At 37.1% G+C, this 72089-nt stretch overlaps 1 protein-coding gene across 2 annotated transcripts; it reads right to left on the bottom strand.

Moving 5' to 3' along the window:
• Positions 1–28695: 28695 nt before the first annotated feature.
• LOC577625 (homeobox protein unc-4 homolog) lies at positions 28696–60607 on the bottom strand. 2 transcript variants are annotated; one of them, XM_011668026.2, is made up of 3 exons: positions 60180–60607; positions 48803–48978; positions 28696–31599 (listed from the first exon to the last, which is right to left on the bottom strand). In XM_011668026.2, exons 1-3 carry the CDS (start codon positions 60478–60480, stop codon positions 30670–30672), a joined length of 1407 nt encoding a protein of 468 aa, XP_011666328.1. In that variant the 5' UTR covers positions 60481–60607; the 3' UTR covers positions 28696–30669. The 2 variants fall into 2 exon arrangements, with proteins under 2 accessions (XP_011666328.1, XP_782932.2); XM_777839.5 differs by having other exon boundaries at positions 48809–48978.
• Between the last annotated feature and the right edge of the window lie 11482 nt (positions 60608–72089).

The raw sequence follows: 72089 nt of genomic DNA, 5'->3' as shown, positions 1-72089 counted from the left end.
CGATTCTTGCAAAAGATCTCAGAAAACTGCTTTGTAAATTTCTCGTCCTTGTCGACAAATTATCCCGGGGAGTCAGTTATGACGAGCTCCTGATTTCTCAATTTGAGTGAAGGATCGGAATTTAGATTTCACAGACTGGAGCAAGCCCTGAATTTAAAAGAGTTAAACAAAAACCTGTCAACATTCAAGCAGTATATGATTTTTCATTATGTACGATAGTGTGTTGTATTGAATGCAGCCTCACGACAGTAAAAATGAAAAATAACAATTGGATTAAGAGCTATATGAATAGCCATACAAATTTGAAGATATATGATATGATCGTTGAAAAAGGAAAATTATGAGTGTATTATATGAATATTATAATTATGTAGAATATGTATCTATATAACTTACAGTAGATGTAAAAATAGAAATATTAGATGTAGAAATAGTAATCTTAAACGAAGAACTAATAGCAGTAGATGTAGAAATAGTAACATTAGATGTAGAAATGGTTACGATAGATATAGAAATAGTAACAGTAGATGTAGAAATAGAAACAGTAGATGTAGAAATAGTAACACTTGATGTAGAAATAGTAACAGTAGATGTAGAAATAGTAACAGTAGATATAGAAATAGTAACAGTAGATGTAGAAATAGTAACAGTAGATGTAGAAATAGTAACAGTAGATGTAGAAAATAAGAACAGTAGATGTAGAAATAGTAACACTTGATGTAGAAATAGTAACAGTAGATGTATAAATAGTAAACAGTAGATGTAGAAATAGTAACAGTAGATGTAGAAATAGTAACAGTAGATGTAGAAATAGTAACAGTAGATGTAGAAATAGTAACAGTAGATGTAGAAATAGTAACAGAGATGTAGAAATAGTAACAGTAGATGTAGAAATAGAAACAGTAGATGTAGAAATAGTAACAGTAGAAGTAGAAATAGTAACAGTAGATGTAGAAATGGTAACAGTAAATATTCGAAATAGTAACAGTAGATGTAGAAATAGTAACAGTAGATGTAGAAATAGTAACATTAGATGTAGAAATAGTAACAGTAGATGTATAAATAGTAACAGTAGATGTAGAAATAGTAACAGTAGATGTAGAGAAATAGTAACAGTAGATGTAGAAATAGTAACAGTAGATGTAGAAATAGTAACAGTAGATGTAGAAAATAGTAATAGTAGATGTAGAAATAGTAATAGTAGATGTAAAAGTAGTATCAGTTTGTGTGGTAATGGTAACATTAGAAGTAGAAATAGTAACAGTAGATGTAGAAATAGTAACAGTAGATGTAGAAATAGTAACACTTGATGTAGAAATAGTAACAGTAGATGTAGAAATAGTAACAGTAGATGTAGAAATAGTAACAGTAGATGTAGAAATAGAACACTTGATGTAGAAATAGTAACAGTAGATGTAGAAATAGTAACAGTAGATGTAGAAATAGTAACAATAGAAGTAGAAATAGTAACAGTAGATGTATAAATAGTAACAGTAGATGTATAAATAGTAACAGTAGATGTAGAAATAGTAACAGTAGAAGTAGAAAAAATAGTAACAGTAGATGTAGAAATGGTAACAGTAAATATTCGAAATAGTAACAGTAGATGTAGAATAGTAACAGTAGATGTAGAAATAGTAACAATAGATGTAGAAATAGTAACAGTAGATGTAGAAATAGTAACAGTAGATGTATAAATAGTAACAGTAGATGTAGAAATAGTAACAGTAGATGTAGAAATAGTAACAGTAGATGTATAAATAGTAACAGTAGATGTAGAAATAGTAACAGTAGATGTAGAAATAGTAACAAAAAGTAGATGTAGAAATAGTAACAGTAGATGTAGAAATAAGAACAGTAGATGTAGAAATAGTAACAGTAGATGTAGAAATAAGAACAGTAGATGTAGAAATAGTAACACTTGATGTAGAAATAGTAACAGTAGATGTAGAAATAGTAACAGTAGATGTATAAATAGTAACAGTAGATGTATAAATAGTAACAGTAGATGTAGAAATAGTAACAGTAGAAGTAGAAATAGTAACAGTAGATGTAGAAATGGTAACAGTAAATATTCGAAATAGTAACAGTAGATGTATAAATAGTAACAGTAGATGTAGAAATAGTAACAATAGATGTAGAATAGTAACAGTAGATGTAGAAAAATTATAGGAGATGTATAAAATAGTAACAGTAGATGTAGAAATAGTAACAGTAGATGTAGAAATAGTAACAGTAGATGTATAAATAGTAACAGTAGATGTAGAAATAATAACAGTAGATGTAGAAATAGTAACAGTAGATGTAGAAATAGTAACAGTAGATGTAGAAATAAGAACAGTAGATGTAGAAAATAGTAACACTTGATGTAGAAATAGTAACAGTAGATGTAGAAATAGTAACAGTAGATGTAGAGAAATAGTAACAGTAGATGTAGAAATAGTAACAGTAGATGTAGAAATAGTAACAGTAGATGTAGAAATAGTAACAGTAGATGTAGAAAATAGTAACATTAGATGTAGAAATAGTAACAGTAGATGTAGAAATAGTAACAGTAGAAGTAGAAATAGTAACAGTAGATGTAGAAATGGTAACAGTAAATATTCGAAATAGTAACAGTAGATGTAGAAATAGTAACAATAGAAGTAGAAATAGTAACAGTAGATGTATAAATAGTAACAGTAGATGTATAAATAGTAACAGTAGATGTAGAAATAGTAACAATAGAAGTAGAAATAGTAACAGTAGATGTAGAAATAGTAACAGTAGATGTAGAAATAGTAACAGTAGATGTAGAAATAGTAACAATAGAAGTAGAAATAGTAACAGTAGATGTAGAAATAGTAACAATAGAAGTAGAAATAGTAGCAGTAGCCGAGAAATAGTAACAGTAGCAAGTCTTCGTTATTATCATCATCATTATCATCATCACCACCATCATTACCACCACCACCATCATCATCATCATCATTATCATTATCATCACTACCATCATTATTATAATCTCAACCCCCACCAACATCATCATCATGGTCATCACTACCATCATGGTCGTCACGGCTACCATCATTATCATCATCATCGCCACCAATACCACCACCACCGTCATCCTCACCAACATCATCAACAGCAGCATCATCACCACTTAGTTCATCACCGACATCATCACCACTATCATGTTCATCATCGACATCGTCATCATCGCCCTGATAGCCAAGCATGCAGTGCAGTGTAAACTAGCTTTCCACGCCCCTAGCAACCGTCGCATCATCAAAATCCCCTCACCCATCATTATCCATCGATACAAGCTTTGATTAGCCTATTACACGGGGCGTATTAATACCGGATACACACACACGCACACACAAATTAACTCGACCGATTTGATGGAAGGTGTTAGGAGTAGCCCCAGGCGGAGATTTGCTCGGGCTGCTGGATTCGGATTCCATAGTAAAAGATGTAGATTGTAGAATAGGATGATGACTTTCAACGTCCACTCATGTGGAGATAATTTAATGGATGTCAAGGGTATTTATAAACAACCCCTGTCATACAAAGCGCAAGTGAAGAAAGGAAACATAATTATCAAAGTATCTATTCCAATGTCTTGATAAATAAAAGAGGATGATGACATTTAATTTTATCCCTACCACTACATCATGTAGTATAGGTTTTATTTACTAAAATATTTCAGCCCCCACTAGATAACCGAGACTAAGTTTATATTAAAAAAAATATGGACATCGACACCAAAATAAAATTATTTTGTTTGTACAAAAAGAAGAAGCAATTAAAGGAAGGATTAGGAAAACTGAAATTAGTAGGGCCTACGTGTACTTTATCAATATTATTACCAATACAAAGTGAACTGGTTCATGCATTTAAAAATAGCAGAAGATTCAACATTGTATAAGCAATTAATCCCGCAATCAATCCATGCTATAATTACATATTTTCCCTTGTATTGATCTCCCCGTTAATGTATAAACAATGAAATGCCTCAAGAGATCTTGTACTATAGGAATTGAATAACAAAACAAATTAAGTATCTTTCCAATCAAACTGATAGCTCTAGAGCGATACCATTATTAAGTGACACATCAAGCAAAGGTTGTCAACTCTTTGCTTAATTTGTTTCTTACATTTCTCAACTAGCAACAATGTCAATACCCCTCCCTCAACGGGGCGCCCTTCCCGGCACCTCGGGGATATCGAAGAACTTTTAGTGTATAATGAATAACAGAATGATACGATGAGGGCATGGGGGCGGCAAACCGTTAATAGAACAACATACGACACAAGATCACGTGCAAACAAATACGAAATGGCCAATATTCTGTTGGCGGGAATTAAACAGTGCCCGTGGAAGAGAGGAGAGAATTAAATGGTAGTTAAATTGGAAGAGGGCATGAATTTTTATTAGATGGATCTGGCACGGAAATGGAAAAGAGGCAAGAAAGAAAGGATATGAGAAGTCGTTTGCGACCGTATCATCTTGCGGAGTGTGTATTTGACTAGAGCTGAATGGCCCGCGGTCATGCAGCTCTAGCGCGAGATCCGACGCGAGAGACCGAGAGGGGCTCCGTGAGTGAGCAGGGAAATTGGCTACAGCTTGGCCGATGATGACCCGAACCACAGTTTAACAGTTTGTCGAAGGAGGCTCCTGAGAGGGGGGGGGGGGGGGGGGGTACATGTAGGGCGTCGTGTGGGGGTTCTGGAAAGGGGAGTAGAAGGGAGGGGGAGGGGGAGGGGGGGGGTATAGGATTGAAAATAATAATGTAACCTATAGAGGGATTGAGATGGACAAAGCAGGGGGAAAGAATGGGAGGGTAGGGTGTCTCATCGAAGACATGTGTACATTTTTTTTTGGAAAGAGGGAAAAGTAAAATAGTTAACGGATCATGAATCGAAGGGGGTTCTGAAATACAAAGGAGGATGTGTAGAGATAATTTTAAATAAATATAAAGAGGTGGAGGTTCTAGAAAGTAGAAGAAGGATGTGGGGTGGTGATGGCGTGGAGCGATAACTAAGACAACGGCTGATGCAGACTAAGAAGATGTAAGGGGAGGGAGGGGGGGGGGGGGGTCAAGAATTGAACCATGAGATTGGAAAAAAGAAAACTGGGGAATATGGCCTCCCGTCTTGAAAGACTCGGAATGATAGGTGTGATCATTTCGAGAAAGAAACGAAAAGATCAATAAATAACTAGGAATGGGTTGTGGTTGACACAACTGCAAAACGTACAATATAATTATGTAATTGTGCCACGATATAGTTAACAGAATAATATATCCCCTGAATCCATTAACCTTTTTAGTAATCATCAAGAAGGGTACGGTAGACATAACAAAAGAGAAAGCTATTGGCACATCGTAAGGGGGGGGGGGTCATTTAATTCATCGTTTGAGACACAAATACCGAAACAACAAGTCATGTAATCACTATGACGAACGTGATAAAAAGGAGAGGCACTTTTCGTCGTGTCCGGGGCGGTTTTCTATCGCACGAGGGACATCCCCCAAATGAGCTGTTGAAAATATTGGGTTTAATGTGCCCTCACGCCGCTAAAACTATAGATCGTACAAGTTTTTTCTTCCGTTTCCAGTAGCATGTTGGAAGTCGTGCTGATGAATTTTATAAGAACGATGGATTTGCCGACGTCAACATGGCATCCTTTTGAATAAATGATCCGGAATTGACAAGTATAGATGAAATTGAAACTGGCTTCAAGACCTTTCACCAGAAATGCATTTGTGATCATCATCATGCAAACGTCTGCCATTTTCTCCCCCTCCTTCATCATAATTATTTTCTCCTCATCAGCCGTACCATGACTTTAAGAATCAGGAAATTAATAAGTTAAAGTCAGATTGTAAATGGGAGAGTAAATAGAGGGCTGGTTAATTGACAAACATGATTATTTCGTTATCTATTTTTATTGTTTATTGACTTAAAAACAACAAAAGACCCGAAAGCAGGCGTACCTTTAAAAACAAAATACAGTTACAATCAGGCGCGTACGCAGGATATTTTCAAAGGGGGGGGGGGGGGGGTGGGGGTTTAACATTTATAAATCGGGCCGAAAATTTCGCAACGACTCAGCCAGCCGCTGAATAAGCGGGGGGGGGGGGGGGGGGGGGGGGGGGGGGTAAGAGGACACTTTTTTTTTGGTCTCGAAATTTGAAAATTTAACATTTTACTCCCTTGGGGGGGGGGGGGGGGGGGGGGGTAAGGTCGCCTTTTTTAGGTCAGCCATGGGAATAATTCGTCGCTGTTTTCACGAAGTGACGGTAGTGAAAAAAAATTGCATTCACTTTGCGTGACGATTTTCCTCACTACCGTCACTTCGTGAAAATAGGGACGAATTAAAAAAAAAAAAAAAAATCCAAGGGGGGGGGGGGGTTAGGGGGGTTATGGGGGGGGGGGGTTACACACAGAACATTACCAAAAGGGGGAGGTTTAACCCCCTAATCACCCCCCCCCCCCCCCTGTGTACGCGCCTGGTTACAATACAGAGCAATCTATTGAAACATAAACAATATTCATGATAACACGAGATGATATTATTTTACGCTCACATTAGGAAGTTATCAAGTATCTATTCTAGTCATATTTTTTTCTTTTTCCCCATAGGAAATTGATTTCATTTGTAGAAAGAGAGAGAAGGAGAGAAGGAGAGGAGAGAGAGAGAGAGAGAGAGAGAGAGAGAGAGAGTTTCCATATTTTTTGTTCTTCTATTCCATCAATGATTTTCCCTATTTCCACTGCTCTATTCTAGACTACTTCAATTTTTTATACTCACCATCGCGTTCCAAAGTATCTGAATTTCCCACACCTGACGCCCCCACCAAACATTATCGTAGCGCCCCTCTCCAATCTTTCTCTCTCTCATTTGGGCAAATATCTCACTGTGTCTTTATCATCCACTCTCTATGTTTCCTTCCTGCTCTTTTTCCGTACCCATTCTCTCTATCTCTGTCTCTCCCCTCTCTCGCTTCCCCTACTTCTCTCTCTCTCTCTCACACATTTGTCATTCCACTATCTCTGTACACCTCTCATCATTTTTTTCTCTGTCTCCTTTCCGCCTTTTGTCTCATACCCTTTCTCTCTCTTTCTCCATCTCATTCCATTGATCTCTCATATTTACTCTCTTTAATCATGTCTAATAACACTCCATGTTTTCCATTTCACTCTACATATCTATCTCTTTCTCTTCCCTCTCAATCTCCTATTCTTAATCAGTGTCAATCTTTCCGTTTCCCAGCTTCCCTCATGTATCATTATTTATGTCATTATCTTCCATTAAAAAAAAAACATCGTTGAATCTGCTTTTCTTTTCCACCTTTCTCACTTTAATTACTCTCTTTCTCTCTCTCTCTCTCTCTCTCTTTTGCTCGGTTATTGGTTTCTCCATTTTTATCGGAAGTATGCAACTATACAATAATAATTATCTTTATTTCATCTTTCTTTCGTTTCTCCTTATCCTCCTTTCCTTCTTTATTCATCGTTATAATTATCTACCTTCCTTATACATAGCTACATTCACTTCTCTTACATTAATTCTTCACTAAATCTCTCTCTCTCTACCCCGCTCGGTTATTGGTCCCTCCATTTTCATGGAGGCATGCATCTATAAAATAATAATTGAATGCGATATTCTGTTGTAGAAGTGATTTGTATTCGGCTGTGAGGTGGCGATGTCTTGGGGCAATGATTGCCAATCTGGTTTCCCCGAGACGCGCCCTGCATCAGTCACGGCTGTCAAGGCAACCCGGAGTGCATCACACCTTCTTCGAAGCCTCATCAAAACCCCAAACCCAGTTATGTCACCTCCTTTCTCAAAAATCGACTGATTCCCCTTCTCTCTCTCTCTCTCTCTCTCTCTCTCTCCCTCTTTCTGTCTCTGTCTATCTGTTTCTCTTTCTCTATTATTACTTTGTCAAAAAACTTCTCTCTTTCCCGTCAGCACTCGAATATCCTTTCCACCATTTACCCCCTCCCCCTATCTCTACTTCTCTTTCTCAGTCTTTATATAACCATAACCTCTTCTCTTATTATTATCATTATCATTGTCTTTCAGTTGTCCGACCCTCTCTCTCTCTCTTTCTTCCCCCTCTCTCTCTCTTTCTCTCTCTCTCTCTCTCTGTCTCACTCTCTCTCCTTCTGTCTCTCTCGCTCTCTCTGTTTGTTATTATTTTTCCTCCCCTCTCTGCATCTATAATTATTACTTTGTCAAAAAACTTTTCTCTTTCCCGTCAGCACTCGAAGATCCTTTCCAATACCCCCTCTCTCTCTTCATATCTCTCTCAATACTTTATCTATCCCTATCCCCTTTCTCTATCTTTATTATTACTTTGTCAAAAAACTTCTCTATTTCCCGTCAGCACTCGAAGATCCTTTCCACCATTTACCCCCTCTCTCTCCATCTCTCTCTCTCTCAATACTTTATCTATCCCTATCCCCAGTTTACATTATTATCATTACCATTGTCTTTGTCCAATTCCCCCCTCTCTCTCTCTCTCTCTCTCTCTCCAACCCCAGTGTACCATTTATTTCTTAGTTCTTCATAATAGTAGTCTATACCACGAGCCAAAATGAATAATGCTAATTTGATAACTTCAAGTCAGTTTGCGATGATCTCATGCCCTAATTTATTTGACAAACTACTTCAATGTTGGTGTCACTAATTCTACTACTACTGTAATACTAGACCAAAGAAATTAAATAGACAGATAAAACAAGAAAAAGTTGTTATAAAGAAATTCAAATATGTGATTATCATGATTATGATTATTGAATTGTGAATATGCAACTTTAGTAACGTCAGTAAAATTGAAGAAAAGAAAACTATTAAAAAATAAATCAATAGAGCACTTCGTATGTAATGGCGAGGCGCAATCGAGGAAAAGAAATCGATAGTTGAATATGGAAGTTCCTTATATAGTCTTCGAGACTAGATTAGTATTGACAAAATATATAAATAGAAACAGCACTTTTACCTCTTTTGGATGGTGACGTTAAAGGTAGTTCCCTAGACGTAAATACTCATATCTGATTGATACACGTCTGTTAAAAACCCAATTACATACATACATACAATCATCTATAATCGATATCGCATGGTTACCAAGATTAACAAAAAATAGAGAAAGAGTTTAATCAGTTTTCAATAGCTATTTTAGACTCACTAATTCACACTTATTTACTGTCAAGTCAGATAATAATGCTTTTCATTGTTTATTGAAAACAGATAATGGGGAGGGGGAGGGGGTACTCCTCTGCACCCTTCCCATCCCTGATGATTTAAAGGTTTCATGATAGTCTGTAATAGCATGAATTATATACCTCACTTAAGAAATCCAGCCATCTGATTGGTCGAATTGCATTCATAAACTTCAACTGTTCCTGTAAAATTCCCGGTAACCATGCTTAAAACATTTCAATATTTTTAATAACCATGGTTATTAAAAAAATAGGTCAGTCTCCATGGTTACCCCATAGGTTTACATGTTAAAAAATGGTTTGAGCGATGGAGGATACCATACGTGTGCGAAAAATTGGTCGGCAATTTCAATACAATTGAATCTCGATCGATCTTACCGACAATTTTATCTTGCATTGTTGACATGAAGACGAAAATTAACTCTCAAAAACAAAAAAAACAACATCTGCCGATAGATCCTGATCTAAGTTCGTGCCAATATGCATTGCAAAAGTAAAAGAAGGGTCCGTTTCATGGAGCTTTTGCGAAGCATCCCTCACGCGGAGCCGTTTTCAATCCATTTTAATGTATATATTGGAGAAAAACTGCCAAGCATGTTAACGGCGCGCGATAGCCGAGTGGTCTAAGCGTTGGTTTTCGATACACCTCTTGTTGTACACAAGAGTTCGAATCCCGTCTTCGACAAAAATGTAAATTATTTTTATTTTTTATTTTTAGTCTATTTTTTTTCGGCATATAAAAGTATTAATGACTGCTTTAATATTCGAGAAATAGTTGTTTTCATACGCTCTCGGGAAGGTTACAATTGGGCTATTCCCCTCGGCAAGCCTCGGGGAATAGCACAATTCTAACCTTCCCTTGAGCGTAATAAAACAACTATTTCTCTCAAAGCAGTCATTAATACTATAATATAGAAGAATTTAAAAAAAAGAAAACGAGGTAGAAAGAAGTGGTTTAACGAAACCGCACCTTAGCTGTTATAACGAATAAAATGAATAAAATAAAAGGTGAAAAACCGTCGACCCGATTACATTATGGTAGTTAAAACATCATGCAAATTGATTTCTAGACCCTCTATGTTTTCGATGGAAAGGAGGATCGTGGCGACAAATGGATGCATGGAGATATGGAGTAGGGGTGGAGAGTGGGGGTGACATCCCTCAAATAAAATAAAAATCCGTCGGAAAAGTTAGGATGCCAGAGCAATATAGGTAAATCGCAAAAGGTGACGACCTAATAAACGTAAACACTGTTTGTTTGTCTTTTATAAACTAGTTGTCGGCTAACCTGTCGTCAAACTATGCCCGACCCCCCCCCCCCACCCCATCCTACCCGTATTTAAAATGATCCAGCAAAGCCTTTGAAATGAATGTAAATAGCAGTAACCAAGCCTTTATTCAGGTGGATGCAAAATGAATCATAAACTTTTAATCGGGATAGCCTCTTTTTTTTTCATTGAATGGAACAAAAATTCATTTTGAGAAATACCTGCACGGATTTTGTTTTCTTCAGAAAACAAGATGCCGCTCGTCTCGTGTTTAAATGAAACATTGTCAAATCCATTCAGTGATATTGAAGCGTGTAAGTGACTGGTTTACACAGGAGCCATTGGTAAAGGAGGACAAATATTTTATAGGTCAACATAATTAATGTGCCCATCTTGAGTAAATAACGACAGAGGCGATTCGCTGTGACTTCAAACAAAAGTTGTACATGACGACAAGTATCGCGAGTCATTATTTACGCGCGCCAAGCGATCGTCAGACGACACCGAAAGCGCGGAGAGTAAGACAAAGTGAGAAAGAATCGCACTACTGAGATTTTGGGTTTGCAGGATTCGATGACACTCCGTGAAACGCTACCTTGCTGAAATTAAATTTCCTTCCAAACAATTCCCACTTCTCACTGTTTCCTTCTTCATCATTTGACTTGTATCATTTAATTTCTTCCTCTCTCACATGCACTTTCTCTTTGCTGATTCTCACTCTCTGTCCCCCCTCTCCTTGTCTCCTGTTTCTCTCTTCATCCTATCTTTCTCCATCATCATCCCTGTTCTAGTAAACTCAGGAGGGGATGGAGGTAGCGAGGAAGGCTTCTCTATTATTCATTGCGTTCACACCTAGTATATTGTCACGTCATAGGGCGAACAAGGTGTAAAACTATGGGCAAAGATGGATGGGAACGCACGCACGGAGGAGCAGAGAAACGGGCAAAAAACATGAAGGGATGATGAGAGAGAGAGAGGAGCAAAGAAAATGAGGCCAATCGCGACGGACTTTAATTCCCCGCCACGTTCTAAGAAGTATCACTCGGCGAAAACGCGCCAAATTTATCACTTTACACATTCATAAAATGCATAGTCTGCCCGAGTCCTCTTAATAAATTTTCTCGCCTCGATGCCAATTTCAATTCGGCGTGTATTTGCACAGTGGTGTAGGGGCTTGATATTATTGTCTCCTCAATCTGTCTTCTCATGAATTTGTTTCCAGCAGGAGTTGGAAGCGGAATTGTTTCCCTCGTATCCCCCTGAGGCTGGGCTAAGCAAGGAATGACTCTACTATACCCCAGGGTTAGATGACAAGATACACCGAGTTCTTCATCCACCAACCTCTTCTATCTTCCATCCAAAACTTCACTCGCTTCTTTCCTTGCCTCCCATCCCTCTTCAATTTTAGTTGTAAATCCTTACAGCTTTTCCCCCTAAGTTTTTACCACTTAATAGTAGCACATGCTACCACGGTACCACCTTATTATAACCACTTAGAATCTTATCAAATAGAATTGCAAAATCTCACAGAAAATAACAATATTGGAATGCATTTGGTTATCTAAATATTTTCTACAACTCTTTTTGTTTTGGCAAGTAAATTAAAGAAGGCTGGTTACCAGTTTCTATTTGCTGTTGTGATAACATAATCATAATTGCTATCCTATTGTTTCCATAAAAGTTTAACAAACAATCCATTTAGTCTCTTAACTTCTGCTTGTGTATCATAATTAAAAGCATCGACCGTGCGCGCGTCGAGCATACGCCCTCCACATGCCCAATCTCATTAAATTCGTTTAATGATAGAGATCCTACCCCTCCCTCCTCGCCCTGCCCAGATCATCATCCTCTCTCGTCTTCTAAAAAAAAAAACATGGAGGAGAAAAAGTGAATATCCAGGCCTGATGTGTATCGATAAAGGTTTAATCTGACCAGAAAGTGAGAAGGGATAGCAAATGATGAACGACGGCTGTATTATATGACGCTGAAGTCATGTATCAGATAACCGCCCCTCAGGTGTGCGAGGCGAGCCCGGCGCTTCTCCGATCCGACACGGGTACTTCATCAACCGGCTCACCAAACCTACAACTATTTTTCGCCCTCTTCACTCATTACCAAGTCTAATTCACTCAACCAAACTCATCCTATACTTGAACACTCAGCTCTGCCGTGATTCCGACTTTATTTGAGTGCTCTCTCTCTACCTCTGCGATTCTCTCCTGTTTAATACTTTTCCTTTTATTTGGCGGCTTCACTTCATAATGTTTGATTCTGCGTTCACAATTCCACATTTTATTCCTGTTTTGTCCTTCTTCTGTCTCTCTCTGTATCTGAATGTCTCTGCCTCATTTGCCTCTATCTGTCTGTTTTCTTTTATAGTTTACCTCAATTATTTTCTCCCCTTCTTTCTCTCTCGCTTTATCTCTCTCTCTATCGCCCTCTATTCCATCTATCTCTTCTGTTTCATCTCTTTGACCCCTATCTCTATATTTGTCTCTATATCTGCACTTTCAGCTAGATTTGGCTGAATATTTCCGCCCGCGTTCTCTCTCTCTCTCTCTCTCTCTCTCTCTCTCTCTTTGTTTTTCTGCACCTGACTATTTTTAAATCATTATATTTTCATCGCTATGTTTGTCTTAGTTCCTTGTCCCACACCCACATACAGTATACTTCCGGTTCAACCCCAAAAGTCTGATAATTAATAACATAATGTTTGGGTTACTGCCAATGCTGTGGTTATGATATTTGTAAGGTCTGGCAGAATGTAAGAAAAAACTGCACAAAAACTACATAGGTCTAGGCCTATACCTCATTATACTCAGGACATTGGCTCAGTCAGTAGAGCGTCCGCCTCACAACCGGGAGGTCGTGGGTTCGAACCCCGGCCGCGTCGTACCAAAAGACGTTAAAAGATGGGAGTTATTGCGACCTTGTTTGGCGTTCAACAATAAGGGATAGAGCAACGTCGATCTGGCGCTGCTCAGTGGCTGCCGGGCTCACGATCAATTGGGCAAAAAGAATTTCCGTTTCGGTTTAATAAAATTTGGAGTGGACTATTAGGCTATTATTATTACTATAGTTTTTATGATTTGTTTCTACCAGAATAAATCATTATTTAATTCTTTTCGCATTGTCATGCGTTCATCACGCCAAAAATAATGTAGACGCTGCCATTTAACATGTCATGCTTCCTATAATAGGGCCATGCCTGTATAGCGCCTTGGTATCTACTTTTATTATCGAAAATAATATCAATCAACATTTTTTGTGTGGTCTATATGAATAAAATATATAGTACACCATACTTGCCATTTCAAAATTAAATTATCACCCGGAAGGTTGCGCCTTTATAAATGAACCTAATATCCACAGTAATTGGATTCCAAAATGGAGATCAATTTAACGGTATGCCACTTCAAGCATTCATAGTTTTTTTGTCCTTTCATTTATTGGCAAATAATCAGTTCTAAATCTAAAGACTGAAATTAATCATACATTGTTTTACTGTCAAAACCATTTACAAAATGCAGACTAAAAATAGCGACGGAGTGTAAAGATGAATAGGGGTCGCACGCTGAGGTGCTAGAATCTATAAAAATCCTCTCGCGTATTTTCAAACGGATAGAAAAAAGGATAAAGAAAAGGAGAGAAATGAAAAACGAGGGGTAACAGGAATTTGAAATTGAATAAGATAAATTATAATTGGATGGCAGCTACTGAGCGGCTGAATTATTATTACAAGGCAGTTACACGTGTCAAATTGTCGCATGCTCAGAGAGAGATCGGAGCGGCGGTGCGATGGTTTATGGCTCGTCTTTTCTCTAGCAACACCCCGGCGCGGCAGGCCCGTTGAGACTGGCTGACTGTACCGCTATCGACAGTCAACTCCCCACTGGGAATGGTTATAAGAGACGCACTTAATTATCGCACAAAGTGGACTAGGGTATGGAGCAAATATTGAATCTGGTATTAAACTCACATTATACCCAGTCAACCGTGGAACATTTCGCTTTGTACTTACAATGTAATTCCCATGATCACACTTTCCCTCTTTTCTTCGTCAGGTAAACAACAGTCACCTCGACTTTTATTTCCTTTAGTAACCTTTAATTCATGTTTAGGTTCTTCCCATTCCTTATGGCGAAAATTCATAAACGAGCCCTTGTTTAGAATCATACGTTTTGATTAATTCAGTAATATAACTCGTTATACATGCAATATGACCCGTTTATTGAATGCATAATACATGCAAATCATGATGAGTATCTTATTACCACTTAGAAAACATAGATAAGTTTTCATTTACCGCTTAAGGCTATCTCCCTCTCTTCCATCCTCTCTTATTCTCTGTCTCTCTCAAAAATTTGAGTTTGAACGTATGAACATGATCGTTTTTAATGTTTCTTTCTCCTGTAGAATTGTTCACGTGTTTTAAAATGGTGGATATAAACAGTTTCAAACAAGAGTGTTAAACGAGTATGAAATACCATGTCATCTACCTCAACACAAAAACAAAGCAAAAAACAACAAAACAAAACAATAACGAATATTAGAATAGCAAAAGGAAAAAAATAAGAAAAACAGAAAAAGAAAAAAAAAACGTAGAATTTTATATAATCATTCCCGGATACAATTTCTTGAGAAATATCATATTGTATATTTGTTTTCTTATCGGATAAGGACTTTGATTGGATGTCGTGCTATTTTATTTCTACTCACTTCTTAATTCGTTACTAAAAAAAAAAACCCAATTGTATTATCACCGTTTGCATAATTTACTTTGTCAGCAAACACAACAATGAACTTTCAAATTGAAAAGGTATGCTAATTCTCTTTTTTTGCAAGATCGAATCCATACAATTTAATTCAAATCTCAAAATTTTATCTGGAATGATGAAAAAGGCCAGGTCGAAGATGAGACTGAAAGATGCGATCACCAATGAGGGGGAGAAAAAGAATCATGATAACAAGAATATATGGAGATCGGGGGAAAGATGTCAGAAGCTGATAAAATACAAAGTTATCTATTTTAATTGCTTTGAGTAAGATGGATCGAGGTACACACATATAATTATGAACATAATCATCTGAGATGTGAAAATAAGACAGAGACAGGGCATGAACCTAGTATGACGTAGAGAGAGAGAGAGAGAGAGAGAGAGAGGAGGGGGGGGGGGGGGGGAAGGAGTGGGAAACGGATAAGACAAGATGGAGGGACAGAGAGAAAGGCAATAGAGTAGAGGAAAATAAATGAGAAAGGAGATAAAGAAAGTGAGAGAAAATGATAAAAAGAAAGAAGAAATTGGGGGAAAAGGAGGAAAAGAGAGAAAGAGAGAGAGGGGAAAAAGAAGAAGAGGAGAGATAGGAGAGAGAGAGAGAGAGAGAGAGAGAGAAACAAAGAAAGAGAAAAGATAATAGATAGAGAGAGAGAGAGAGAGAAAAGAGAGAGAGAGAGAGAGAGGGAGACATAGAACGAGAGATAGATACAGGTGGGAACATACACCTCCATGTAAACGCTATCAGCCCACATTACGATAGGTGGTCGAGATATCTTGACGAGAAAGACAAGTTGAATCAGTGTATGATACAGCGATCCGAGTCAGCTTTCTATAGCTGCGAGGGAGTCACTAGTATACATATCATAGGCAATGTTTTCACTGTCAATACCGTCGCCAGAGCCCGCCGTTTTACACCTCCATTTTTCGATTAAATTGAAATCTGGGGGATGTTATTCTCTGATGCTCAGATATCCACATCATTGAATTACCTTCTTCTTCAATTATTAATTGTTTTCTTGACATGGTTTTTCACATGCCGCAGCAGTAAGGCCCGGCAGAGCGAGGGAAAAACGAAACGGCACAGTTTTTAGCCAGGCCAGCCTCATATAAAGTTACACGGCGGAATTATTGTGGCATACATTCAACTCGGGTTTTCTTCTTATCGCGAAATACATAATTTTGTTGATAGGAAGTACAGCAATATTATCAATGCACATAACCAGAACAGTAAAGAAAACGATCGAGGGTTAATTCAATCAAAACAATATTTGGAAAGCAAATGATTAACAAGAAACGACTACTTTTTTTGTTTAATGGGGCGGGGGGGGGGGGGGAGAATTTAGTAGGCCTATGTTTCACCAAAAATAAATAAATCATTTTATCATTTCAATTAGGATTCAACATTAAGCTCGCTTGTGTTCGGGAAAGTAACCGCTGACATCCCAATTTTACAAAATACTCTTGAATATAAAATGGCGACTTGTTGGAGACTAGTAATTTTTCACACAAATTTAGACGGTTTGTTCAGATATGGCGCGGAAAACCGCCGCAAAACAAGCCGGCTGGTTCTTCCAATACAACAATATTGAGGAGTTAGGCTGTTATAATTTTTTTCATTAAGATGGAGAAAGGAAAAAAAAAGAAAAATCGGTATCATATGGATTGTATTGTTTCTTTTATCGTGTTGTGAAACCTAGCACGATAAAGGTTTAGAAATGATCAAGTACCGTTTCTTGAAGGTATTATTTTTCATTTAATTGCTGTAAAATATGCCACATAATATACCTTTTGTTGATGAGGAAAAATCAACTCAATCATACCATTTTTTTCAACATCGAGATGATTATATGAATAGTGGATGACATTTGTACTTTTCGTAATGATATCAGAAGCTAATAAAAGGTATACATTAAAGCTTTAACTTCAAGATAACACGATATTCAATCGAAATTCAAGCAAAATCAATTAGATATCTGGGTTACATAACATTTCCAACACAGGGAAATCAGCAGCTCGCCTTAACGGCGCCCCCAAGCGGCCAAACAAACTATAGCTTCTGTTTTATCGCTAGTGACGTCACAGTCTTGCTTAAATCTAACAAAAAGTGCTTTCTATACGCGACAATTATCGTTATTATTATTACAATCATTATTTTACCTGCCTTTAAATTATCACTGTATCATTCAATAGGCAGTTTTCGAGATGTAACCAAATTTAATGCATAAGTCTTTGTGAAGTGCCTCAATACAAATTATTTCATTCACCTGATAAGAATAATAGAGTTTGAATGGACAGCATCCGAACTGCCAGGTAGGACAAACATTATGGCTTGACCTACCTAGCAACATTCTGAATATTGAAATTCTATTATTCTTATCAGGCGAACGAAATAATTTGTTTTGAGGCACTTCACAAAGACTAATGCATAAAATTTGGTTACATTACGAAAATGGCCTATTGATTGTTATAATAATTACAATCGTTATTGATAGTTACGTAACATACCACGACATTTCAACAAAAATAACAATAACATAAAATAAATTTTCAATTTTCAATTTCAATACCATTATGTTCAACATGATATAGAATGAAATATAAAAACTAATCAATTGTTCATAATCTTATTCCATTACCCCGTAATATAGTTAAAGCGAATGAAAGAACATTATAATCATGATAACAACAGCTCACAATATAGTAATACCGCTAATAATGATCATGCTCATATAGAACCACAATATAAAGATATGGACCTACAGCAAAGGCTTTTGTTTTAGTTTCCAAGGTGATTATAATTTATGTGTTTTATGTACAAGGAAAAAACAGTGTATAATAACATGAAATGTCAGTAAAATAGCTGTATTTCAACGCCATAGGCTGTCAATATAACTCTACTACAGAGTACTATGTCAAACAAGGACTTGTGACAATAATTGCTCTGGGCTTGATTGTTTTCGCCGAAACTACTGTAATGGTTTCAATTTTGTTTTAGGTTAGGTTCAGATTTGGGTATAATGTGTGAAGTTAACAAAAAGGTCGATCTAGGATAGTCAACGTGGAACAATTGCCTTCGGTGTATAATAGTCATGCTCTTTTTGTGATTTAAAAAGAAAATCAGAGATTGCTGGTCCTATCATAGTAATTACGAATGATACGAATCTACAACGAAATATAGGTGTAGTGATTCCTTCATTTGTCTCTCAAATCAAAAGCTCAATTAGGATTCGAATCGCATCTCCGCCCTAAAGTCCTTTGGCAAGACATTTGCCTCTCTCCATCCAGGTGTAGAAGGGTCCCTGTTATGTTTGGACGCTACGAAAGTATCATTAGCAGTTCGGCGATGTCTCCGTACAATGCCAATGGTAAGCGAAAAGAGTGTCATCGTGTGACGGACATGACTTGTGCGCTATTATTATCGTTCTTATGAAAAATAGAAAAACGCTCAAAAAATTTACTAGATGCAATGTCAATGCCCTATTGTTTGGCATATGGAGTTCAAATTCGGATTATTAAAACTGCCATTGTCATGTTCGTATTTCGCATGTTTCAATATATGACATACAAAGCTATTGAAATTTCCCTGATTCAATGTGATTTGTAGATAGTTGCCATGGATTTTCGAAGTATGGTTTCATTACCAAAGCTGAACTTTAACCTTCATGACCCATTGAAAATCGCGATTATTTTCTCGCTTTAGAGTATAGGTAACACTGCTACTTTTTATGTGACACCATGTACATTTGAGATACTCGACCCCTCTATGCCTACATGTGCATCTGTCTCAAAGCTTTCCATCTTTGACACGGCTGACAATACGGAAACAGGAAATCTCTAAAATAAATCTTCATTTGAATAATCGTCCATAATAAGTGCCTCATTCATGGACCAAATGGAAATTGTCTCGATCATAACACCTCTTTCTCTCTTTACCCCCCCCCCCCCCCTCCTCTCGCTTTCTCTTTCCCCTTTGTAGTTGTGTTTTCATCCCCCTTGTCGCGTTGTGGCTAGCGGTGATTAGACCGGCATCACCCGGGCTCGACTCGGCCGGGACTTAGGCGCGACTTTGGGTGGCAATCTCCCTGCCGTGTAATTCAATAACCGATTCCATTTGGGGAGATCAACGCCAGAAAGCTGGCGGGATTTTCCTCGGCTAAAAAACAGGAAAAAAATCACTAACCAAAGGAAGAAGTCTCTTCCTTGCGTTCCTGCTTACAGTGTCAACAGCTAGTTAAATCGTGATCCCCTTCGCTTTTTACGAGATGATGTTCTTCTGCGGAACTGTAACACTTGTTTTCTTCTTTGTCATCTCTATTTAGTACAACACTGGATGGAATCTGCATGGAAAGAAATGGATATATAAATATTCCTTTCATGGGATGGATTGGTCAGACAAAAAACGTCGTTTGCAAAATGGTGGCTTAGTGATTCATTCCACTTAGCTCGCATGTCCGCAAACGTTTCACGCCATGGAATTAAAGATAACTCAACACTCAAATTCCATGGATATTGTAGGGGAAAATAGGCAAAACACAAGATAGTCGTGGATTTGTTAAAGGCCATTTAGAGTAATGTCAGGGGAAAAAAGTTTGACAATATTCATCTGTTGGATAGAGATAAGTAAGAAGCTTCCTTGAATTTTTAAATGATGCAGGTTACTGACAGAATTGGGAAACAAAAGGGATTACAAAAAGAAGGATCTAGGAGCAAGGATCCAGATTACTTTAAAAAAAAAATGCTTCGTCTATTAAAGTATTACCTATGTAAGGAAAAAAGAATATCGTGCAATTAACTTGCTATTCATGAACTAAAACGATATCGCCGGAATTCGACATTTTGCTGAAAAGGAAACTTGGCGACCTATAAATTAATGTTTAGTTCGACTGTCTTGACACTCTTTAAAACGTGAATTTGTACACTTTGTTTTACCACAAAACGTTGATTAACTAAAACTTTTTTTTTTGGGGGGGGGGGGGGGGGAGGGGTGCACGTCTTACTCTTAAACTTCTTTTTCTTTCTTTTTTTCTTCAAAGATCTTACAAGATACTTTTCATGGTTAATTTTTTTGTGGATAGCACCGAAATGTATTGTCAGCTCTATAAGGATTATGATATTAACATGTATAGGCAACGAAGATAAATTGCTCCTGTCAAGTTTCAACTGAAACATTATGGAGAGAGAGAGAGAGAGAGAGAGAGAGAGAGAGAGAGAGAGAGAGAGAGATAAGGGTGAGGGAAGGGGGGAACGGGGAGGGGGGGGGGGGGAGTGTAAGGGATAAGTGGGAGAGACCAAGGACGAGCTTAATTTGTAAAGTATAATGTTCTTAAATGTTGTTCTGTTTTGCTCGAAATGTATCAAGTGTAAGTATGTCTACTTTCAAGGTTTGGATTCGATAGCCCCGGTGGAACCATCACTAAGATAATAAGCGGTCCAGAATCATTCCCTTTAATCGTTGTACCGAAAAGTTCGGACAACAAATATTAGAAAATACAATAACAAACTGTCTTGCGCTTTTATTTGTTACTTGAAAGTGGGAAACGTTATTTCAAATAGATACCATAATCGTGGTCAGATAACCAACCTCCTTTCCAAATTCCAGGGATTCGAAGTCCCTTCCCCTTTTCAACGTATTTGCTGCTACTCACTTTACAGGACAATAAAGCTTACATCGTGTAGAATGACCATCCTGAGAGAAAACACGATATTTTAATTTCTGAGAGATCAGGCGTCATTGATACTCTTGTAAGATACATCACAATACGTAGGGCTTATAAATTTTTTTTTTTTAAATGATATTTTATTTCCTTCCTCACAATTTCACATAACAAGAAATTATCAAGATAAGCAATATAAAACAAGATCTTTGATACAAGACATTTTATAAAGCCATCAAATAGAGTATTACTAGGACGCCATCATCGGCTTGAATGAAACCCAACAGACCTGTTTGGAGAATTCGTTTACACGCCTACATAATCTCACCGGTCTTCAAGATATATCGGAAACACCGTGGAGAAAATATAGGCTTACGTATATCTACCTGTGGCGTAGATACAGGAGGGGGGGGGGGGGGTAAGGGCACGTTGATGTATAAGGAATAAAACAAAAAAAAGCCCGCAACCCCCCCCCCCCCCCCCCCCCCGAAAAAAAAGGAGAGAGAGAGATGGAGAGAAAGAAAAAGAGAGGGGGGCTGACAACATTAAAAAGGTATATTACAACTCATCCTACACTCCCTCACCCGATGCTTCCCTCTCTCTCCCATGTTATCAACCTTATGTTATCGGTGACCCTCTCCCCCATAATACTAGTGCCCCATAAATGGCTACATCCATGCTTGTATGCGTTTGAAATGGCTTATGACACAAGTAAAATGACACATTTATCAGTTACGGAGAGAGGGACACATACATCGAAACAAGTGAGGCAACACAAAGTTCCTTGAAAATACCAAATCTTTATTCAGATTCATATGTACTGAGGGATACAGCGCCCCCTCGACGAAATAGTGAAAAACTAAAGAGAAGCCATGTGAGGGGAAGGAAGAAAGGGGCGTCAACATGAAACAAAAATTAAAATTTATAAGATAGACAAACTAAATTCCTCACTCATGTTATTGTCAGACATATAAATCTGACTAGGTTTAGGAATATAAATTGACACGTTTGAATTAGAAATGTTATTGGTTAATTAAAAAAAAAGTGATTGTTTGAAATAAATGATACTTTTTTAGAAGGAAGACAGATATTTAGGTAGAGAGAATGGAATATCATATGATAAAACGAAAGAGTTGAATGTCGATGTTAGTAAAGAAAATGAGAGTTGAAGCGAAAGACAGCCATGGGTAGTAAGAAAGGGAGAGAGAGAAAGAGAGAGAGAGAGTGAGACAGACATATATACAGAGAGAAAGAGAGGAACAATCTTTTCAAAACCTTATAGTTTATATATTGCATTTGAAAATGGGTTTAAAAAGGTACTTAAAATTGATAAAACTAACAATTTTTAATCGCAGTTTTAATTTCTCGAATTATCTATTTAAGGAAATATTTGATCATGCTTTTGATATTCACATTATGCTACAATTTAAGTGAATGTTTGCCCTTGTCTTTTGTTTGGTGAATTTGGGGCTCCTAACACTTTAAAGGGGCTTTAAGCCACACAGCTTGTTAGATTGCTTGCATAGTAATCGAAGCTGGCAAGGTTTATACACATTGTACCTGTATTTATTTCACATCTAATTGAATGAAGGATTTTAGTTCAGGGAATGACGGAAAAAATGTCATCACACTATTTACTACATTTTAAGCAGAGCATCTAAAACACGGATGGCCAACCTTTTAAAGCTCGCGGGCCACAGCTAACGATTGGCATAACTTGGCGGGCCGTAGCTAGTCTCCCCCCTCCCCACACACACACTCATGCAATACGTGTACACACCTGAAATTCTGCAAAAACAAACAAGCAAACAACAAGATCAGTGAGAAAAACAAATCAGGCTTATATTTAGTGTGATTTCTGTGGCTTGCACTTTTCTATTATGTTGTTAACCTCCATTACATACTCTGGTGAAAATGAGGTAAAGTGGTCCACCTTTCTCTTCTATGAAGAAATACTTTAGAGACCAATCTGATTTAAAGTTTCTGCCTTCATCAGAAACTCTCCTTTTCTTCGCAGGTCTCGAGGTCGTTGCCATGTTGGTTGTTATTTCAATCAAAATCAAGGACACAGCAGAAAGAATATCCTAAATGTATTACTTGTACACTGTACATATAATTGAACGCGGTGTAGAGGGAAGGGGACTGACTATAAAGTTTACGATTAAGATTCATGAGAAAATTGTACGGCGGGAGAAAAGAGTTGTAAGTTTGAAAACAAGTATGGCATTTCAAACATTATTTCTCGATTCACAACAGTTGTTACTGCGTGCGGAAATTACAAAATGAAATTTAAACGGCGAGTGATCTTAATGCGGGTATTAATGTCATTAATATAATATAATGAGAGGGAATTTGAGGAGTCAGTGTATCACAACAGTTGCGTGCGGAAATTAATAACTGAAATTAACACGGCGAGTGATATTAATGCGGGTATTAATGTCGTTAATATAATGTAATGAGAGGGAATTTGAGGAGTCAGTGTATCACCAAGTAACGAGTCAATGCGTTGTGAAAGATGAAATAAAATTATGGAAATATTAGAGATAGCTGCGTGTAAATGTTTTACCCTACTTCATCGCTGCTATATGTGGCTGCATTTCATTTATGAAGTATTTTTTCACTGCTCCGCGGGCCGCACCAGAAGAGCTCGCGGGCCGCATGCGGCCCGCGGGCCGCGGGTTGGCCACCCGTGATCTAAAACAAACAAACGAATGAGGTGAAACTATAAATACGATAGCAGAATAATAGTTAAAGCCTGAGAATCGATACAAGAGTGGACTAAAATAAAGATTGAAAGAAATTCTATAAATTATGACAAGATCAGACAAGAAAGAAGAATTCAAGAAGGAGGACAACAAGAGGTAATGGAAAACAGAGAAGAAATAATGCAACGAGGAGAGGACTAATTCAAGTACCACGAATAAAGAAAAACAGTTTCATCATGCAAATCACCAAACTGTTCATAGTATAGGCCTATTTAAATATACAGAAGACTTTAAAAACTTAATTGAGTAAGCATAGGAAATAGCATCTTGCATTCAAACATCTTTCGCCGTAAATATTCCACCAAGACTGCAGCATGACTGGCTCCTGTCGCTAATTAACTCCATCACTTTGTTCTCACTATTCAGCGACCAGACTGTACCACAGCACTGCGCCTGAATTTCTGGCCGAAGTGATCGGGACCAGACGTCTGGACTATCTGGTGGAGTTGATGCAACCCTTTCGCCACTTGAAGCGAGAGACTCTCATCTCGGGCTCCTTTGTTGATTAAAAACAGTTATATATTTTTTACCTCGCCCAAAACATCTTGACTTTTGAGTCATGCGACCATTATACTGGTATGCGAACACTCAATTACCAGCGATTATCTGCCATAAAACGGTTCGTTTTGATTCGCGATCCTTTTATTTTCTATTGTTGACGTTAAAGCACTGTGGCGGATCGCAGACGTGAGCAATTGTTGACCTGTTTGCAGGCGACACCGAACAGTGGACCACCGTGTAAGACGGTGATTATACCTCGCCCCCGATACGCACCAACGATTGCCTGGTAAACAACGTAATTTTACAAAATCAATATCAAGTAGTCACTAAAAAGCTGTAAAGCCTGTTATAAAAGATTGCAGGTGGTTTGATTGGCGATTATCGATACCTGCCGCCAGAGCGTAATTCAATCACCGATCGCTGAAAAGAGATGCCCACTTTCCGCGTTTTTATCGTCGTATCATTACGTGCCAAATTGATTCCATATAATTGAGGGTTTTCAAATCTGCCCACGTCTTTATCGAGAAAAGTGGAACTTTTTCATTTCTCCCTTCCAAATTAGGCTCTTCAGTTTAAATCGGGCCTAGTTAAGGGAGCCAGTTTACTTCTGACAGACGATTTCAAGGGGTCGTATACGTGGAAACTACCCACTATACAAAACATGTTATTGGGATTAACATGCAAACAGGCGAACAATTTTATGTAAAGAGATATTTCGTTTTCGAACAGAACTGTAAAAATGCCCCAATTACCTACAACCCATTGTTGCCTTGCATCATACTTCAAATTAGTTTTGTTCTTGATGTAATCAAACGAAATTCCTCCCCCACGAAAACAACTTAGTTGATGAATTTCTCAAAAAAGTCAAAACAAATTAATTATATGAGTCTCAAAATTGCCGGCGGGGAATGTTTGCTTCAGGATATACTCTGTAGCTACAAACCCGTTATAAAATCTTCTTCCATTTGTTCATATTTTGTGTGTAGAAAAATGCTACATACTGGGCTTTTGAAAGAGAACAGTTTTAAATTGTTTTGTAACGCTCATTTTATATCTAGACCCCAAACACCTCTTTTTCATTTAAACCTAGTAGAGTTTTAAATACCACCTCTATAAAACAAGGTGGATCCATGATACAAACAACATAACAATTCTAAAAATAACGAAAATCAAAGCCGTAGACTCTGCCAATTTAATTTGTAATTTCTCTGTTCATTCTATATTTTTTGGAAAGGAAACTTACGATTCTGAATTGTCTTTCATTAATTGTTGTGTGAAATAGGGCGAAAATCGAGTGTTTATTAAAGACTGAATGCTTCCCCTAACAATCCTGTGTTAATGCTCACATGACCGGATGGTAAAAGATACTCTATCTAAATATGAAGAAAAAAAATCGTTTTCTTTATCCAGGCCTGTCCAATGACGTTAATGTGTTCTCTTCATTATTACTATTGTCATCATTATCACTGTCGCGTTAATGTCGTCGTGCCGTAATCGTCATGGTCGTCGACATAATTACTGGCGTCTTTCTCAGCATAAATCCTTCGACCAGAAATACGACATTCATCATCATAATCATTATCAGTACCATCATTATCAGCATCATCATCAAAATTATCAGTATCATCATCATCATCATCATCAACATATTATCATCACCACCACCCTCGTCATCATCATCAGCACCAACACCGTCATCATTATCAAGAACAACATTATACAGATCATCATCCTTATCTTCGTCAACATCATCTTCATCACCACCACCACCATCATACTCATCATCATCGTCATCATCATCATCATCATCATTATCATCATCAATATCATTACCATCATCGTCGTCGTAGTTATGTCGCCACCATCATCAAAATAAGTAGCATCGTTGTCATTATAGCGATACCCATCACCGGACAGTATAACAACGGCCACCTTCATCAACACAAGCAGCATTTTGCTCCTCTCCTCCACCTCCTCCTCCTTCTTCTTCTTCTCCTCCTCCTCATCATAATTATCATCATCACTGTTAATATTACCAAAAAATGTCAACACCATCATCTTTACCATCATTGTCATGATCACTATCATCGCTCCATGGTTGGTATATTTTCAGCACATCCACATCATCATCATGATCAGTATCATCATCGTCGTCACCATTATCTTTATCATTATCGTGCCCTCATCATAATTGTCATCATTATTTCCCTTTTAATCGCCACCACAACGCTACCGTCACCACCACCAACACCACCACCACCACTATCATCACCATCATCACCATCATCATCATTTTCATGACCATTATCAACATTATGGCAGACGTCGCTAGTGCCGTTATCACTACCGTCCTAAAACACATCACCATCATCATCATCATCATCACCACATTCACCACCATCATTACTATCATCATCAGCATCACCATATTGATCACCATCATCATCGTCATCACCATCAACATCGCCATCGTTAATATCATAATCACCATCATCGTCGTCATTATCATGATCATCATCATCATCATCACCATCACCACCATCATCAACAACATCATCATTGTCATTATCATCATCACCATCATCATCACCATCATCATCACCATCATCACCATCATCATCACTCTCATTACAATCATCATCAACATCATCATCGTCACCATCATCATCACCATCATCATCGTCATTGTCATCATCATCATTACTAATACTATCATCACCACCGTCAACATCGTATTCCATAATACGAATTCTCACACTTCCTCCGTATACACATTATGTTATAAATATATATCATCTCATGACTGAATATTTATGGAGAAGACAATAACGTTAATTCGTGTCATTTTATCTTTATTCTTATATCATGTGTATAAACATAATTACAGTTTGATATTTTCTTTTCTTTAGTAGACTATTTACAATTACAATTCATGGCATTTTCCCCCTTAAATACTATATACCAGCAATAAATCGTCGGAAACTCATATTCACTGCAACAGTGTCAATACACTCTATTTAAATCTAATTCTATTTAAAACGAAATTCTAACCCCTCGTCCTGAGGGATTTCATTTTGTCGATACCTAAATCAAGAATTTGAATATTTGGTGGATCAGAGAACGGTAATGAATTATATCTTATACAAGAAATTACCAAAGACAGCACAGACACTATCAATGTGCATGTTAAATTTACCAAATATAATACCGTGTTTAGGTTTGTTAGTGATACACGATCGCAAATACTTTCGAAAAATATACATGTGCGGGTCACACTGTGAATAGTACAAACATGATAATGACCAATTACGTAACCCGAACGATATTTCGATGGGATGTACAATATGGTTATGGAATTGCACCTGAGTTGATTTTTTTGAAAATAGTTGCGATCTTGTTGTATCGTTATACATGATATAGGTACAGATGAAAGAATGCTTGATGGTATAACAAAACGTAACGATTTAAAGATGTATTCATAAATACAAAGAACACATACTTGATAATTAGAAAATTGCACAGCAGCCGTGTTAAAGTGATATTAAAGTACATCTACTGATTAAATCAGCAATATCGTTCCTCATTTTCCATTGAATAAGTTTTAAAGTAACTTGAGTCTTAAGATAAGGAATTTTCTGAAATTGACTTTCATTAATTTATAAATTGAAGCACACAAACGTGTCAATCAAATCTTTATTCTTTAGAACATGATACTAGCCTGCTATCTTGAATAGACAAGCCAAGTCTCAACTAATCCTTTAAACGAAAATCGCAATAATTACCCTCAATTCAATCTCACTCTCGAAGATTCACGAGGGGAAAAAAGGACTTGTACGATCAACAGAGAGCGTTTGCAGTTACCCTAATCTAAACGTCCACTCCTATTCAATCAAGCGGGTAAAACAAGAGTGAAAATTAAAACCGCTACATCAAGCCGTGGACAAGTGAATAAACTCTCTCTTTACTCTCATTCTCTCAAGAATCCATGTAACAGCATCACCTAGCCTGTTATTTCTCTCCAGCACACCTCCTTGTCTTTGGAGGACGAAATTACGCTTTTCTCTTTTCCGATTTCGAGAGCCCGTCAAGGAAATTAAATTTTTGTTACGTCTCCCGTACTTGAGATTGTATCTTGCTAAACCGCACGGGATTGGATGGCGGGAACGAAAAAATAACAGATTTTCGCAACAAATTGGATTCTACGTTTACGTGATGGCGAGCATGAGACGTGGTGATTTATCGCATGATATTTAATAGTTTTGTGACTCAATTAAAAGAGGAGAGTTAGGGGGTTTCTGAGGGAAAAGAAAATACAGCGAATTGAAGGCGACGGGATCGAATGACACGGTACATTATAAAGATGGCGCATTTTACGCGAATCTTTTGTTGCTTCTTGTTCGAGGAGAGTTAAGAAACCTCTTTGCTTCTTACAAAAATAGTTGTAGATTACAATACATTGAACCACAGTCAAACGAATTGAATTACAAGATTTTCTCTTAACATTTTCTTGTTTTGCTGTAATGGTAAAATAATTCTCTGCATAGTGCTTATAACGTCAGGTTACAATCTTTCTCTCTGGAAAAGGCGCTAAACATCACTGTCCCATTTTAAGATATTGCCAATTTATATCATTTAACATGTTTAAAGAAGCATGTATTTGTCTTTCCCTCTTTAGTACGGTAATTAGTATTAAAGATAATCGCTGCTCCATGATAACAAAGCAAGATATATATAGCACTGCGTGTATTTCCATTAGGTTTTTGTATTGTTTAAGAGACTTATGAAGAAAACGAAATAGACATGTTTGCCAGTCTTGAAAACATACATGTCGAACAGACAAACATTATAAGAATTCAAGGCTTGGAGAGAAATATCACAACCACAAATCCTTGCCCTCATGTCATTTTTGTTTCTTCAATCGAACAAAGAAATCGTTTTACATACTTTTGGCGGTTAAAAAATTTGGCAATAAAGAATGTTGATCTTTGGTCTTTAAACTTCAATTTTGGTTTGATATGAATGTGAAACTAGAAGATGGAGTAAAGTCCATAACCTTTCCTCAAAATACTTAGCAAAAATACTGCTCATAATAAACCCAGTATCCCAATACGATGTACAAATCATTTCAGCTAATTCTATTCCTATCGTTATATAGAATCATGGTTAAAATCACCATCATAACTATATAGTTGGATTATTCAAAAAATTCATTTCATATACCTTGTCACTCTCAAAATGATTTGCTTCCCACTATCTTTTGGAATAAGTTCATAGAATGTATTTTCAAAAGATTAATGGTGCCTTTAAAAGTGGTCCATCTTACTCGAAAGCGGCACATTCATACATGCAGGACAAACATCATGTTTTGCGAAAAAGGCTCTGTCAGTTACGAGAGCCGGTTATAATATAATTTTATGGCCACCCATTATTATTTACCAAGGTGCCTCAACCCACACTCTCTAGATGCACATCAGTAAACACATTATGTATGTCACAGGAATGAGAAATTAAATAACATCCAATTGTGATGTGAGTGATTAATTGCAGCTAGTGACGATTTAGTCACAATAGTGAATGTTTACGATGTAGTATTATCTATTCAATGACCAGTCAACTTTGAAATAATTTTACCTATTAATAACTACCCAACTGTATATAACCCCATAATCACGATAACAACCGAGGTAGCATCGGATACTATGTTTGCATAAAACAGCAATGGCGTAGTGTGTGTCCGCCCATGGGGGGGGGGGGGGCGCCGGTCTTACTCGGAAAATTAAATGCACATTTACAAAGCTACCGATTAGTGGAAGGATACAGGAAATGATCCATACGTTATTCTCGTCCGTTCTCTATGTCCCTCTATTTCGTATCTCGGTGTTAACTATTCAGTGGGTGAGGGGGGGGGGGGGGGCGTGTACCCATATACCCTAAAGCTTCTACGCCACTACATATTATAGCACGCACACCAAATGGAAACCATTGGGCTTACTAGCTGATATGAAACACTGATAGTGAATCACTATTTGCCCACATGAGCTGTATTGGATGATCATTAATAACCATGGATGATTATGGTAAGTTTCTCATATTGCCAAAGGCGAGGTTTTGGGAGTGACACCCACAACATGGTATTTATGTAGGCAAATATCCAAGGTCAGATTTTAGACTGATATAAAATTTCTAATATTATTAATTAATACAGAATGAAGACAAATCGAAAGGTCCCCGCCCCTGCGTGCCCTGGAAAACAGTTCCCATGGCAATCGTTAGGCCTACATGTTTTCTTCCATTTGGTAAAAAATGGATTTTTAAACTTATAATAAATTCATTCTTTCCTGATTCACATAAAAAGTAAATATAATTTAATCTTCAAAATAACTTCAATATTTTTGTCAATAACCTCCACTCCACACTTGTAAGATATTAATAACTATCATACACTACAATAATTTGATACATTTATTTATACAAGTTCTGTTCATCCGTCGCTGAGTTCATTCTTACTCAACGCCTCTTTATGTTCCTGTGCTTTCTTTCTTAGAGCCTCAACACTCATTGTCTTTCTCTCTCTCCATGCATCTAGCAGGCCCATCTGCTGACTGTTAGCCCGCAGGCAACCTGCTAGTCGATCAGCCGTCAGACCGGCCCACATCCTCGGGAACCCGAATGTCGTAAGTGCGCCCCACGCAAGAGGGTTGGGTGCTGCCAGCGCGTAGCTAGGGCAGAAGTCGGGCCAGAGGGCAGCGGCAGCGGCGGCTGCGGCGACGGTTCCTGGTTTGATATCCCGGTGCTGCTCCGGCTGGCGAGACAGAAGTCTATCGATACTAAACGAGCTATGGAATGCGGAGGCAGCGTCGCAATCTTGAAGTTTATCGCCGTCGAACCGCGGTAACGGCCCGACGCCACGCAGCGGATTAAGGAGTGTTCGTGCCGCTAACTTGAAGCGCGGCGAATCCGGGAGTTTTCGCTGCTCCTCCGTTGTATCAATACTCATACTGTCCATGCATTCTGAATCGATCTCGCTAGGTTCAGCGCTAGAGCTTTCCATGAAGTCTTTCTGGGAGAGATGACCGTCCGCTAAGAAGCCTCCCGGTCCATCCACACATATACCCGTTGAGGAACTACATGAGTCTCGCCTTCTCTCCTCACCATCTCCACCACCACTCCCTTCGGCCTGACTGCCACCACCAACTCTCCTCGACACCTGTCGATTCGGTACTTTATCTGTCTTCTCTTTTTGTTTCTTGATTTTCCTCTCCATCTTCATCCTCTCTCTTCGCTCAAGTTCATCAGGAGGGATAGGGTCTCCACTGCATGATGTCAGGTGCGCGTTGTGGGCGGGGCGACCGGGGCCTTTCCGAGTATTCTCCCTCTTCCGCCATTTTGCACGCCGGTTCTGAAACCAAACCTGTAGCAGAGGAAAGAGTGAAAGAAAAACGAATATGTTATAGGCTTTCAAAGATGAAGAGAATTTCTTTTTGTAATTGTATCAACATGATCAATAAAATCACCAACATAAACGATTTATAAGGAATTTAAGTGACACTTTCCCCCTACCTATCATTGATGTAGGAGTATAATGTTCTGCCCGAGTTTTTGCCCTTGTATTTTTAACATCCAGACAATCATATCACGCTCCTGGCTGACCTCGCATTGATCTAGTTTACTAAGTATGTTGCACGCGACACTTGCTATAATAGTAGTTTGATATCTACTTAAGACGAGATCTTTAAAGTTTAAAAGAACAGAGAGAGAGAGAGAGAGAGAGAGAGAGTGTGTGTGATAGAGAGAGAGAGAGAGAGAGAGAGAGTGTGTGAGAGAGAGAGAGAGAGAGAAATTGTTTCATGAAATTGCAAAAGACATTTATAACACGATTGCAAACACTTTTAAAAATTAACCCAACACAAGTTCACTTAGCCTTGTATGTGGTCACGTATTGAAATATTCGAAAATGACATAGGCCTAGGCCTATTACGTTATCTGAAAATGATTGCTCTAGGCAATACGCAAAATTAATATACCGACATTGCCCTTAAGCTGTTTTGGGGGAGATGGTCTTTCAAATCATGTTTTATATGAATACAGACAAAAAGACAATACAGACAAGACAGAAAGATAGATGCGTATAATACACAGATATAGACAGATCTATAATATTAATCTAAGATGACTAATAATAGCCAAAAAGCAGGTGACGATGGAAAAGAAAAAAACAGACAAATGCCGTGGATGATAGCTAGAATTTGAGCCGTGTCCGATATAATATGACATGACCAGGCACGACGTGGTACGAACAGAAGTGGAACAGGCAGAAGATCGAAAAAGAGATCTGAGAAAGAGAGCGAGAAAGATGGAGAGAGGGTAATAAAAGAGAACGTGGATCAGAGGCGGAGAGAGAGAGAGAGGAAAAGAGAGAGAGAGAGAGAGAGAGAGAGAGAGAGAGAGAGAGAGAGAGAGAGAGAGAGAGCGAGAGAGAGAGAGAGAGAGAGAGAGAGAGAGAGAGAGAGAGAGGGGGGGGGGGGGGGACAGAGAGCCAGAGAGTCCAACGTATATGCTACGAATAGAAACTGTAATGTCAACGTCGCAAACGTCACTTCCTGTTTTGGAAGGCACTTCAATTGCCCTTCAGTTCGCCATTTATTGATTTCTGGTGAGCGAGGAAATTTGCCCGCTCAGGCAAAGTGCTGCCCTCAATTAAGATGTTATGTGATGTTTCTAGCGGCTTCGTCAGTATCTTGCCTGTCATATAATTCAGCTAAAATCACCCCCATTCCGAATCGATCACCGCTGGCATTTCTATCGCACCTAAGTGGTGAGTGTGAGATAAGTGTTTATTGTACATATTTTCCCGCCAAAATAAGTTTATTTCCAACAAGATCACCCTTGAATAAAGGGGAAGGAAAAGTGAAATTGTTCTCCTGGCTGGATCTAATTTCCAAGGTTACGACTACAATACCGGTCTATACACAGCATTTTGCAATAATTCCTGCGCATAAGCAAGTGAACTGCCAACTATGGCACACGATGTATCAACTTCATCATCATCATCATACATATCAATATGGAAGATCATAAATATATTTTCCGTCATATCCAGACAAGTATCGATATCGTTCTTGGGATCAGTATCGTTCGTCTGCATTTCAGAGACGGCGAGATGTTTATATCTTAATGTTGATTATTCATATTGATATTGCAATTTTGTTTAATAGAGATGCACGACAATGTACGAGAAAAACCCTTAAATATTAATGTTGCATCTCCGATCGGGGTTTGTAATGGTTGAAGCTCTATTGTATTTTTCCGTGTAAAATTTCCTTTTTCGACCTTTGGCACAATGACATTTCATTCATATTCCACTTCATTTCTCTTCAATTCAAAACGTTGAACCTCCCATTCTCAATTTATACATGCATCACCAGAGAAGAAGTTGACAATAACACAACTGATCTTTAAAGTGATACCGTCCAACAATAATTCATTCCTTTAAGTCTTCATGAAATAGAGACAGAGTTTCGTCCGAAATTCCTTTCCGTAATTCGTCATCTCTCGTCATATTTCGTCATCTATTTTCTGGAATCATATCCAAACATGCCAATCGCATCAGAGCTCGTCTCCTGACGAGTGATCGACGTTTCACGATACCGATGCCTGATTGCTATCGCTGATTATCGCACGTTACTGGTGTCTCAGGTGTCACGTGTCATAAATCAATCACATGACAAGTCTGTCGATCCGCCATTACTTGCTCGTCATTTCATGGGCAGAGGTGCTGGGCTTTCCTTCCTTTATAAATTACTTAATTTTCTTCATTTTCCGATGGAAATAATACGGTTTGCTTGCCATATTTTAAGGTTCGTACAGCTTTTGCAATAAATAATTTCGAAGATGAACAAGATAAGATGGCAAAAGAATGATTATATTTATTAAAATATCACTTAACATATTATGAATATCATATTTGAATAGGAAGACAGAATGTAGACATAATACAAAAAATAAACAAAAATAAAATAGTCATTAAATAACTCCACAGCTTGCCACATGGAAAATATTATGGATTTAATTAGTAAATTGAGTCGGTATAAACATGATACACGCAGTAGATGTACTGTAGTAGATATAAATTTACCTGCCTTTCATTTTTAAAAATTCAGTTCATAAACAGAAATGGTTGAAGCTATATGATCCTAAGGTTCAGTCTATTCCTTTTTAATTTTGGCAGGTAACAATACACCTTGCCTAGCCCCTTAGGACTATTTAACCATCCTTTCCTTTTCACCCAGATACGTTCCGAAATACGAAATCGATTTTGGTTGTGTGATAAAACCAAATCAATAGCACGAAACAGTTAACATGAGTAAGTCAGAGTCAATCGCCAAAATCTTTACGCTTACATGACTTCACTTTATCGACAAGAGAGCGAAGAAAGTGTTATTTTGTAACGCGCCTTGTCAAACTGTACATTAGCAAACTTTGATTTTTTTTTCTTCTTCTGGTACTTGGTATTTGTCTCCTCTTCGTCCTCGTTCGCAGTTGTCACTTTTGCTCGAGAAAAGTCGATAGAAGTAGTGAAGCGCGAGCTAGATTTCTATCTTAGCTTGTAATTAAAGCGAGAAAAGATAGACAGCTTGATTGCTTTAAATTAAATGTACCCGATCGCAAACTACGGCCCCGTTATGGCCTTCAAATTATATACAAGTTATTCAATATTTGTATTTTAAGAGGAACGCAAAGGGGGAATAAAGCGTTAGCCTAGCTTCTAAACCTGTCGCTTGATACTGACAGGTCTTCGCAAGAAGTCAGTCGACTAACTATAAATACTGAAAAGTTTTAAACGGCCTTGAAAATCAAAAGTGTTTTTTAAGATTTCAGAATGACCTGTTACCCCTTTCTTTGCCGCTTGAAAACACGACAACGGACCCGAGTTGAAAATGCATGCAATCACCCATCACCTTTTGGATCTAGTTTAATGCTCAACGCGGAAGGTTATTCTTGATTCCTGTTGGCCTTATACTGAACATTAAATTTAGATTAATTAGAAATAATGCTTAATTATTTGAAAAGTTATTTAATTACTTATATTGTTTCCATGTTTCGTTCACGCGTTTTTCATATGAAATATTGTTAATATGTTATAAGCGAAATATATACCATGTGAATAAAGTTTTCTTATTAGATACAAGGAATTTCAGTCTATTAAAATCATCATATGACTGCCATCGTTAAAATCGTTAACTCCCATTTTAACCGAAGTTAAGCCTTTACACGATGTAAATCTATACTCTCATCTGCCTAATAGGTCTTTGAAATTAAACGATTTCTGCTCATCCTGTTGAAGTCCGTGATGTATTAAATTTATTTCTGAAAACAATGAAACATCGCATTTCCACGATGTCCTCTATAACAAACAGTGCCTAAGAACGTGGAATGAAAATGACAACGTTTGTGACATAAAGATTGACGACACCAGAATCAAAATGAATTCTCCTTTTAAATAATCATGCTTAGCAAACACTAATATGACAGCGAAAATGAAATAATTGCGTCGGTACGATTAAAAGATAAATTCATTAACCATCTAACAGTGTCTAATTGCTCGTTTTCCCCATTCGACAACCCTCGCCATATTTGCAGATCCCAATTTCCAGTTGAAAAACAAATATTGCGTGCTTTTTTTGGTGAGGGAAAGATAAAAGTTGTGCGGGGAATTAATTGCGACACGCAACATAACATTTCATCAGCTGTCATTTCAACTGTAAGCTTGATTAATTTTAGCAATTGTCACTGTGGTTTGAGAGATGGAAGATGAAGAGATTAAAAGGAAGGAGAACTTGATTCCCCAAACTCCAGCAATAGATTGCTTTTGATATGAACAATTTTGAAAACCCCTTTTCGTTTTTCTTTCATTTTTGCGCTTATTGGATTTATAGAAAAATAAAACCGCGAACGTGTTTCATGTTAAAAAAAAAATGAAATTTTCATATGGAATAGATTAAAAAAGAAACGTATGGTCAATACCACTTATAGAAATCGATTTTTTTTCCTTCATTGCTTAATTTCTTAGTTGTGATAATGAAGATAATGAATGTCTCACTATTTCTTGATAAATGTCGCCACTGCAAATCGCTTAAATACAATTTACACTAAGCAAAATTTGTAATTGATGTTTATCAATGATTTATCTTTCCCCACCCCCCCCCAAAAAAAAACCCGGAAAAACATACAACAAAAAAAAAAAAAAAAAACAAGCAAACACTGAATACCATCGAAATGATATTTTTTCACTAACCTGGACTTTCAAACCTTACGCAAAACGTTTTCGACTTTAAACCTAAAAGATAGTAATGTATGAGCTTGAAAATAGCAGTAACCGAACCCGCAGTTGGACAACCAGCCATACATCTTTGTAACTTTCTCACGTTTTGTCGATTTGTGCTTATCTATATTGATCGCGAATAGGTGCTGGGGCAGCAAACCGAGTAATGTTCTGATTTCAAATGGATAACATGGGAAAAAATATAAATCAATGTAGCTGTCATCTCCTTCTCTCTCTCTGCACGTCCACCTTGACTGTTAAGATAAATCTTCTTTCAAGTACCTCCTATCTCACGTGACGTGAGTGAAGGAATCTTTGTAGCTTGGGTATAAGGGCATCGAAAATCGGAATGGATGAAGGGCATACCCTTACAGTTTAAAAGGTATAATTTTTTTTTCAAAATTCTGCTCATTCGCGAATTCGTCCTGAAGTCTTATTAACTGAGGACCTGCCTTTATTACATTATCGTCAATTTCAAATTTTGTTGACTAAAAAAAATAAAAACATAATTCTCAATATTTCTGTTGCTTCAGGAAACTTGTTAATGCATCCATCGCAATTTTGTATGCAACAGGTCACATACCAACGCAAATTCAAGATGTAGAAAGTTGTTCCATGCTGCATCATGTCTAGTGGAGTTTAATTTCACAATTATGGAGCTATTATTATTCATTTCATATTATGGTATGAGCATGGTGACAATACTCGTCGACATTAGAACAATAACAGCGCACAGTCGCTATATTAGTTATCAAAATAAATACTGTGGCGTTTTCTTAAAGACCTGAAGGAGTCAACAATTCTATAAAAGATGATTAAAATTAGGACTTAAAGGTATAATAGAGCTCAAACATACATACATTCCTCAATCCATCATAGTTCTACCCAAGGGAGTGGTTAGAATCAAAGCGCAATCTTCTTCGAAGTGCGAAAATATTAATAAGAAGTATGACAATACCGCGGAATTAATCGCCAGGGACTCGGCCTACAATTGGCGAACACAATCTGCCTTCGTTTCATATTACACCAAATCAAACTTCATCGATAAGACAACATCCCCTGTCCAAAAGGGAAAGAGTTGAATATAAACACCGTAGTTCTCGTTTGTCTTATCACCTTAAGAAATCGCAATATTAGCTCGAATTCGTCTGGCTGAAATGCTCAGGGAGAAGCGAAACGAGAGAGGGGGAAAAGAAGTAAGTGCCATGCTTCCATCGACTTGCATCTCAATCGGAAGTCAGATACGACAGCGCAAAACAGATACCTCAACACGTTCTCGGCTTCAAAAGAGAACAATTATATGAGCTGCGAAAAGAAAGGGAGAAAGGAGAGCGAGAGGTAGGAGTTGACAGGGAGCTTGAGTGTCTATATACGAGACGCACAGATCACCGCGTTGTGTCTACACGAATTTTTGAACGAGAACATGGAGAAAAGAAAGGGCGGGAAACCCAACATTAAGAGCAGCGCAGACGACATGCCTGACATGCGAAAAGTGGTAGCTAGCTCCGGATATTGCCAGCTTCATGTTCAAGCAGACATTATCAACATCATCATTATGTGGGGAAATGGTGAATGAGAAATTGAAATAAAATGTTTTGAGAGGAAAAAAAGCGACGATTTGTCCATTGTTACGATTGTGATACAATACCTTTAATAGTATAAGCAAATCATACGTGACTGTGGTGATTTTTGCTGAAAAGCCGGTGCAAATTTTAGGCTACGCGAAAGCAAACACAGATCCCAGAAATCACAAAACAGTTTTCAATGAACTATTTTCGATTACACTTTCAATGAAATATGATCAATCTTATAATGGCGGTGTCCAATAAGTCAACGTAAAATTCATAATTCCATTCATTGTACCTTAATTTCGAATTTTCGAGTTTTCAGAGCAAGCAACATGAACAGATACAATAAAATGAAACAAAACCAAATAAATTATATCTGTTCCGAGAGTCGGATATTATGACGATCTATCAAATTCAATCCATAGTGGATTGTTCGTCAAAAAGAACATGAAAAAGATCAATTCAGACAGATTTACTGGATTGCGGCTTGTTAATGGTTTCTATCGGGATACTGCTAACCACTACAATATATTGAAAGGATTTGATTTAAATATGACAATAGTTAGATGATTCTAACTGAAATTCACCACTGAAAATTATAAGGTATAAAAACGATATTATCACATTTCATTTCAATGTTTGTTAATACTAGGCTAAATCATGTCCGAGTATCCGACTAATGCTATTATGTTGGGCTTGATATTATCAGTGTATCATGTTCATGCTGTCCTTAGAATACAGTGAAAGTACACTTTGTATCAAATACTGAATATTCTTGACGTTTTCGGACTCTCGAACAAACTTAAGCTGTCCTTTTGCAAGCACTTTTCCTTCCTCGTCTATATAGGCTTGTAAGTAGCCATGATTGAAAACCATTTAGACTGCTTTACCGATCGATAAGTATGGTCGGCTCACGACTGGATTAGATAATGCCCCGTTAAGAAAGAAAAAAGAACAAGATTTGCACCCAAAGCGGAGATTAAATGAAGCAACGGCCCAGCTCCGTCGAGCGGGAAGAAATATTCATTTAAACAATTTTGCGGCCGGTGACGGGGAAGCAGAAATCACTCACCGTTTGGAAATCGAATATTTTCTTCCATGAACGAGGGATGATAGCAAAACGGAGTTCCCTCGTACTATGACATGTATGAGGAGGTGGGATGACTGAAGTGGCATTATTTAAGATGATGGGGACGTTGAAGATACAACGAGAAAAGACAAATGAATAATGACCATCCCTATATATTTTTTTATTATCGGCAATAATTTTGATTTAATCAACACCTCACAAATCTTATTATGTGTCCATAGTGATTATCCCACCCTCTTTCCCAACCCAATCTCCCCTGCTCCTCCACCTCACGCTTACCCCTTTTTCTCATCATCCATCCATCCTCCTCTATTCCTCTCTGCTCCACTCCCTCTCCCCATACTCTCACCTCTCCTTTCATCTCTCTTCCTCTCCTCATCCTGTCTCCTTCTCTCCCTCTACCTCTATCCCCCTACCTCTCTCCCTATCACCACTCATTCCCCCTCCATCTGTAAATGATCTCTCTCCTATATCTTCGCTCTATCTCTCCCCACTCCCTCCACTTCTCTCCCTCATCTCATCTCATTCTCTCTCCTCATCTTCTTTCTATCTCTCCCCTCTCCTTCCACCTCCCTCCCTCTTCTCATCTCATCCACTCTCCTCATCTTCTCCCTCTCTCTCTCCGACCTCCCTATCCTTATCCTATCTTCTCCTCTTCCTCCTCCTCCTCCTCTCTCTCTCTCTCTCTTTCTCCCTCTCTCTCTCTATACCCCCTTCCCCACCGCTCTCACTCTCTCTCTCTCTCTCTCTCTCTCTCTCTCTCTCTCTCTCTCTCCGTCTCCTAACCCTCTCTCATCCTTTCCCTCCATCCCTCTTCATCTCCCAACCATCATGTCACACTCCATCTACCGCTCGACACATCCAGATACGACACGATACACTATTACCCCATTATGCCGCCATCCCGCGCCGCACCTATCGGCCTAAGTAAATACAATTTCGGGTGTAACGTCTCACGGGCTCGGGCCGCATCTGATTAAATTACTCTCTCATTGTCCAATTCCTAATGAAGACTGCGAGCGCTTTTCATCTTCTTCATCCTCCATTTAATGAAATGAAACAAGTGTTACGGTAATGTCCTAATACCATTATTGCATTAAACGTGTCACTGATATTGTCAATTTTGCTTTAAAGGGCTAAGCGCAACAGTTACTGGTATTAATCGACAAACATTTTCAGCTCTATGTCTTCATTTTCCCCAGTAACATCATGTATTTTTCCATGCAGGCTTAAATACCCACGTGCTTATTATGTTAGTATCTAGGGGACCTACGACCGCGAATCCTATACGAGGTATGAGAGCTATTTAAGGGTAACCACCTTGTCTTTAAAACCAGAAGCTTCCAAACTGCATGCATATCCTCATCAACGGACAAAATAACCTTTCCCATGGGTAAAAATAATTTCCATTTTCGGTTTAACTTAATAAAATTGAAGTGGACTTTAAAAGATTATTATTGTTATTATTATTTTATGTATCTAGTTATTTCTGACGACAAAATAGAGTAACAACCATAGTGTCAATATAGTTGATAGACAAACAGGGACTAACAGTTCAATAACAGAAGGAAAAAAATGGAAGTCAAGTATACTGAAGTCTGTAACAAATAACACAAATAATTAAACGTAACGACAATTCAGGACGCCAAATGGATAATAGGCTGTAAAAAGCGATCCATAGTAAATATATCCAGAATACCATAAATTCTATTGCTAAGTTTTTCTTCCTGCGATCATACCAAATATTGATAAATAACGAAAGGATAATACAGAAAATTAAAACGTCATCTAAAAATACCCCTTATTGATTGCTAAATACGCCGTAAAAAAGAGCCCAATAATTAAATGTAGAAAGGAAAAATGATGATAATCTTGAATGCAATAAATTTCTTTCAATGATATAGACAACATAATCATTAAATGCACCATCCTTCATGAACGAATGTTGTCATTTCAATCGGATTGAAAGGAATTATGTCTTCTCCTAACAACGCGAAACATTAATTTACAAACTAGCATTAAAGTACAGCACGAATGCATCGCGGAAGATTTAGATCAGACCAAATGCGCCTCTAACTCTCCGATTCTAAGGTGCTAGTTTTTTGGCGGTTTTCAATCAGATTGGTTAATAACGTATATTATAGGCCGTCATCAATCACCACATGGGAGTCGAGATCATCGACGACTAAGCCTACTAATTCATCATGAGGCCTCCAAACCCTTGTCGCGTCAAGAGTCGATCTTTGAGAAGTTGCGAGAAAGGGGGCTTATCGTCAACTTTTTCTTGAGATGGTCATTGAAAAGATGTACTCGTGAAAATCCCGGGAATAAATTGAAAATGAGAGGTTTGGTATAAAATGAGATAATGAGAGAAAGAGAGAAAGAGAGAGAGAGAGAGAGAGAGAGAGAGAGAGGGTGAGAGAGAGTGAGAGAGAGAGACAGAGAGAGAGGGAGGGGAAGAGGAGAGAGAGAGAGAGAAAGAGAGAGAGAGAGAGACAGAGAGAGGGTGAGAGAGAGAGACAGAGAGAGGGAGGGGAAGAGGGAGAGAGAGAGAAAGAGAGAGAGAGAGAGAGGGTGAGAGAGAGTTAGAGAGAGAGACAGAAAGAGGGAGGGGAAGAGGGAAAGAGAGAGAGAGAGAGAGAAAGAAAGAGAGAGACAGAGAGGGTGAGAGAGAGAGAGGGGGAGAGAGAGACAGAGGGAGGGGAAGAGGGAGATAGAGGGAGAGATGTGGAACACAAAAACACAACACCTCTACCATGTTTTAGGATAAGTATACAACACGATCATGACAATATTCTTATTAAAACTTTGAAAAAGAGCATGCAACTTCTATACCTTATTGCCATTGGCTTATAGAATGTTCGTATTATGAAATAATATGTCTATTGTAATGTTCACATATTATTATCGAAATTACCTTCATTCGATTTTTGAAGAGTCTTTGGTATATTTGCGATCGTGCCGTACACTCATCATTTTCTGAAAGATAGGTTGTCAACAATACTTTTCTTTGTCCAAAGATAATTTTCTGTCACCGCATCAAACCATATTATCTCACAGACTTTAATGCATCGGCAAGTTTTCCTTCAAAGGCGACCCCTTCTCCTTATTTCGTAGTCATTATCTTTTTAAATGTGTGTATCTATTTTTGTTTTCATTCGACCCTTTTCCATGTATATACCCTTTGCCGATAATCTAATTCCAATTTTTCCCCGTGATATTTGCGCCTCATCTAATGGATTTACTTTTCCATCTTGAATCCGGAATCTCGTTTCTGAAACAAACTTTTTAGGTGTTTTCCTTCTCTCAGCTAACTAGTTTAATAAATTTGCTGGCATTTTAGCTATCTTAAAAGCTATCAATTACATAAAGCTGTTGAAAATGCATGACATTTCAATCTCTTTATTCTATCTTATATCGCTAAAATATTCAGTAATTATCTTGCGACGCCGTTCGTCTTAACGACAGAAGATAATGAACATCGCTTAAATTCATTTAATTGTCAAGTATACCGTCATCTCAAATGAAAATATTCAGATGCGATTTTCACCCTCTGATTGTTCAACTTGTCATAGAATAATTCCTACAACTTTTCGCTATATGACCTAATTAGCTCGCTCAAAAGTGGAAGCAACTTTTAAAAAAAGAAGTGAAAACTTATATCCTTCAAAGTATAACAGCGGAGTAAACCTTATATCAAGGCAATTTCAATTGAATTCGAGTCTGATTTAATTTTAATAATCAGTTTAGAGGTAGGCTAGTAGCCTCAGCTATCCGTGCAATAGAAAGAGAGGTAATCTTAACGCAAATATGGTTGATATTCATAGAAAGGTAATCCCCTCGCGTGCAGTTGACATGAGGAAGAGAACCGCGTTTCACTCCCGACGGACGGCTGATAACGACAAATCATTCCCCGTTAAATCTTGGCGTAATGAAAATCTCGAAATGAAAAGATCGAAAATTAACGTCTTCTGTCGCATGTCACACCCCACAATCTCATCAACAGTACCATCTTATTTCCTCCCTCCCGTCTCTCTTCTCTCTCCCTCTCTCTTGCTCCCTCTTTCTCCCTCTCGCCCTCTCTCTCTCTCTCTCTCTCTCGCCCTCTTACCCCTCTATCTTTTCCCCACCCAGCTCTTACTCTCTCTTTTACTAACTATATTCACCGTATAATGCAGCTTCTCTGATAGTATTCGTTGGTTAAGTTGTTTTTTTAATAACGTAAACAAAATAAATATAGGTTTTGTTAATTTTTATATCGCACAATAGTAATTGCTTTTTTTTGCAGGGACGTTCTCTTAGGATTTGTATCCATTATATCAGACAGTCTATACAAATGTATAGTTTAAATTATTCTAACTGTTGTTAATGTTTGACGTTGTTGTTGTGAATGAAAAAAAGAACGGTTACTGTTTTAATTACATAATACTACAAAAGAAGGTGATAGTACTAGGGCGCATGTGGACGAGGAAAAAGGAAGGGAAATAATGGGAAGGAGGGTGCAAATGGAGAGAGGAAAGGAGAAGGACTTGAGAGAAAAGAAACGAACCAATATACATGAGAGATGATGCAGGGAATACATTTTTAGATCTGCGCTCTTATCCAGGTTTTATGTCTGTTACAAAAAAGAAAGACAACAAAAAAAAGAAAAAAGAAAAAAGAGTTTTCAAAGTCGAAAACGCTATATAGTTAATCATAAAACATTGTGAAAAGAATATCACCGGCCCTGCAAAGCGATGTGAATCCATGCAATAGGAGCGCTTTAGGAATTGATTTGTTAAAAAAACGTATTACAAACATAAAATCATTCAATGTTCTCTGTTTGTATGGCAAGTGGTGGATTATTTGGTATACGCCCTTCCTGTGATAGCGTACGAGAAAGGCCGTATTTAAGAGTTGGGTCACCCCTGCATAGGTTAGTGTCGCCGTTTGACCCCAAGTACAAATGAAAGAATGAAAAAGATAAAACTCAACGCACATTATTCAACAGTGGAGCAGAGAGCGTGCACAAAGAAAGATTTTGACTAAAAAGCAGAGGAGTGCTCGAAGAAAGCCCGTGGTAGCAGCGAGAATTGCTACGACAGACGGTACTAGTTCCTCAGGGCAAATTTTTGTATCCCTTTCTTTTATTTCACGCGTGGAAAGCAAGCTCAAGTTAAGCTGCACATACGAGATTTTCAAGCGATTTCCCTCAATTTAAATACGCAATATTGCTCCATTGACTCCGCATTGAGCGTTTAGAAAGACCTCGCGCGGCGCTACAAAAGCGAAAGATTGAGCGTGAGATGGTCATTTCTAAAATGCAAATATAATTCCACAGAATTAATCGAGGATCTAAGTTCGCATAGCGCTTACCTTCTTAAAATTAGACCCTTGAGATTTAAAATTCGGATATCAAATAATGTATCGCTAATTTACATGGAAAATATTGTCATTAATTTTGCGATTTTGTTTTTATCAATAATGATTTTGAATTCAGTCAGTTCGTGGTATCATGTTTTCAAAGAGTTCTGTATAAAAATGAGAGAAATCATACTTTATGAACGAAAGTTTTCATTCCGGAAATTACAGTCGCAATATTGGACAATTTGATCTAAAAATGGGATAAAAATGTTCTATATATATATATATATATATATATCATTAGAGATTTTTTGTTCATACATAGCCATTTCAAAATTTCGTTTCCCGTGCACGTCTTCAATATTTCTAAAAAAGCGAGGGAAGGAAGGGCATCGACAATATTTACATCTATATAAATCAAACCTCACAAAAGTTTATTAACTATACTGACTTGTAGGGGAAAACCCTCAAATGAATATAACACAATCGAAATGCTATTCGATTATGCATAGAAACTAACGTACCCATTTTTAATTAATAACTGCGTTGCCACATCTAAATATTACGCGTTGCTTTTGACTTATTTTCTTTTGTTGATTGTTGGGGTCAATTCAATCAGATATAATGCAGTGACATTTAATAATGTTAAAGACATGTGTCAGAGGCTACAAAAAACTGCTACCTTCAATGCAGGCTTCGATGCAAATTGCTATATTGCACCATTTTTCTATTTTCTGATTAGCGATCGACTTGCTTGCTTCGCGACTGATTAGAAACCAATGCACGGCCATGATACGTCCATCATGCATTGCCGGAACGGAAACCGGAAACTGCGCGTATTTACCAGGAAACGTCATTGTGCTCGATTGCTGGTTCGCCCTTCTCCGCCGTAATATTCCATTTTCCCGGCGGAGAAATGAAATTAAGATAGTTTTCTATCCATTTAAAGAAATCAATTCTTGTCGTTTACGTATCTTTTTCTCCCCTTCCTCTGTATTTCTTCACCGCAGCAATTTTAATTGCTTTGCCAGAGAATCTGATGATGACTGTGATTTTTGTGTAATGACTTATGTTTGGTGGTCGGTTTATTGGCTTTTGCCTGTGTTACGATTACATACATCGCCTCGTGCAATCAATAGAAAGCCAAAGTGATTTACTTTGGCTAATTTACCATGATTGTATAATTCTGTCAATGTCAACCGCAGAGGCAATTTTGACTCCAAATGACGAGCGATATAAATTCCCCTTTTTCTATTTATTGATTCTTTAAATGCAAGCAACCGAGGCTTCTTCGACCAAGTGAGAGGAGGGGGAGGGAATGAGGGCTAGAGAGAGAGAGAGAGAGAGAGAGAAAGGGAGAGAGAGAGAGAGAGAGTGAGAGAGAGAGAAAGAGATATGCATACAAGGGACATCGCACGAGATAACCTATTCCAGGTCTTCATAATTCCTCATGATTCTAGCGGTTGAGGATTTAAAAAAAATAAATCTCTCATCCCTCAGCAGAAATTATAAAGTGGCTGGAAGAAGTAGAAAAGAAAACAGATATACGAAATTGCAATGGTGTGTGTGTGTGTGTGTGGGTGTGTGTGTGTGTGTGTGTGTGTGAGTGAGAGAGAGAGAGAGAGAGAGAGAGAGAGAGAGAGAGAGAGAGAGAGAGAATATGAAGCAATCGCCGCCCTCCTGTATATTTTCCTTGTATTCTTTTATATTCCTATATATTTAGCCTTTCAGAAATTCGGAGATACATATAACCCTTCTCTCTTCCTCTCTCTTTGCTTTTCTAATGTTATGTTTTGTTTTGATCTTTGCTTTTAACATGTTTAAGTCCTCTGCAGCCCTAATAATCCTTTGGTGCGATCCCTATCTTTGTCTAATTACGTTAAAAAAAAAAATCACATTTATTTTTCGTGATCAGTCGCAATCATCAAATCACTGATCAATATAAAGTCTCACCTCCGTACGTATGAGGAGGTTTCATACTCATTTTGTCATAAACATAATGATTTGGTCAAATAGCAACAGTACTTAAAATGGATACTTATGGGAAGAGGGATTCAGATAATTTTATGCGATTACAAGATATAACAATATCACTTAGATTAGGCCTACCCCGGCCGCGTCATACCAAATGACGTTAAAAGATGGGAGTTGTTGCTACCTTGTTTGGCGTTCAACAATAAGGGGTAGAGCAACGTCGATCAATTGGGCAAAAAGAATTTCCGTTTCGGTTTAATAAAATTTGGAGTGGACTATTAGGATATTATTATATTATTACTCTGTTTTCATCTTTTATGATATGTACAGAAATTCTGAGTTAAACTAAACAATAAACGGTCTTCTTGATACTCTATTAGTTCAAAACGCTTGCTAATTAGCCAACAAAGACCGTCTAAATGACTCTCCGCGAGGATTAACTACTGGACTAGGAGCCAATATTTTGATTCAATTATCGATTCGAAATGAGTGACACTTAACACACAGTTTAACGAGAAGGACGAAAATGAAAACGTGTTCCGTTCCATAAAGCCCTGCGTTCTGCCCAGCCACACGAACCGATGATGTCTAAAAAAAAGACGGCGTTTACAGTTTGGCGTGAGAAGGACGTTTACATAATCAATGAGAACACACAAAAAGACAGAGATTCGTTCAAGACGCAAGTCGAGGCTACAGCCTGCCATTCCTAGACGACACTGCTGGATTTATAACTGTCAAAAAGGCGGCTAATTGTATAGCTCACATTAGCAAGTTACTGCCAATATACCTTCAATATGACACGACAGAATGAAACAATAAACTACGGAGGGGGTTGACCAAACATCAGACGTATATAGTAGCGGACAACAGTAAATTAATTGTACCGCATTTATTCTTGACACGTTGCTTTATTCTTGACCAAGTTTACTCTGTCAATAAGATGTATTGTGTTGATAAGCGGCAACAATCCTCTGGCCTATGACATCAAAGAGTCAAAAGCGTCAAGAAACGACACAAAAGAGATCAATAAACAATTAGCAAAACTTCCACTTTCTCTGATTGCTTTGCTCAGCAGCCGAGAGACAGTGGTGCACGTGGGAAAATATCTGACATATTATGTTAGTGCGTGGGGGATAAGTTCAACAACTAATGATTTATACTAATTTTTTCCTTATAAATGTGAATTTTACATTGTAATCATCGTACATGATATACTGTCAACTTAAAGCATGAACATTTAGGATAACAATGGGATGGGTAGATAATTATGATAGTGTGTGTTAGAAAAAGAATGAGAAAAACAGAGATAGATGGATAGAGAGAGGGAGAGAGAGAGAGAGAGAGAGAGAGAGAGAGAGAGAGAGAGAGGAGGCGAGGGGGGGGGGGGGATAATGAAAAGTATAATAAAGAGTGTAAGAGAGCGTATTTAGGCCTACCCAAAACATTTTCTTTCCCCTAATACATGCAGAGCTACCCTTTTTTAGTACTACCATAGTGGTAGGTCTATGGTACTACGCACTGGGCTGTGCCCTCTGAAACAGGATCACCTGTTGATAAACACAATTTAAGACTGTTTGACCATGACGTATTGGAGTTGAGTCCGATGATCTATTTTCTTCTTTCTTTCGAATCAGTATCCGTAACAATTTATTGGACTAATTCGGGTGTCGAATTATCGACTGGGTGGGTAAACAAGATTTGTTAACTTGAATCGTTGGTGTCAAGTTGAACCACCCACGCGAGTTTGGTAAATTGATTAGGTTAACGGCGACTAAGGAAAGGGTAGCGCTTTTGCTTTACTGATTAAGGCTGCCAAATTATCTTTTAAAGTGTACCGATCTTCCACCTATCATGCCTTCCAATTAGATGATGGAATTAGATATGATAGACATACGATAACAAGAACATTTAATCGCTCTTGACAGATTATCCTATTGGAAAAGGGAACTTTGATATCTTGTCGAACATTGATTTAGTACATTCAAACGTAACGACTACTCTAATAAAACGAATTTGATTGTTTGTGTGGATGAATCGATTAGGCTTTGCAATATCACTGATTTTGACAATAGAAACAGAATCCATAATTTTGGTTTCTCCGAGAAAGAAAAAGTAGAGATAATGAGAGGAAAAGAGAGAGAGAGAGAGAGAGAGAGAGAGAGAGAGATACAGAGACTGAGATACATGCATGAACAAAAGAGTCTATCAATGATACTTGCCTTTCAATACAAATGCTTTACCAAAGAATAAAAGACGAACACAAAACCACAGTTTATTAAAATAAATGAGCAAAACAAAAAATAAAATGGCGTCTCACCCTCACCTGAACACGTGACTCAACAAGGTCCAATCGCATTGCGAGTGCTTCCCTGGTGAAGACATCTGGGTAATGACTCTCATTGAAGGCGCGTTCAAGCTCCTCCAGCTGCCAACCATTGAAGTTGGTTCGACTTCTCCTCCTCTTGTTATCATTTGAATCCTTGTCATCTTTATCTTTCAGAAAATGACAGAAAAGGAAATTATAAAACTTTAATTAATATGAAATAGATATTGGTTACGACAATCATTCGACATCAAAGAAAAGGTTGAGTTCTGGGTAAGGTAAACAATATTTTGTGAGCTTCTCATTTTTGTGAGTAAGTCTGGAAGAGTATCTAGAATAATAGTGTCCCCTGAAAAGGATGGCTCTTCAAATGCTTTCATATTCGAAATATGACAAATAACAGCTAAAGTTTGTGGAACACACTTTCATGCCATTTGTTTGTGTAGTCCCATATACACATTCATCTGTACAGTGCGCGTGACTTCTAGCAAGACGGGACAAACGTCTTATCATAAATCTTTTCCAATTACTTCCACACGGTTTCTTTTAAGATGCAATCGCATGACCAGGGAAAGAGTTGCGATTGATCCGAATCAATCGCAAGGCCTCTAATTAATCGCAAGTTGCACTCTCCTATCTCCTATGTATACACTGTAGTTGAGATTGATATCATCTGCAAATAAGTTGCGATTGAACGCAACTGTTTGTAAGACGGGGCCCATAACTTAACTTTATCTTTAACCAGACTAGGTAGCGTGGGTTTTGACTCATCATTTCATTTGAACGTATAGACATAGAGAGAGAGAGAGAGAGAGAGAGAGAGAGAGAGAAAGAGATAGCGAGCGTAGAAGGAGATAGACCAGAAATTCATCCATCGTAGCTAGTTAATTAGTCCTAAACGCTTGCTAACTATATTCAATGATATCACTGAGACAACACCATAATTCATAGGCATGATCCTTATGAAAAATTCAGTTACATTCTCATTTCATAATGAAATTGGGTTTTTAAGCTGGGATTATGTGCCCCTCTGCACGACTGAGTCTATTTCCTGATCAGGGTAATGGTATGAGCTTGCTCACAACCCCGTTATATAGCACTTCCACCCATCATTAACGTAATTACAGTGATTGTACATTGAATGCGCCATGACGCGCATGAGGAGCTTATATGTGTAGAGATAAACAATTTTCAATTGTGCCCACTTTTTACTAATAAAATATTGTTTTTTTGTTTCGAATTTATAAAAAAAATGTAAATGATTATCCACATCTCCAGATTGAATTTAATCTATTAATTGAGTTCTGGAGATGGGAAATGTGTATTTGGTGATGATTATTTATCCAGTGTTTACAAAAAAAAATAATCAAGAAGGGGGGGGGGGGGGGGGGTGGGGTGCTACTGCAAACAGTTTTTATGACCCTTACCCCCATCCCCCAACAAAAGTGTTGAGTTAATGAGAGTAATTTGTACATTGAAACAGAACACTCCCAGAATATACGTGTATCAAAAAAGAGGACTAGGTTTAAAATAGATCAACCAAACATTATTTATTTATTTATTTAATCAAGTTTTATTTATAATGAAACGAAGAAAGAGTCCTATTATTCCACTTAATTCTGCGAGGATTCTCAATCACAATTTACTTTCTTAATTCATACCACTTTGAGAGAAATACAGAGCTAACTGATAAGCCTTACTAATAGTAGTCACCAACGTAATATGTTTAAACAAAGATTTTTTTTATTAAAACGATGCCTTTTACAAATGTAATGCATCTTCTATAATTATCAATATGCGACAAGTTATTCAAGAAAACTTAAAACGTTGTAATGCTGAATGATAAACTTTGAAATATATAGTACCGTGGAAGTATTGTGACAATGATAAGTACAACAATATTCTTCTTTAACGTATTTAGTATTACGTCAACAAATATCGCATACGCCGTTATATCAATTTATATTTCAGCATTTAATGTCAAAAATATCACACGGTACCAATTAACTGGTTTTAATCTTTATCGCACGCTTTAGCATCATACAATATTTCATATTCATTAAAATGACATTTTTAGAATCTGGAAGAAACGACTCTGCAATGACGCATCGCCTTCTTGTTGGAACCTATTATCTCTGAAATTTCATTACGTGCGGAATTATTTTACAGCGGGGGTATAATATTCACTTTGCAGGGAACAGGGTTGACTCAAAGTGTTAAAAATGACAAAAATAATAAACCTGTCGTCATTTTTTGGAATGATAGGCTTTCCAAACCAGCTTCGATTCTCCTCCTCCCCAAGCGGAACTCTTCTAATCGCATTACATACACTTAAGAAGAGCAAACGATTATGAATTTTGAGAGAGAGAGCGGTGAGTAACAAGTGCTAACTGCGTCTTATTTCCCCAAAGACCATCAAGGAATCCGCTTAAAAACAACACGGAATCAGCCGCTGAAAACACACCGAACTATGGCGGGAGATATAATACCTCACTTCTTGGAGAGATCGTCTGCCCAAGAAGGGGATCACACGTCTCGAGAAACAGGAAAATAAAAATATTGGCGGTGCAATTAATTGGTTGCTCTATAATCTAGATCACTAAACCTATTCCAAATTAAACAAAGCGAATAGTTTACGCTATACTGTATTCATTGGAGAGTATAGATATCTATAAATATGTATTTTTAATATACGGAGAAGAAGACGAGCTTTATGAGTCGACACCGAATTATAACGCTTCGTTAAGAGTTCTTATTTCTCGCTCTGACCTAAAATAAACTTTAACTATAACACACTCAAATGGGAGGTGGAATCATTTGAGCATTTCATCACACAAATTCCTGTCTTTTTAATATCTGTGTTTCTGAGGCGTAAGACTCACACCTGCTTTTGTATCGCCAAACCGAGTCTACATGTTATCTTTCAACTTGTTTCGTTGGCAGAGCAGCTATATGAGAGCAAGGCAATTATTGACATTCGTGTTTTGAAAGGCGGACGGAACAGAGAGCGAGTCGTTTAGGGGTGAAATAAGTAATTAACCGAAGTTGGAATTGAAAAGGGACAAGGAAACGTAGTCCTGGGGCTGCTTTTCCGTTCATGCTAGTTAGCTCTCTTTTTCGGCAATTGTACATAATTTGTCTTTCATCCGCTTTCGTCAAAACAGAGCAGTGAGCTCTTCTTCTTTGCTTTTACTCAGCTGGCTTGTTCTGAATCTGCGCTTGGAGCTATAACATGTCAGCAAGCACACTCCCCATACACCAGCCATCCGTTCAGCGCGCCTACAATCATTTGCAACATTTTTATGAGGTCAATCTACCTATTACAAAAGTGTTATCGCATAATTTCCTGCTCTTCCTCGCGGTGACTGCCAATACAAAATGATTTTCCGAATCGAAGCAACGAACTGCCTGGGAGCCCGCAGGCGCGATTCTTGCTTCAGTTGAGCCGATTTTGCGCGCCATTTTGCCGTTCCTTTTACGGTCTTTCAATCTACGCATCGGGGCAGTCATCCAGAGACGCAGAGGAGGGGTCACGAAGGAACCCATCAGTGGGCTTACCTTTATCTCTTACAGAATATAATCAAACAGAACCAACCCCCTTTTTAGCATTGACATCACGCCGCCATTTCACCGTCGATTCTTACCGTTTACTTGCTGCGCTGATGACTTTATATTATTCGAAGCGAGTCGAGTTTTGCGGATGCCCGGCAGCTATCTTCGTTTTACCTGCCTCGGCCCGCCGGGCTGCGACAACATCGCGCGTGAAATAGAAAGAGAAAAACGGTCTTTTTCTTTCGTTTACCAGCATCTTGCTTGCCAGAAGATTGATTCTATTACATCTTACACAAGCGCTTTGAAAAAAAAAACACTTCGTCGCGTTCAGTACAGCATTTTGGCGACTTATTACCGATTAAATTGTCGGCATCATTTCTGCCGCGCGTGGCGTCCGCACTGCGGCGCCAAGACTAAATGTTTTCTTGCTGTGTTGAAAATGTGCTATACGGAGTACAATGTCGTAAAAATACAAAAGTGACACATCGAGAAAAGGGCTATTCCTTTATTCGGATTTTCATATTTGTAAATATGACTTGAATCGACTTTTAATCTTGGTATGAATAAGAAACATAGCCTGTGTCATGTCAAAAATAAGATTATTCGATATACATCTTCAATCATGTTTCTTTTAGCTTTATGTCTGTCGTACACGGTCGTCTAGACGAATTCAATTTATCGGGTCAAATGAATATCTATTTAATAAAAATAATAACTCTGACGAGTGAATTAATCTTTGATACATTCAAATACGACACAAATAATAAATAATTCTTCAAATGCTATATTTCACACGAAAATGTGACATTTTGGCCTATTTCATTCATTTCTTTAAAAAAAAAAAAGTTGATGGTTCTAAATGGGGAATAAAATTGCACATAAATGGCGAATTAAACCTAAATGACAGACACATTTTACTCATTGACTAAGAGTATTGGTTGCCAGTGGGAACGTAACGGCACATGAAGCATCAGACTTGGGAAGTGTATCTATCAATTTCCGGAGCTCAACTTCTCAGTGGTGGAGAACGATGGAGATGGAGGAGGAGAAGGAGGAGGAGGAGGAAGGAAAAAGAGAGGGTGAGAGAGGGGACAGGTGGGAGAGAGAGGAAGGGAGATAGTGTGCGCATGCGCGTATGTGCAGGTGAAAGGGAGAGAGAGAGATAGAGAGAGAGAGAGAGAGAGAGACATAGTAGATATAGACAAAATGAGGAGAAAGAGAGCAAGAGAGTAAAGCAGTATGCTGCCGATAAAAAGCTAAGATGGATGAAAAGATAGGAAGATCAGAGGAAGAGAGAGAGAGAGAGAGAGAGTGAGAGATCAAGGGACAGGGTGAGGAGACGTCGAGTAGAACGGAAACTAGAGGATTTGGAGACATCAGGAAAGAGAAAGGAGAAAAGAGATGAACAGAGAGAGAGAGAGAGAACTATGGGATTAGGTGGAGAAGAGCACGGAGAGAGAGAGAGAGAGAGAGAGAGAGAGAGAGAGAGAGAGAGAAATCAAGGGAGTGATGTCGGATCTGGAGTAGTAGTAGAGATCTGACACAGCAAATACAAAAAAAAAGAGAAAAGAAAAAGAAAAAGAAGAAGCAACTAACCCCGTTCACGCGTTGCTTCATTGACTATCCATATTATCTCGCTTGAATTAACATGCCCCTGTTCGGTGGATGTAATTATGGAACTGATCGGCCAATGTTTGGCTTCCTTCTCCGAACTACACATGCACATCATAGTTGTCAGAAATCACTCTCTAAATCGCCTAATTTGATGGTTTCTGTTTTCAAACCCTGAAGGATATTTTCACTGCAGAGGAGGAAGGTAATTATCAATTAGTGATATTATGATATTCACCTAAATTACACCGGAAAATTACTCCTTTACCCCTCTTTCTCAGCCCGATATACTCATTTCCACACCAGTCAAGTATTATACAGTAATTAGGCAATCTAATTGCAAAAGATTAATGATTTGCAACATTAATTCTTTTGTTAATACTTTCAGCTTGGTCAGGATTCAAATGCCATGTTATGGGAACTTTGGCTTTATCTGCTCCTAAATACCAATATAAGAAAGGACCGACTTACACAATTAAAAATAAAACATTCTCTCAATGCAATAACAATGCTTTATTAATACGACAAGATAGAGCATAATTAATTGGCCCAATGCAAATAAAATTACGTTTTTTCTGGAAAAAACAAATACGTCAGCAGTTAGATCTAATTTAATCTTGAGAGCTGAGTAGATCAAATGAATTTAAAATAAAGGAAAAAAATGAAAGAAGAGAAAAAGAATAGACAAAATAAATGAAAAGAAAAAGAAAGGAAATAAAAGAGAAAAAACGAGGAGAAAGGAACGGATTAAAAGGAAAGATAAGAATATAAAAAGAAAAAAAGAAAGATATGAGACGTAAAAAAAAAAAAAAAGTAAGGGCAAGAAAAAAGAAAGATGTACATGAACTACTCGTGATTCCATTTTACTGAACGTTTTTAGTTGAGTTTTTTCTTGTTATATCAGTTTGAATAAAATATGTACATTAATGTTTCGTTTGGCCGATAACCTGCTTTTAGTATTGCATTATAATTTTCGATATTTGTATAGTCTTTAAAAAAAAATCCACACTTGATAAACTTTCTAATTATTTTGAATGCATAAGGACATATTGTGAGGGTAAACGTGATATAACCGAGATGTATCCAGACTCAAAGCGTATCAATTCAGACAAGGCAAATAAAAGAAAAATGTTATAAGTAGATTTAAATTTAAATAAACGGGATTTTACCAGTCACGACGTTCAATTTCTATTCATCAAAAGCTCTAATTTTAACAATTTTATTCCCAAGTATGCATTGAAAACTAATCCAAGTCAGGGCTTATGTGGTCTTTCTCATTTGCATCAATGTCATGATACATTGTTGTAAGCTTATCTACTTTTCTTGGCATAAAAGCAAATACGATGTATAAAAGGTTTTATTTTAAAGTTTATATTTTAGCTATGAATAATGCCACATCATTGCATTTCCCGGGGGAAAAACATAAAGAAGAAAAAAAGAAGGAAAATCTCTTACTTGATTGTGAAGGTTACTCAAGTCCAACTGCTATAGCACTTTTGTAAAAACATACTTTAATGTTCAACATACTTTGTAACATTTAAAAACTTAATGTATTTTCTTGATACGCAATCGTAGCCATTACCGCGCTTAAATCTCTCCAATTATTGTTCCAGCATAGCTTCATTATTTCAAACCAAAGAGTCAATTATAGAAATATATGCCCATTATCTGTTTCATTTTCTTTAGCAAAAAGAACAATTTGGAAATATGGGTTAAGGGATTTTACTCCGCTCATTTCTATTAGTAATAACAGAATGTGGTCTTTTGGAAATGAGAAACAAGATCTGGAATTGTTTTGATTAGGGTGATGCGGATTCGGTGATCATAATTTACTTTGGTCTTTATTTGTCGCCCACGGCGTTCGGGGTATTTTTATGAGGGAAAGAAGTGATTGTCTTTTACCAGAGGCCTGATGAGAGGGAAATCTCTTACTTCTAGGATGGTTACAGAAAAGGACATCAATTTGTTTTTCGTTAATGATATTTATTGCAATGGAATTCATCTCTCAGACATGGTAATCAACAATTTAGAAGGATATGTTCTTTTCGTCTGGGATGTTGTCAGTTCTTTTCATTTTTTTTCTTCAAATGTCATGTCCCTCCGTTTTTCTATCTTTTGTTTTTGGTTTGAACTATTCGACCTGTATCGAGTCTATCAGTGCTGAAGAAGTAGTCCCCGTTTGGATAGTAACTTTTTTCCTGCTAGTTTCTCTTTCCTCCCTTGTTATTGGTGCCTTCTATTACTCTCTCATGCCTATTCCCTTTTCTTTCTTTCTCTTTTATTTCTTTCTATATTTCTTTTCTTTTCTTTTCTCAACAACTAACTTATATATTGTATGTTGGTTTATTATGTTTAAAGCTTTGTACAATTTTATCGAATTTGTTTGTAATGTGTAATATTACTTTCCTGTATTTATTCTACTTTGATTGCAGTTCATCTTTTTAATTGTAAGAGCAATTTTTGTTGAATGTGAAACCCTGGTGAAATATCAATAAATGAATGAAATGAAATAAATAAATCAATAATAAATGAAATGAAATTGATCTAATGTAGCAAGAGTATGGACATGACAGAGTGAAAACGATTTTCCATGACACAACTTTTGTATTAATCAGGGTAATCTACTAATGTTGAGGGTATCTGCCGGATGATATTAAGTGATGTACAATGCGACCAGGCATAATCTACGTCATCGTACTCGAAAATATATTATTGTTTCAGTTGAAATAAGAATAGGACAATACAAATGCAGCATTTAGTTGTTTACTAAAAGGAATCAGCCAGCCGAATCTAAAAATGTTCAAGAAAAATGATTTACCTAAAATTCTCTAATGTCATTAAGTACTGATTCAGGTTTAGTTACTTATATCAAGTTACCATATTATTTTAAAAAATGCATTGTTTTGTAAAATTTATAAGGCTTTGTTAGTTTTGTATTGAATATGCATACAAACGCACCAACCAATCAGGGATTTTAGATAATGACATTTCAGCCTAAAAAGAGTTTCATTTTAAATGATGAAATATATTTATCCAAGTGCGTTCATTATCAGAGTATATTAACATTTAACAACAAATTTACTTACTCTTAGAATTCCGTATCATTGTTATTATTATGAAAAATATGAAAACAATAACCGACAAAAAAGTTCCAATAACTTGTAACATCATAGCTAGTTTACTATTTGTTTAGCGCATAGAGAATTCTACGAACTATTATGTGTTCTCTAAGCACTTTCTATTATTATCATAGTTGTCATTACAACCACCACCACCACCACCACCACCACCACCACCATTACTACTTCTACTAATCCGACCACAAGTTTTTCTACTTTTGCTATTAATTTTATATCTCTAGGCCTAGTATCGTTTTTAAATATAATTATTATTATTATAGCATTACAGGTAACAATAATCACAAAATCACTACTATTTATATTAGTTCTTAATACTTCATTGCTCAGAGCTATAATATAGATACCGACTATGACTGTTGTTTCGTTACTTCATCTTCTACCAGCGCCACCAACCAGTTCCTATCTTCACCCTTTTCTCCTCTTCAAAGCTCATCCCTTAATCCCCCTCCTTTCTCCTCAATACTCTCTCTTAAGCCCTTCCTCGCTGTTACTGTTGCTTCCTCGCGATGTTTCACATCGTCACGGGAAGCAATAAATCTTATTGCCTTCGTCCATTTGTGAAATTTCATTTGAATCAGACCATAATGGAAAAGAATATTAGCAGTAACGCCCAAGGCATCCGGCGAGCGCAGCGCAAAGGGTTTGATTCCAACCATTTCCTACCGAGCTGCATGCTGAAAGCCATTGGATGGGACAACTTAATATCGGACATAATCACCACTCTTAATCGCTCTATTAATTCAATTTATCCTTTTTCCAAATTAAGTCCGGGAGGGATAACTCGGTTTCTGATTATAGATATGATGAAGAGAGAAGCAAATCGGATGTGAAAATGCTACATGCGATAAACTTGACAGTAATCATTTTAGCCGAGTATACGTGATAGGTATAGCAATACTTTAAAATGTTTTCCAGCTATTTCATTTGTATGTGATGACGCATACTCTTGTTCTATTACTCGTAGATGACCTTATTACATATGGAAGAATGTTATATATGATATTGTTTTTATTAATGTTAGAAGGTCATGTGACTCGAAGATTAATCTTAAAAGTAGTCCCTTTTTGCACTGTTTTGAGGAAAGAAAATTTGAAAAAATATAAAAAGGATTTATTAATGATTATCTCCCGTGAACAGATAAGGTTTTTATTCATATCTTCTCGATCATTATTATTATTGTTATTATCAAACAATATGATTTTCATTGCATTCTTCCAAACATTTTGATCATAATGCTATAAAAACTTTGATACCATAACAAGGAAGATTCAATAAGAATGAATCTTCCGGAGATGCACTAGCTTCCTAAGTACAAAGTTTAGCAATTTCTGTAACCAGTATATAATTATTATACCAATTTCTTTTTCATTGTAGTTTAATCTCTGTGTGAAATCAGTCCTTGTCGCTTTTATAAGATTTTTGATAATGAATAGTTATCATATCTATAAAAAGTATTATCTTTATCCTCAGTTTGTCTCAAAGAAACTTATTCTAAGGGATAACGAAAATTACTCAAATAAACTTATTAGGAGATATGACAGACATTAAGGCTTAAAAGACGTTACAAAATCTACACAACATACCCGAATAACAGTTTGTAACTGTACAATAAATAAATAAAAGCACAAGTACTAATGTTTTTTATTGTAAAAGAAAAAGCGGAGCTGATTCATGCCATATGTAAGTAACAAATAAAGTATTTTCTCTGAATTCATAGCAGAAGATGGACTCGTATATTCTATGAATATTATACAGAAGGGGTGAAAAGAAATTAAACTTTAGTTACCATGATTTCGGCAACATAAGTATATTTTGTTATAAAGAAGACGCTACTCTTTATGTCTGTAACATTAGGTTGGAAACATGAACATATTTTCTCCAAAATATTTTTAAAAATTGAAAAGAAAAAAGAACTCTAATCATTTGAAATATTGATAACATACTTTGGAGTAACAAACCTATTAAAGAGAATAATCATTATTCATTACAAACGTGATTTCGATTCAATCCAATTAAAATCATTGTTTATATCATAAATGGATACAAAAGTAAAGGTACGAAACGATATTAACGAACGCAGTAAATAACGGATTTAGAAGCAACAAACAGATTATTGTATTTACCTTTCTTTAAATTGGAAAATAGGAAAGCAAAACTAAAGAGCAACACAAGTACATGTAATATTTGCTCATACAAAATTCATAAACAATAAAGATATCATATATTTTCAAACAAGTGATATAATTTATTATCAAAGGGGAAAAAATAATGTCGCGGTACTTTCCTAAAACATAGTTTTGAACTAAAAAAACATAAGTTATTTGCATATAATTATATCCGTGACCTGTTATTTCCGGCCGTAGTACATTTTTTTTAAATTCAGTAATCGAAATTCATATTTAGTTTGTTGAGCAGATTGAAATATACGCAATTCTTATTTCGTTTATTTTTACAGCGAATCTTTCTCGAGAAAAAATGTGAGTTTACTACCTAGTTTACCCAAAGGCAAATCATAGAAAAGAAGTGGCTTCATTAAATTGTTTAACAAAGCGATAATTTGTTCGTTTTTGTTTATCATTATCTCTCACGGCAAATCTGTCTATCTATTACAACTAGCATAATAGCTTCTGTGTCATCTGTTTTTAACATGACCACATATCATTGACAAATAAGCCTTTGCTCATTATTTTCTTATTTCAGCAAACATCTTATTTCATTAATAATGGAATCAGATAATTATCTGTATCTAAGATAAATCACTGTATGTTAAGGATATCACTTCAGATTTCTTTAAAGAAACATTGTGTGCGTCTTAGGTTTATTAAAAGGCTTCACTTAAAATGCATAAACAGTCGTCACTGACATCTATATAGAATGATTTGACACTATTGAAAGGGATTGATTTTTTAAATCATTATAACATTAGCATATTTGAAAAAGTAAAGAATCCATTTTATATTGACACTATCAAGAATTCTTATAACCTCTACTTCTCTTTACTAATGTAAAGTTTAGTTATATTGCAATTCGTTTTCTAAATGACATGGATAGCATCATTTTGAACTCACCATTTTTATCATGATCATCCTCGATCCCTCCAATCTTCATCATCTTGCTCTTGGAGGAAAAACAATCACCGGAAACATGTTTAAGATCCTTCTTCATAGAGCTCTGGACCCTGACCGCCGCAGCCGCTGCTGCCATCGATGTCGTGATAGCAAGGTCCCCGTGAGTTCCGGGCGATGCACCCGGCGGTGAGACGTGGAAACCAAGCGCGTGAGCTGCAGACGAGAAGGAGTAAGCAGGGAAGGGAGAGAGCCCGCCGAGACTCCCCTGTGAGAAGTGACTCCGCATGAGCTGAGCATCCATTTCTGATACTTTGTATTCTCTCTCTTTCCTTTTCTTAGTTTGGTCGTCCTTTAGCTGTTTTTCTGCTGAATATGTCGTACTTCTCCAAAGCTTCGTTCCTCTAAATAGGAATACTTTTTAATTATTCAAGATATATTGAGCCGCGATTTTGATTTAAAAAGTCCTTCCTCCGCGTTTCAATCACACAAACAGGATAGTATCGTCTGCAAGAATTGTTATTTACTTACAAAGTCATTTTTCTGTCACAATATGCGAACAGTTATTAAATTGCTGGTGAGTCTGCGATTTTAAGCGAAAGTGAGGCGAAAATGATTCAGACGGAAAATCAAAAATCCAAGTTTCGTCGACGGTAGTTGGAAATCGGTTGAGGCATACCTGGAGCTCGACGCATCTTTCAAGAATCGTTAGCGACTTTTGGCTTAATTTGTCAACTGCTCTTTCGTCTACCTGCGAGATGAAAACATCTCATGCAACCGTGCTGGCGTCGTGCCGCAACCTGTTCCCCTATCAACTCCAAATTAATGGGTCTAAGTGGTTTATAGTCACCCTACACCGCGCGCACGTGTATCTGTGTGTTTAGAGCATTGTGTACAAGGCGAATTAGTATGGTATGCCTGGAGAGAGTGAGAGAGAGAATGAGAGAGAGGGAGACAGGGGAGGGAGTTGGGACTGCCCGTTGTGTGTGTATGTGTCGTGTGTGAGGAGGGTGTGTGTGTACGTATAGTGAGTAACTGTTGATGATTGTGTGTCGTAATCTTTTGACATTTTGGACCAATGAGCATTTAGATTTTTGACAACTGTACAGTGTCACTTCGGCGACACCACTTTCACCCTTACTTTTGATAAGGAACCCACTCCCTCATCTCTCTCTCTCTCTCTCTCTCTCTCTCTCTTTCTCTCTTCACTCTCTTCACTCTCTCTTCCTTCCCCACATTTATTGTCTTTTTCCGTTACTCATTTTCCATCTTTGTCAACTACGCACGCGCGCCTAGTTTGCTTTTCTGATTTCCAATTTCTATCGCTTTCATGTAAAAATCTCACGGCATTATCATTCTTACAGCCCTCGAGGTATTTCACACCCAAAATTTGTTTTTGTGCAACAGTTTTGTTTAAACAAAAGAGGCATTTGCAGAAGCCAACTGTTCATGGATCTGGATAGATTCTAGAGCAGGCTCTCTAATTTATTGATGGTTGACCATGACAAAGGTCTAGGGGTGGAGATGTGATTTTCAAATACTTAAATGAGTCAATAAAAACAGGTGGTTGCTTTTGTAGCAAACAAAAGACGAACAAGAAGACTAAAACAGAGTTGACTATTACTTCCCTTTTATTGTTCAATGATGCTCTAGTGATGAATTTTCGATGTACTGTTAGTGCCTAGAGACCAAACCAATTGTTTTAGCGAGAGTAAAGGATAGCAATGCATGTCTTTGTCACATTTTGATTATTGCAAAATACATTTTCGAAATATTTCAAAAACCAGGTCTTGCTTACCCCTACATGATTCAAGTCATTTACAATTTCATGATAATACCTGACAGAAAAGAAAAAAAAAGACATGAAACCAGTAGAAAAGCTGAAAATGAAAATAATTACGCAAGAAACGTATCATTGAAACTGATATAACATGCATGCGATTTAACATATAAGGGTTATTGTAGTAACTGTAAATTGATCACAAACGAAAAAGGGAATACCCTAAAATCAAGAATTAAGACAAATAAAGACTGTGCGGCATACAGTAGTATCGTAAAAGTGAAAGCTACGGATAGCAATTTTCATTATGTCATTATATGAGACACAATCTGATATGGGATTTCAAAGATAAAATGTTTAAGAAAACGACAAACTAATTGAAAAATAAGTATTAAAGGATTCTGCTGGTATAAATATGATATAGTCTTAAAACAAAAACATTTTGTCAATAGATCATTAAAATATCAAGTACCAATACCCAATACTTTTGTAATTTTGTATTCTTAACTGCGTTTTCAGAGACACGATAGCACTTCATCAATTCAAAAGATATTATATGCTACTATACACCAAAACAACATTAATCATGTTATTATTAACTTTTCATCTGTGAAAACTCAAACAATCATCATTTGAAACCAATCATCATTTGAAACCAATCAAACACATATATAGTTGGATTAAAGTGTACAAATCCATGTAGTGACACTATTATTTGAATTATTTTGATTGAATGTTTTCAGGAAGGACCGATAAGCTAGTTCATTCTTAATGCCCATACTGGCTCCATAAGGCTGGCGAAAGTCTGCCATGTCATGAGGGTCTTTAAAGTAAAGCGGCGACACTCAATACGCGAGCATCCAACCGAGACATTGAGATATTGTGGCAAAATGGGTGCTTCTTAAAACGCATCAATGGGCAAAACATTGTTCAGCTAGCTATATAGACAGCTATAAAAGCGTGCCACTCAACTCAGCCGGCGACGGGTCCAAGCCAGCTATTGAGCCAGCCGTTCGGCGGCGACAATCGTCATTCTGCGGTCGGTTAGGTCGGCTCCGAGAGGTGAAGACGAAGAAAAACCTTTCATTCATGTATTTATCCTGGCGCGGAGAGACAAAACCATGCACAAAGCAATCGTTTGGTTTATTATAAAATCCTATCTCTTACGTTACCATGGATACGCGTCATTTTTGACTTCGGAAATAGAATGAAAACAATAATACAAGATGCAAAAATTAACAATTATTAGCAATACTACCGCTATCTTTCCTTACTTAAAAACATTGTTACGTCTAAATCATATATATCCCTGCAGCTAAACTAAATGTACTTATACATAAATTACCACAAAATACCTTCAGTATAATATAAGATTCGTAGTATCATTGATTTTTTGTTCTCTAATTGACTCACATTGCATATATCGTAAATTATTCAGGAAAGTTTCAAGCAAAATGGTTATCGCTTATCGCTTTAGATCTTCTCTTTTTATTAAAAATAGTTTGACTTTATTCTGTTACGGTATTTAAAATTTGTTTGTTTTAAACCAAATCTTTGTTTGTCATGCTTATGTTTTTTCTGGTAGAAATGAGAGAGATTCGATACAATACATGTAGTATCGATTTTATAAATTTTTTAAAGTTTAATAACATTGAAACAAATGACTCCAATTCATTACGTTATAAACCTTTACGACTTATTGTGTTGATGAAAAAAAGATCTCAATTTTACTCAATCTATAGTATTTTTTCTTCCTATTTTATTCATTCATTTATTCATTTACATCCGTGTTTTTCGGTATTTCCAGTCCATCATTTTCTGTTTTTTTTTCTTCATTTTTATTACTTAAAACCATTCAGTTTCAACATACAAAGTACTAACAATAAGTATGTTTTTTGGATTGAACTGTTATATATATTTGATTAGTTCACCGTCATTTGTATGGAATTTTGATAAATATTACAGATTTCTAGTTTTAATGAAATTTAAATTATTCGGTTATCAATGCATAGGTCATTTTCTTTGTATTTTTGAGAAGTATCCATAGTGATGTTGTTTATATTTCACGCTGAAAAGAACGGCAAAAATAATTTAGGATACATTGTGATATGTCAAAAGGAAGAAACAATAATTTCATGTTTGGTGCATCTTTTAATTGGTAAAATATATTGTGAAAATTATTGAAAAAAATAATTTTAGGAGACTGAATCTCTGTCTGAAATGTGTTTAGGCATGTAGTCTTCCATGGAAAGAAAATGATTTTAATGCAGGGTATTTATGACTGCTAAATAATTGAAGCTTCGATATTATTTTTGACTGAAGTCATCCTTTGTTTAATCTTAACACTGGCCAATATCATGAATGGATGAACAAAATATTCTCACGATCAAAAACTTTAGAATGTTCTCAGCGGATTTGATAGGGTGAGACAAATTAAAGAAAGAAAAAGTAATTTTTCTCATGGTTTTGTTCTTGAAGTTTCCGAACATGCATTCCCACATCATTAACATTTCATGTGGGAAAGCTCCGGGTACAAGAGAACAGTGAAAACTGCGAGATTGATGGTTTATATTGATTTCGATTACCCCTTATCTCGATTTCTTTAGGTGTTTTTATAGCGTGTGAAAATATACCTCATTTTCAGGACTGTTACCCAAATGCTTCCATTGAGAGCGGTGACTCTGGCGTACGCGTATTAACTTCGCACACCTCTCCCCCGCTGAGCTGCATGGCGGACTGCGCGTGTCGAAGTTCATGCATTCTGAAGAACAAGAAATATTGTTCTGCGTCTTGTGCGCGACACGTGTTATTCACTTATATTTCTTTTGTAAGTCGTCTTCTATATTCCTCTCTCGGATAATGCACTCGTTCAACTGAGAAAATACCCTTTCTATTTGCAGGCAGCTACCGTGCAATAAACTGTTTACCCACAGACAAAACAAAATGAGCGAATATGAATTTTAACGATCCCGCCAAAAAACAATAATCGTGTGGAGATATTGATGTCAATAGAATTAGACCTTACGCTGTGCCTTTTGAATGGAAGGAAAGTTAGTTGATGGTATTGAGATAATCTTTCTCCATGACTCTGCATGTGAATTGATGGGAAATAAAAACGTTTTTTATTTTTGTTTTTCCTTTTAACACATCAAAGAGTACTACACGATTATTGCCATATCATGTGTCAAACATTATGGCAATTTATTAACCACTAACTTCAAAGGAGTAGGACTATTAGAAGAGAGATGGTTCACAAAAAACAAAGAAGAACGACAATTTTTTTTTCTCGAGTTAATTGATCTTGAGTGAAATAAGCTGATCCGAAGGAATTGATTGGCCTGTATGTAATACAGTCAAACCTGTCTATAAAGGTCACCCAAGGAATACAGTAAAAGAGGCACATGTAGACAGGTGGCCTTTTAAGACAGGTTCTACAACACACATTTCTCTGTTAAGGGAGACTAACGACATGGCTGCTATAGAGAGGTGGCCTCTAAAGAGAGGTGGCCAATAGGACAGGTTTGATTGTATTTGTATTAGTTGTAATCTTGTGGATTGTCTGTCTGCTGAGCTTGTGCCTCGTAACCTGAAAACGGCAATCTCCTCTATCAATTATGCAACATGCAGCAGACAGGTCACCGATGTTATCTCAATAATTATTATCAACACTATTTTTTGTGGTTTTAATATGCAACTTGTTTTCAATACTGCAGAGATGTAATTAGTGATAGTTATGGGTAATTGTCTCCTGATTTCTGTTGCATTGATCATTGATAGTCTGGTATGATTGGCATCCATGCTAGTTGGTGAGTCCTGTTTTACCGAAAATAAAAACCGAAGCTATAGAGAAAATGAAAGCAGAAGTGCTGTGGTCAAGTTGTATAATCACACTGTGGATCAGAAGGTATGGGATTCGAATCCCTGCCGCAGCACTACAATCTTTGGCAAGACATTGATCTACTTTCGCCACACTTGACCCATGTGAGGTGAATGGTTACCGGAAGGAATGAATACTTACTTGAATGCCTGGGCGTATTATCAGGGCAACCATGGTCTTAAGCCGGAATGACAATCCAAAGCTCTTTGGAAAAGCATAATTATAGGAGACCTGTTATTGAAGATAGAGACATTGCTAATTATGCCATATCGGCAGTACAATTTTATTGTCATCATTGTGAGTTCATAAATGAGTAAATATTATTTTGACAGTTAAAATATATAATCAAATGACACAATATTCTTGGAATAGTGATACTGGTCTAAGTACATGTATGTTAATGCTGCGTGGTATTCGTCTGTTTTTTACAGTCATACCAAATTCAGTCCAAGAAAATTTCAGTATTCTGCCTACCGAAAAAATGTTCGGGACATCCAAGACATTGAGGGTTGATCGTACTTAGGCAACTATAGGTATTGGCAGTTGATATTGCCTAAGAGGAGATTCCGTGAAATTCTTTGCGATTGTGTTCCGAACAAAAACAGTTTTGAGCGATTTCCACTCTTTCTTTAAAAAAAATTATATTATCAATTTTTAATCCTCAATAATCAGGGAACATCAGTTCGATTCCGACGAAAGAAGTCCCTTTTCGACCTTTTCTTGAAGTCAAAACCCTACTACTGAAAAGCAGACAAAACCATGACTCCACGGGTGAAAAGTGACATCTTTCACCTCATCTTCCAGAATCACGGGCAGTTTTTTGATGACAGCTGGCGCGCTAGCGTCTGGATTTCACGAAAGATGCTGTCCGGATGAAAATGGTGTCCGCCCAACTCCTCATCGCGCCCAGCATAGACTCGTTACGAGGGTGTTGAAAGGTGATGGGAGGATGGTAGTGCCTCTGCTCGGGGCATCTCTGGTGACGATGATCTTGTATATAAAAGGAGATAGTGAAATTAACTATGAAAGAAATGTAAAGAATATGATGAAAAATAATTAATGAGGATATGAAGAATAAAAAGAAAAGCAGATCAAAAGAAAAAGAAGAATAAAGAATTGCATTGACAGGGGCAATTCAACTTACAAGAATATGAAGACATGAGAAATAAGAAAGAAATATGTATTGTGACGGCTAATAAGAAAGCTACGAAGAAAATAACCGATGCAATTTATCGTATAAGATTTAAGGGTATTAACAAAACAGAGACTGAGAGAAATAGAGTGACAACAATCAGAAGAAAATACAATAACATGATCAAGATGAAAAAAAATGAACGACTTCAAAGAAGATAGGTCATCTAACCCATCTAAAGAAGTATAGGAAACACATCCGTGTTCTCTAACTCCGGTGTGCTGAAAACACGTGTCTCTCGTCATCTCCGAACGTATTTCGGACACAATCTTCGCAGAACGACCACGAAATTCTCTATCAAACGTAACAGAAAACCGATACTAGCATTAACAGCTCTCTTCCTCTATTCACATCTTTCGTCCTATCCCTCTTCAGTGACGATACAGGGGCTAATTTGCTCAACAGAATTGCTAATTCAATTCAATTATCTGGTGTCAGATCTCATCCCAGCTCCATGCCAATGTATTTTTATGACTACTTTGAAGGAAAAAAGGGCATAATCCGGGTCTCGGATTTCTCTGAGTTTCCATCCTGCCCCTGCCCGTCGATTTTTAATTTAAGCGGGTGTGAATACTCGAATCGGGTGATGGGGAGAGGCAGGCGAGAGCGAACGTTGATATCCGATACTGTATCACTTACCCTGGCCGTGGAACAGACTTGAATCTCTCAAACTCCCGCGTTTCAGAGGTGCATAAAACGAAAGTAGACGCGATTTCAAGAAGCACTACAGGTTATGAGCGGAAGGGAGTTTTTATTAAGCGTTGAAAGAAATCCTTCTGTGAATTTACCGTCAGGGAACATTGATTTCTTACTGATTGTCACGATTGAATTGTACTCATTCAGAGTTGTTTATCTGCCTTGGTTTTATGATGAGTAAGGTGGGACTAAGAACGAAGAGAAATGTGACGAGCATACGCACACCTTTGTGACTGCATCTAAAGAAACATGAACGTTGTCGCTTTAATTTATTTACTATGACAGTCCCGTATGAGAACTACAAAAGTTTGCAAAAAAGAAAGTAAATTCCAGTGACTGAATTTGTCGATATTTAGTTTCCAATAGTAGACAGATGTCTAGGAAATGATTGGAAAAGGAGTTAGAATTATAAATCCATCCAATTAAAGCAACACATATCAATTGCTTATTCATCACGATTTTGAAGTTATTTGCTTTATCGGGAAATTCCCTCGAACATACAGTGTGATGAAGCAATTTTAGACAAATTTATAATACATAACGTGATATTTTAAATCCATCGCGTCAAGCTATTTTCCCCTTGCTATTGAAGTCATGCGAAAGAAGATGACGACTTCATTTCAATTCCAACGTTTATTTACCAAGGCATGACTTAGACACCCCTGTGAAGTCAAAGAGTCTAGCTAATTATCACCGACGTGTCATTTGAAACTATTACAAACTAAGCCCTGGGGCTGTGATACAACACGACATGACGAGATGAGTCGAGCAGGGATAACGCGTACCCCTCTTTGTCTTATTAATAGTCAATCCAGTCAAGTCTCTTAACGTGTTCCATCCTTGTTGTATTATAACATTCATTAGAATATATTTATTTGTTGCCTCAATAATTTGTCCAGTTTTCTTCATTTGACTATCAGTAATAGATGTAGAAGTATCAGAAATGGGAGGCAATGTAGTGGTTGTAGTAGTAGCAGGGGGAGTAGACGTATAGGTAGTATCGGAAGTATAAAGAGTAGAAGTAGAAGTAGAATTAAAAGTAGAAGTAGAAGAAGAAGCAGACGTAAAAGTAGAAGTAGAAATAAAAGTAGAAGTAGAAGTAGAAGTAGTCAATTTAGTCAAACCTCTTAACATGTTCTACCCTTGTTCTATTATAACATTCATTCGATTGTATTATTTTATTTGTTGCCTTAACAATTAAACATTCGGACAGTTTCCTTCATTTGACTATCAGTAGTAGATGTAGAAGTATCAGGAGGGGGGAGGCAATGTAGTGGTAGTAGTAGCAGGAGGAGTAGAAGTAGAGGTAGTAATGGAAGTATAAAGAGTAGAAATAGAAGTAGAAATTGAAGTAGGAAGCAGTACTAGATGTAGCAGTAGTAACGGAAGTAGAAGTACCAGTAGTAATTGAGGTAGATGTAGAAGTTGAAGTTGAAGTTGAAGTAGAAGTAGAGGTAGTAGTAGAAATAGAATTAAAAGTAGGAGTATATAAGTAGAAGTAGAAAAAGAAGAAAAAGTAGAAGTAGAAGTAGCAGTAGAAGTAGAAGAAGAAGTAGAAGTAGAAATAGCAGTAGAAGTAGAAGTAGAAGTAGAAGTAGAATTGAAAATAGAAGTAGAAGTAGAAGTAAAAGTAGAAGTAGAAATAGAAGTAGAATTAAAAGTACATGTAGAATTAAAAGTAGAAGTAGAAAGAGAAGTAGAAGTAGAAGTAAAAGTTGAATTAAAAGTAGAAGTAAAACAAAAAATAGAAGTAGGGGTAGGAGCAGAAGTAGAAGGAATAGAAATAGTAGTAGAAGTATTAATGATCGGGATCCAGTATTCTCAAAATTTCAAGATTTGTTTATAGCAAACATGAGATAATCACTGTCAGAAGTTAAAAACTCTTTTAGTGTACGACGGCACCATTATTTTCACATTTTTAAAGAAATGGGGGCTATCGAGGGCCCAGACCGGGAAGGGGGGGGGGGGGGGGAGGGGCTAATAATTGCCCGTCACCATCCAATATACATTTGCCTCCCCAGCGCTTAAAGGAAACCTCACCCCAATTCATAATTTTAGTTATTCTGGAAGATATCTTGTATTCTTGCCCATTAATCTACAAGATTCTCTACCAAAGTGTATAAAGGAAGATATTCTCAGCAAATTGTACAGTTTTCTCATTGTACAGTTTTCAGGACGACGTGGAAATCGCAATTTTCTTGATATCGTGACGTACTACGCAAAGTTGTTTTTCAATAGAATCTATTCAAATTCGTGGATGCTTCCTTCCCAGGTGGTGTGGTGATGAAGCATTTCATTCAACCACTATACTATCCTTTGTACTACAATTGCCAGTACGTAAATTGCATAAATAACTTGATGCTCTTTGGGGGGTAAGGTTTCGCATAAATGAAATAGATTTGTTAGCTTTAGTGTTTTCAAATAAATGAATTACAATAATATTTTTCTTCCCCTGTGATACATTTTACACCAAAAACATTTAAAAATCCTTCTCATGCAGCTACAATTTTCCCTCATTTAAAATTAAAGGTTTTGTTATGGAATTACAAAGTCTTTCCAACTAAAGGCTAGGTGCATGATACATGTACAAGTTCGCCTATGGCTACGTTATGCTAACATGCATTACGTCATTCCAAGAATATTTGTATTATACATCTCTAATACACTTATTTCTGTAGGTTTTGTTATAGGTTTCCTTTAATGATTCTAACATTCCTTCGACGTACGTTTATTGAAGTATTTCTGCTCAAGATATTAAAATGTAACAAATGGTCTGAATAAAATAAGACTCATGAAATCTAAATTTCATATGAAAGTTCACACTCGAGAGCGCACTATCACCACCTCATTGCTCATGAAATCAAGTTGGTTTTATCTTCACACATGATACCGTTTGTAATGAGTAAAGAGTTTCACATCAAAATTGCAGTGAAGAATTTAATAGAAGTGCTTTACACAGATGACTACACAGAACGGTCTTTGCACCGATGCCTTAATTCAGCGGTCTCATTTATACAGATGAATGATTTGTCTTCTGTCTTTCTAATATAACTTTTTGAATTTGAAATTGCGTTAAGTTCACAAAACTTTGATAATGTGCTACTCTCGTAGATGAAAAATACTGAAGGATGAGCATGAACCTGCATTTTGATAGTAATCATCGCTTTTTTGGGGAAAAGAATTTTTTTCTCTGATACTCATATATTCTCATTTCTCGAGAGATTCACACTTTGATACAGTTAATTACAAAGAACAGGCTATTAACTTTAACCTCTAGGTCTTTTTTTAACGTCCATTCCTATATTTCTTATCTAAATATGTCATCTATTATATAAATCTAATCGTTCAATTCCGTTTGTCTTTTATCAAAAGAAATCGCTGATGTGATGGTTGTTTAGCTAAAATCACAGGCCTAGGGCGACCTAGAAACGCCGTATGAGTCTGACGTCGATGTACTTTTTAATGCAAAATAATTGGACATATTTTGGCATGAATCTTTCAGGCAAACTCCATGAAAAATTCAGGGACTCTGGAGACAGGGACGGCAGTGAATCGCCGCATCCTTTCCCTGGTAGGATTCCATCAAGCCCCTCGTACGTTCCTGACTTCTTATTAAACCTCACGTTAATTGATAAATCACCTTCTATTCTCTGCTATCCCGAAGCACCTGTCAGGAATGAAATACGACCCGAAGCCGAACAATTATACGAAGATAAATCCAGCTCAGGTACAAGCCATTCAAGGTCGCCCCCTCATTGAATTGGCGACAGAAAGGAAAAACAATAAAACGCCTAAATAGCGTCTAAATGATGATTTTCGATTGACCTTCACTCGTTTGAAAGCTAGACGGAGCAAACAGGTGTTTCTTTGGAGCCAGAGCTTGTTTCATCCGTTTTGTTTTCATAACTAATAAATAATTATCACGTCCTGTGAGTCTCCTAATTCATCATCGAGATTAATTATGATCGGCTTGTGATCATTGCGCTTTGGATTCGAAGTTAAACCATATGAGGCCATACTAAATGAAAAAAGGGTAGGTATTTTGACAATTACCGCTACACTCATATTGAGAGAAAGCTAATTTGAAGTATTTTGTTGTAGTCGTTTTGTTGGGAGATTTCTTGTTGAACAAAATTACAATTGTTTCTTTATTTTTTAGCATGTCCGACGTTAGCTCTATGTTCCTCTTTTTTCTCTCTCCTTCGGTCTGTTTTGCTCATACTCACACACACTGGCGCACGCACACACACTCATACTTTCAGAACATTCGTTATTATGGGCCAAAGTTGTTGTAATTTTCATGGTTGAAAACTGTTATTCTTCCTGGCAACAGTACAAATTTAGCACGTAGACGGATATGACCATTAA

The sequence above is a fragment of the Strongylocentrotus purpuratus genome, unplaced genomic scaffold (assembly GCF_000002235.5).
Source record: "Strongylocentrotus purpuratus isolate Spur 01 unplaced genomic scaffold, Spur_5.0 spur5_contig_861, whole genome shotgun sequence".
In the NCBI taxonomy this organism is placed as follows: domain Eukaryota; kingdom Metazoa; phylum Echinodermata; class Echinoidea; order Camarodonta; family Strongylocentrotidae; genus Strongylocentrotus; species Strongylocentrotus purpuratus.
The sequence above is the reverse complement of the archived record's forward strand: the minus strand, read 5'-3'. Positions and strand labels throughout refer to the sequence as shown.

What these genes read in the sequence shown, in the direction of transcription:
- LOC577625 (XM_011668026.2), bottom strand. Translation starts at nt 60,480, where the DNA reads ATGGATGCTCAGCTCATGCGGAGTCACTTCTCACAGGGGAGTCTCGGC. An exon ending in GGATGATCATGATAAAAATG is followed by an intron (nt 48,979 to 60,179) that starts GTGAGTTCAAAA and finishes ATTTTCTGAAAG; the next exon opens with ATAAAGATGACAAGGATTCA. An exon ending in AGTCACGTGTTCAGGTGAGG is followed by an intron (nt 31,600 to 48,802) that starts GTGAGACGCCAT and finishes CCTCTGCTACAG; the next exon opens with GTTTGGTTTCAGAACCGGCG.